The sequence below is a fragment of the Dendrobium catenatum genome, unplaced genomic scaffold, assembly GCF_001605985.2.
Source record: "Dendrobium catenatum unplaced genomic scaffold, ASM160598v2 fragScaff_scaffold_621, whole genome shotgun sequence".
NCBI classification, from domain to species: Eukaryota; Viridiplantae; Streptophyta; class Magnoliopsida; order Asparagales; family Orchidaceae; genus Dendrobium; species Dendrobium catenatum.
Window position 1 is genome coordinate 20,086,207 of NW_021319083.1, and position 72,089 is coordinate 20,158,295.

Below are 72,089 nucleotides of genomic sequence, written 5' to 3' on the forward strand. Positions count from 1 at the left end.
ATGTTGAATATGATTTTTTAGAAATATAAATAGTACTAGTGTTAATATAATAAATAGGAATAGTGCCTATTATTAATCCTAAATAAATCAGCTGTTGTTTCAACCAAAGTACTTGTGCCACACAACTTCCTAAGGCAATGTATTCAGCTTCAGCAGTACATAAGGCTACAGAATTTTATTTTCTATTGGACCAAGGGACTAAGGAATTTCTAATAAATTACCATGCTCTAAAAGTGCTCTTTATATCAACCCTATAACCTGAAAAGTTTGAATCTGAATATCCAATTATTTCCAATGAAGAGCTATACTTAGGATACCAAATTCCTAAGTTCTGAGTTCCCTAGAGATAACTTAAAATCCTTTTTATTACTGTTAAATATGATTCTTTTAGATCTGATTGAAATCTAACACATAAACAAATACTAAACATAATATCGGGTCGGCTAGCTGTCAAGTAAAGAAAGTATCCAATTATCCCCCTAAATTTCTTTTGATCAACAGATTTTTCTTAGGGTCCTTATCCAACTGAACTGAGGAACTCAAAGGTGTACTGACAGTTTTAGCAATGTTCATCCCATACTTTTTGATGATTTCCTTAATATATTTTGCCTGACTAAGAAATATACCATCCTCAATTTGCTTAATGCTAAAGCCTAAAAAGTAATTCAAATTTCCTATTAGACTCATTTCAAATTCACTACTCATTATTTTGGAAAAATCATCATAAAGATTATTATTTGTTGATCCAAATATGATATCATCAACATAAATTTATATCATGAGTATATCCTCTCCCAATTTTTTTAAAAAGAGAGTTGTGTCCACACATCCTTTTTTAAAAGATCTCTCAAGTAGGAAGGTGCTCAACCTCTCATATCAAGCCCTACGTTCCTGTTTCAATATGTATAATGCCTTTTCAATTTGAAAATATGATTTGGGTGTTTAAAATTTTCAAAGTTTGGAGGTTGTTCCACATAAACATCCTCTTAAATTACCCTATTTAAAAAGGCAATTTTAACATCCATTTGATATAATTTAAATCCTCTAAAACAGGCAAAGGCTAATAAAACCCTAGTTGCTTCAAGTCTAGCTACAGGGGAAAAAGTTTTCTCAAAATCAATCCCTTCAATCTTATTATACCCCTTAGCCACCAATCTAACCTTATTTTTAATGAATACTCCTAAGTCATTCATTTTGTTCTTGAATACCCACTTAGTTCCAACTACACTTTGATTATTTGGCCTTACAGTTAATTCTCAAACTTCATTTCTTACAAGTTGATTTAATTCATCATGCATTGCCAATATACAAAATTCATCCAAAAGTGCTTGATCAATATTTGTGGGTTATATCATTGAAATAAAGGTTGAATGATTGACTTCTTTATTCAGCCCAAGCCTAGTCCTAACACTCTCACTAGGTTCACCTATAATCAATTCCTTTGAGTGATTTTTAGAAAATCTCAAATCTCTAGGCGTCGGGTTTTCTATCTCCAAATTTTCTTCCAATTTTTTTTTTTAATATTTTTGGAGTTAATCTCTAACTCATCCTCTTCAATAATTTGCTCTTCCAAAGATCGAGATTCATCAAATACAATATGTGTTGTCTCTTCAATTATTAAGGTTCTTTTATTGAATACTCTATAAGATTTTCCAAAACTTGAGTATCCTATAAAAATTCATTTATCTGATTTTGGATCAAATTTTTCTAAGGCAGATGTTTCATTGTTATGTATGAATACCTTACATCCAAAGACATACAAATATGACAAATTAGGTGTTCTTCCTTTTAGTAATTCATAGGGTATTTTATTCATGTTAGATCTAACATTCACCATATTCATAACATAAAATGTTGTGCTAACCGCCTCAACCCAAAAATATTTAGGAAGTGAATGTTTTTCCAATATGGCTCAAGTGTCTTCTATTAATATTCTATTTTTCCTTTTGACTACCCCATTCTACTGAGGGATTCTAGGTACAGAAAAATTATGATTAATTCCTTTCTCCTTACAAAAATCTTCAAATTTTTTATTTTCAAATTTTCCTCCATGATCACTTTGAATTGTCATAATTTTGCATCCTAATTTCCTTTGAATACAAGTTAAAAAATTCCTCAAAAGATTTACTCTTATGATATAGAAATCTAACTCATGTGAATCTAGAGTAATCATCCACAGTTACAAATATGTATACTTTCCCTCCTAGACTAACAGTTACAACTAGTCTAGAAAGATCCATATGTAAAATCTCTAATGATTTACTAGTTCTAAGATCTTTATTAGACTTAAAAGAGGACTTCACCTATTTTCCTAATTGACATGCATCGTAAAGGTGATCCTTAGTAAAGTCTAATTTAGGTATACCTCTCAATAAGTTCTTTTAGGTAATCCTCCTAAGGTTTTTCATGCTAGAGTGACAAAGTCTCCTATGCCAAAACCATAATAATCAGAAATAGTTTTTAAATAAAAAGTAGTAGGAGTTTTGATACAGTTCAAGTCTAGCATATACACATTATTTACCCTTATACCATACAAAACATCATTACCATTCAGGCTTAATATGTTTCTAGTAGGAAAAAATTTTACGTAATAACCTTTATCACATAGCTGACTAATACTCAGAAGATTATGCTTTAAGCCTTCTACCAACAAAACATTTTCTATAAAAAGGTTTTACAAGTTTCCAATTATACCTGACCCTATCACCTTTCTTGTCGTGTTATCTCCAAGTGTAACCCTGCCTCCACTCTTGGCTTCCAGCAATATGAATTATGCAATATCTCCAATCATATGCTTTGAGCAGCCGTTGTCCAGGTACCATGAGCTCTCATGAGGCCTTGCGTGAGAGCAATCCTACAAAATCATCAAACGTTAGACCTGGGAATCCAAATAAGTTTGAATTAACCTTTTTTCAAATTATAAACATATACATATATATTTATCTAGGTTTATGCATCTTAGGTCTCCATACCAAATGGGTTTTCTTCTTCAATGTACAGGTGTGTGTTATATGTCCAAACAATCGATAATTATAACATTTAGCTCCCGGAAATAGATTCCTAAGTCTTTTATAATTCTTCTGTCTATTCAGGGATTGTATAAATTTAGGAAACAAAATGGGATTCGTGAAATCTTCAAGTCTTTGGGGTATCCTATTATCCTCGAGAGCTTTTATCTTTAATTTATAAAATGAATTCATATCTTCGAATATATGATTTATATAATTAATTTGATAAATTTTACTCTCTGATTCATCCTTAAAATCTTTAAATTGTTTTTAAGTTCTACATAGGATGATTTTAAGTTTTCATGGTTCTTATTCAAATCGTTAAACTCATCAAGTAATTTTATGTGATTGTTATCAATTAAAGCATAATCTTTCCTAAGGATCTCTTGTTCTTTTTGAAGTTCTTGTAACACTAAGTTCAGACTAGCATGAATTTTCTTTAACTTTTTATATGCAACATGTATGCATTCTAAGACTTCTAAAAGTTCATTGTAAGTCAAGTCACATACCTCTTCTTAATCTGAATGATCATGATTATCCATTATTAAGCACAGATTGGTGACTTTCTCTTCCTTTTCAGTCTTGACGAGTCTGAAGCTGAGTCTGCCCAGAAAGCTCTTTGGAATTTCTTTTTGCCCATCTTTACTATTAGTTTCTTCTCTACCTTCTCCTTACTAGGAGTGGCTTTAAATCTGGGCAGTCTAACTTAATGTGTCCAGTTTTCATGCATTTATAGCAAATAACATCATTTGAAACATTGACATTCCTATTAAATTTACCTGGATTCCATTGCTGGCATCTCTTTTGCTTCCTTTTTAGAAAGTTTCTGAACTGTCTAGTCATTCAAGCGATATCATCCTTATCCTCAGGTACAGATAGATCACTCTCTGATTCATCCACCTTCAGTGCAATATTCTTCTCCTTTTGTGGTTCTCCTGCATCAATCTTTCGTTGACTTACTCGTTGCTCGTAAACAATTAGTGATTCAAGAAGATTATCAATAGAGTAAATATTTAAATCTTTAGACTCTGTAATCATAGTTATTTTAGTATCATAAGTAGTAGGTAAATAATGAAGTATTTTATTAACCATTTCAGCATTCGTTAGTTCCCTACCCAATGCATATAAAGAGATGACTATTTATGTGAATCTTGTGTACATGTCAGAAATAGATTCATTAGGTTTCATGTGAAATAGTTCATAGTCATATAACAAGATGTTTAATCTAGATTGTTTAACTTCATTACTACCTTTATAAGTTATACAGAGTCTATCCCATATGTTCTTTCCACTCTTGCAAGTGAAAACTCACATGTAATCTTTAGATTTGAGAGCATAAAAAAAACTATTCAAGCATATAGTATTAAGTTGTGCTAAGTCACATTCTTCTACTGTCCAGTCCTTAAAGGGTGTTTCAACTCTAACTTCATCAACTAATCTAGTTGGTTTTGTATACCCTTCCAGAACTAAGTTCCACATACGGTAATCAAGTGATTGTAAAAATATAGACATGCATGTTTTTCAAAAATAAAAAGAAATATTATCAAACAAGGGAGGTCTAGTTATAGAGTAACCTTCATGTGTATTTTGGTTTCTAAATGTATCCATGGTCGTTAATCAAAAAGTAGTCTAAACTTATAATTTTAAAATTAAGCTCTGATATAATTTATTGAAACTTGTTAATTATGAATTAGGTTGTTAGACCTAAGTTAATGGGGGAGGGGTGAATTGGTAATTTAAAAATTTACCTCTTTTTAAAATCGATTAAAAACTTTAATGAAATTTTGAAAATGATTTTTCAACCACAAATCAATAGAAACAGTAAAGTAAAAAATAGCAAAAAATAAAAGACAAGATTTATAGTGGTTCGGTCAAACACGAACTACATCTACTCCCTGAAGTCTCTCACTTCAGGTATTGCACTATTATCATAAGTGTCTCTCCTTTTGCCCCCGTAGCAAGGCGGAGAAGCCTTCACAAAAACTCACTTCCACCACTACCCAATGTGGTAGAGAACTGTCATCCTCTTACACCCTCTAAGTGTTGGCAGAGAATCATCATTCTTTTACACCCTCCAAGTGTTGGCAGAGAACCATCGGCTGTTCACACTCCTTCGTCCTTTCACACTTCTCCATGTGTAGACAGAGAACCCTTCATCTGTTCACACTCCTCGAGTGTTGGCAGAGAACTGGATCTTCTTAAAAGATCTTCTCACGATAATTCTAGAAGGACAAGAGAAAAGAGTGAAGAAATCATAATTTTACAAATAGAAATTCTTACCTTTGAGTATCCAAGTGAATCATTCACACTTCAGTAGTAAGAACTCTCCTCCAAACCCTCTGTCTCACTCTACCCTTCAATCTTCCTTTAGTATGCACGAAGACCAATGAACAAAAAGATTTCATGGCAGTCTTAAGTGGACCTTTTATAAGAAAGACATGAAAAACCGTCCAAAAATTATAATTATTCAAATCTATGCATTCATGATCTTCCCGTACAATCCAATTTCATACATATAAATAGTGTAAAAACTATTGCGTACGATCTCAATGTATATGGATACGAACTGCCTTCCTACACGATCATCATCCCGTACGATCATGGTTCGTCTGGTACGATCCATTATTTCCAAGGTTCGTTGGGACGAAAAAGTAGTACGGATCACAAGTTCAAAGAACAGAGAACATCATCCATGGATGAAGGGTCAATTCATCAGGATGAGCAATTCAAAGTGAAAATCCAGAGGAGATCGTCCAGGGATGAATGGGATATTTCGTATGGATAAATAGTTCAAAATAAAAATCTAGAATAGATCATCTAGGGACGAATATGGGAAATCATCTGGATGAATAGTTCAAAATGAAAGTCCAGAGGACATCGTCCAAGAATAAATAGGGAAATCGTCTAGACGAATAGTTTAAAATGAAAGTCCAGAGGACATCGTCTAGGGACGAACAAGGAAATCGTCTGGATAAATATGACTTAGAAAATTTTTACTCACTCTCTATTCATTCCATTTGCTCTTCGAGGAGTATAACTAACCTGATTATCCCGTACGAACATAGTTCTTCTTGTACGATCGATATTAAAAATTATGAATTTTAAAGCTCTCCCCTAGTGTTTGTGTGCTGAGTTACTTAATTACAAGCACACTCTTTCAGATTTAAGCAAAAGTAAAATACAGACTCCAAGTTACAAAATATTATAAGTAGATCTTGATTTGAAGTCTTCAACAATCTGGAGTATGATTTCCCTGAAATGTTAGTACACACAAGAACCAAAAACATTTCTTCCAAAATATGTTAGGAGAAATTAACAATCAAAATAATAATATTTAGGATCATCAAAACATATAAGTTACAAGAATGTAAGGCATAATTGAACCCCATCGTCCAGGACGATGTCCTAGATGATGATTAAAAAATAAAACTTCTTAAATAGATCTAGCGGCTAATTCTTTCTGATTTGAGCATATCGTCCCGGTTGATACAAAAATCATCTAGGATGATATGCTTAATGATGGCTGCCTTAACCAGGATGCCCTAATAAGGGTTTTTATTTTTGATAGATCGTCCAGGATAATTTGTGGATCATCCCGGATGATGTTAGTAAAATCAGAAAACTCTAAGTCAGATAAAAAAAATTGATCCATCATAAAAGTAAATAGAAGGCGCCAATAATACCTGAAATAATGCCTCGTGAATTCAACAAAAATAGTCACTTATACATTCGGACACCCCTTTATATAGTATATAAATATCTTAAAATCCCCCACACATGCACCATAATTTGTATACACATAGGTAGACAAAAGGGGCAAGTGCAATTACGACCCGCATGGGCCCCGACGAGTGTGTTATGGATACACATGTGACGTCTAGGGAAGCTGCGCGGGTCAATAAGTGAATTCAAGTTCAAACCCGATCTTTCTATGCAGATAAATAGGACTCGATAGGGTTTGAACCATCAAATAAATTATACAGTTGCGCTGATAAGTATATTTGCCTTAATATATTCATATTAGGCATTTAAAGGCCTTCAATAAAGAAAATTTACAAACAAAGGCATAAAGCATATAAAACCCGATCCTCTGTCTATAACTCGATAGAGTCAATAAGTTTTAGTAAAGAGAAATGACCATGATGATGGTCGCATTGAATGTAGATCTCAACCGGAGGGGTTAATTTCAAACATTTCAAATTCCACCCAAATGCCCACAAAAAATCCAAAACTCTACCCTGATGATGGATGCATTGAATATAGATCTCAACTGGAGGGGTTAATTCCAAACATTTCAAATTTCACCCAAATGCCAACAAAAAAATCTAAAAATCCACCGTGATGATGGTCGCGTTGAATATAGATCTCAACCGGAGGGGTTAATTCCAAACGTTTCAAATTCCACCCAAATTCCCACTAAAAATCCCAAAAATCTACCTTGATGATGGCCACATTGAATATAGATTTCAACTAGAGGGGTTAATTCCAAACATTTCAAATTTCATCCAAATGCCCACAAAAAAAAAACCACCCCGATAATGTTCGCGTTGAATGTAGATCTCAATCAGAGGGATTAATTCTAAATATTTCAAATTCCATTCAAATGACCATAAAAAATCCAAATATTCACCCCCATGAAGGTCGCATTGAATGTAGATCTCAACCGGAGGGGTTAATTCAAAACATTTCAAATTCCACCCAAATGCCCACAAAAAAATCAAAAAATTTAAAATCTTAAAAATATTTAAAATTGAAACTCATTCATCAACTACTCAAAGCAAAATCCATCCACCCTCCACAACAGTTTGTCGGAGTGGAAAAATTAGAAAATTACTTTAGTTCACAAAGAGCTAAAGCCTAGTCAAAAATATCATTAGAATCTATTCTCAAATAATTTCTTGCCAATATGGATATGGTACCTGTCCTCTAATTGCTAATTTTGTCGCCAAATGGCACTGCAGGATAAACAGTTATGCCCTAGGGCCCTTTGAATTGAGTGGTTTTACCGCCAAATACCACCACGAAATATCAGTTATGGCCAGAACTAATACGCTCCTTAGTGACATCAAATCTTTGAGATATGAATAAATAGGATATGATTGATAAGGCATAAAGCCCTTTGGTAACTAAGGTGGATTCAATTTTTTTCCCTTTGACAAATATTCACCCCAAGTCTATAAGATCCCCTTGGACGAAGTAACCCATAGCTGCCGATAAGGATCCTTCTGTCAGGTTGGGTCGACTACCTCCTTTGACTAAGTAGACCAGAGACCACAATGGCCTGGGACAACAGAATCATGGAATCTTAATCGAGTCCATCATCCATTCCCCCACCATCCACTTTAAGTGCAAGATGGTGAAATTTCTATTTTAGATATTAAATCTTCCAACCCTTCAAACTTTTAATCCCTAAGCCCATGCTACTATTATATGACACATACCACGTATTCTCTATGTATCTGATTGACGACTAGCCTTACTCAAAAGTTCTCTCTCATGATTAAGAGGGGTAATTAACTATAGGGGCTTGCGCCTATAGGAAACCAGAACTCAAATCACAAAATTCTCACAAAATGAGGGCAAAATCTCTAGGTAGTGTCTTATCTACAAACCCACCTGCCTTCCCAAAATTTATCCTGGAACTTAATTCTATTAAAACTCCCCCGAAGAAAAGAAAAGCAATAGCGGGCGGAGGCCGGGGCCAAATTTTCGAAGCCCACAACTTTTTTATCACACAGTAAGCCCGATGAAATCCTCCACTTCTATCATCCAACTTGAAATCTAATAATAATAACTACATCTATTAAACCATCACCATGATTAGTAAAATCTATGAGTAAAGGCACTCATCCACCTAAGCGTCCTTATTTATGTAACACTTAACTTAATATTATGCTTCTCTTTTAATGGCCAACATTCTACACCATAAAACATGAAGCATTTCTTATATTTGAGGAGAAGTTATCTATCACACATTAAGCCTAATGCATTCCTCCATTTCAACCATACAACACAAATAATACTAATAATATATTCATTTATTACACCATCACAATGAATAATAGACTGATGAAATTTAAGTTATAAATATTGATACATTCTCAACGAGTAAGCTCTAATCATCAGAGAGGAGGAAAGTTATTGAAGGAGCAAAGCAATGTTGCAGTGTCCGAGAGGAAGTGTTGATGGAATGGCTAAGAAGAATGGCGATGAACATTAACTTTTGATGTGACAAGAAGGAACATCATCGATGGATGCAACAGTAAGTAGTATTGTCATAGGAGCTTGAGCATTTGGCGGTGGTGATAAGGTACACGATGACTGTGAAGACCAAAAACATGACAAGGAAGTGTGACTTTGGATGTGAGAGGAAGGAAAATCGTCAAAGAAGATGATGCTAAACCAATTTCATCGAAGGAGCTCTCTTGCGCGGTCAAAATAAAATGTCGAGAGAAAGAAAGGGCTAGATAGTCAATTTAAGTAGGGTTTTTTGTGTTGGATTTACAGCATATTTATGATGGATTTTTGACAAATTTTTTAATCTGCCACAAATCCATCACAAAAAATATGATGCAAAATTCAATCTCAAAATTATCACAATTTTAAAGAAAAAATATTGCCATAAAGTCCACCGCAAATCTGCCATATATTGATGACTTTCCTGTGGTGATAATAATTTAATCAAAATCAAGAATTTGAATTAAATGTGAAAAACATAACAAAATAATGTAAACTATTAGTAAACAAGCATGCTAAACATATAATAATGATAAAAAATAACATAACACATAAGAAATAAACTATATAATTGAAAAGATCTTCAAAACACCCACAATTAGGTTGCCTCCCACCATCAACAAGTTTATAGTTTTATGCCAAATTATACCAATTATTCTTTTTAAGGATGATCCAATTCAATTATATTACTTGATGATTTATGTTCCCTCCTAAATAAGTCTTTTGTCTATGACTATAGACTTTAAAAATACACACTCTTCTTATCTTGAATTTCAACTGCTAAATAAGGGAATACTTTCATAATAGTGAATGATCTTGACCACCTAAATCTTTATTTTTTTGGGAAATAATTTTAATCTAGAATTAAAGAGAAAAATATCTTATATAGAAGTAAATTCTTTCTTATGAAGCTTACGATTGTGCCATTTTTTAATTTTATCTTTGTAAATCTTGGCATTTTTATAAGCCTCATTTCTAATTTTTTTTCTAATTCATTTTATTGTGCCATTTTTTAATTTTCATTCATTATTACATGTTTAGTAGAATTAGAAAAGAGCCCTCAATATTTGACCTAGAAAAAGAAAGGACCTTATAAAAATAAAAAAATCATTTAGAGATGTTTGATTTAGTGATAGACCAAGACCATTATAGGCCTGTTAGAGAATAAGTTAAACCCATAGTAGAAAGAATTTATCAGAGTATCAGTAGACTTATTATTCCAGCCACTAACTTTGAACTAAAACCTACCATAATTCAAATGATTCAAAATTCCCAATTTGGGTGAACTCTTGTCGAAGATCCCAACTCACACTTTGCTAGTTTCTTAAAAATTTATAGAACAATTAAGTATAATAGTGCTAGTGATGATGCTATTAGACATAAATTATTTTCATTTTCTCTAAGGGAGAAAGCTTAGATATGATTTAATTCTTTATTCCCAGGCTCTATAACCATTTAAAATGAGTTGACACATAAATTTTTAGCTAAATATTTTTCACCTTAAAAACTATCACACTTAGGAGTTATATCACATATTTTGCCAAGTTTGTGACATAATTAATTTATAAAAGTTGGGAGAGATTCAAGAAAATGCTTAGGAAATGCCCTCACTACGCTTTACTTGGTTGATTAGTTATTAAGACTTTTTATAATGGATTGGTAGGATCCATTAGATCAATCATAGATGGTGTAGCTAAAGGATCTTTAATGTATAAGTCATTTGAGAAAGAATATGAATTAATGAAGAAAATTGCTTCAAATAATTTTCAGTGGCCTATTGATAGGGTGAATCTTAATAAGGTGGTTGAAGTTTATGAATTAGATGCTTTATTAATCTTATTGCTCAAGTAGTCATAATTTCTAAGAAGTAGGATACTATGGGAGTTATAATAAGATAATATAGAGAAAATTATAACTTTAATCATGTAATTAATCCTAGACTCATAAGCACTACAACATTATTATAATAGCTAAAACTCTTAACTATTGAGATAGTATCCGCTTTGGCCTAAGGACCTCATGATTTTTTTCTATTGGTGTAACTTCATAGGATGTCACCCATCCAAGGATTTCATCAGAGTTAGCATGCCTAACTACGAAATTTCTTAATAAAATTCTAACTATTACATCAAAATAGGCCTCAATGTTTAAGAGTTTAGTTTTTTTTTTTTTACTTATAGGGTTTCATAATATGTCGTACTTAAATATTTTACATTCTCATCAGCATCCTTATGCCAAAATCATCCACTAGATAGATATGATTCTAGAGGTGGCCTCTACAACTTCAAGTGGTGACTTCCACAATGTAGCACTTTATCCCATATAGGGTTTAAGAGGTAGCTAATATGGTGTAACACTTTATCTTATATGACACTTATATTATGACTTGTGTATTTTTGTGATACCTTTGTAATAGCCTAAACTCTTAACTATCAAGATATTATCCTCTTTGGCCTAAGGGCCTCATGATTTTGTCTAGGGAGTGACTTCCCAAGAGATTACATATTCGAGAATTTCTTTAGGATAAGCACTCTTAAGTACAAAGTTTCATAATGAAATTCCAACCATTACACTGAAAGGTGCATTTCTGTTTATGAGTTTGACTTCTTTTACTTAAGGGGTTTCACATTTGCACCTCAGGATTTGAACAAAATAATCAGTTTGAGAATATGAATACACCATTAGAAGAGGTAGTACTATAATTTGGGATTCAACAGTAGGATCAAGGGCATCTTACTAGATTGATAAATAATCCAAAATTGGAAGATAAATACAGTAATATTCAGCTTTAAAGTAAAAGAGATTTAGGAGACCCTTATAAGGATAGAGATCAACCTCAATAGGATAGTGATGTAGAAGAACCTTTAGAGGCTGAACCCCTTACTAAACAACCTAAACCCATCAAAGAAATTGAGAGGCCAATTAGGAACATTATAAAGAGACCACCACCGCCCTTTCCTCAGAGGATGATCAAATAGAATTTTGATAAGAAATTCACTAGGTTCTTAGAACTATTTAAAAAGTTAATCATAAATATACATTACTCTAAAGTCCTAGAGAATAAGCCCACCTATGCTAAATTAATGTAATATATTTTGAATAAGAAAATGAATTTAGGAGAGTTTGAAATTATAACTTTAACTAAAAAGTGTAGTGATATCATTCAAAAAAATTTCTAAGAAAATTAAAAGACTTTAATAGCTTCACTACTACAACACCACAATGCTTGGACACCCAACACCTAAGTGCTTTTGGGTGTAAAGTTTTAGAATTCGCTAAAATACATTCCAATCCACTAAGACTCATTTCAAAACACTTGCAAACCTTTTTTATACACCAAAACACTTTCAAATACATTTAAATGGGGTCAAAACATGAAATTTTAAATATTTATCTTTTTCAATTTGGGTTAGAATAGATAGAACCAAATACTGAACCTGGAGGTATCACAGATGAAAATAAGAGAGTTATAAAAGTTTGATAACAGTGATTGATAGTAGTTGTCAAGTAGTCTTCTAATAGATGCAGTTGGGTGGCAATGATCTAATAGTGATAATCAAGCAACGATGGTAAAAAAAATAACGGTATAATAATAAAGGTATGATGGTGATTGTCAGGTGGTGATCTAAAGGTTGTAATTGAGGAGTGGTCCATTAGCATCGGTAAGTTGGTGATCTGACGGTGGTGGTTAAGCAGCAAAAGGTTTGACATCACTAGTTGAGCGATGAAGGTTGGACTGATTACGTCGAGTGAAAATGGTCAAATGATGTTGTTTGAGTAGTAGAATGACGACATCAGTTGAGTGGTTATTAAATGATGGTGATGCTCTGGGATTTTATAATGTTTGAGCTCTCTCTTAAATCTCTAACAAAGAGTGCTCCTCATGTAGAGTGTGAGGGCAATTTATAAAATTTTGAAGGTACCAAACCTCAAAATTAAGGAGAAAATTGAGAACATAACATCAAAAAATCCTATTGAGTCCCTTGATTATAGAGCATTCGTTCAATTTTTAAGTGCTTTAAAGTTGTTTGAATTAAGTTATCTTGGGCTCTTCGGATTCATCTCATCCAGATGCTTGATTTGTATATAAACATGATGACAATTTTGGAGATCATTTTCTACTCTAATTAATATTCTAAAATCTCCGACTATGTTTGAATCTCTTGACCTAGACTAATTTTGAATCGAATTGGATCATTTTTGAAATTGTTGGGTTCTTTTCGTTGAGGAAATCAGATTGAATATATGTTTGTTGAAGTTAAGAGTTTTGATGGCCTTGCATCTAAATATTGGAATATACCATTCAATTATGTTTCGAGATTCGTATTATATCAAATTGATTTTTAATGATGTATAAGATAGCATTGCATTACTCTTATTATCTCTTTAGGGCTCTGTCACACCAATACATTCACAAAGCATTAATGATTTATTTCTTATTATATTTTCTTAATAACTCAAGAACTAAAACTGGTTCTCAGTTAATCACCCCAACATCTCCCCTAATGCTCAACTAGAACATCGGAACAAGAATAATAATTTATAAATTTAACATCAGTTGATTGAAATACATTTATACATAATGATGATTATTTAGATTATTTAGAAATGTCGCGCTAAATTTCTATACATCAATAAAGGGGAACAGAGGCATAATGATTAGAATCAGAAGGCTATTTCGATCTCAGGAGTCCACTCAAAGAAAAAAGGTTGGCACTTGTCATTTGCACAAGAAGCTATCTCAACGATTCCGACCACAAAATCTGTTGGTATCCAATCTCTGAAAAGCAAGGGGGGACCCAGCAACGGCACAATAAAAACAAGATGGTAGCAGTGCAGAAATCCAAAAGATTTTGGCCCTATTTGTTTGGTAGATTTGGGTCAATATAAACCTGACCGAATGGGTTGGCACAGCCAGCCTGTATCCTTAGTGTATCTCCAACCGAACTCCAAATGTTTGATTGACGTCGCTCGGGAGCTCCAGCCGAACGGTAAAATTTCAGTTTTTTGGTTGTGGGTGAACAATATGATGTCAATATTGATGTTGCACTGATCATCTATACTATTTTTCTGTTATTACGGAATTTATCAAAGAAACGTCTAAAAGAAGAAAACGACCCTTACCTACGCCAAAGGGGCAAAATGAAGTTATGAATGATGATATTTTTTTAGTTTCATAATATTTTGGAGCGAAAAAAAATGAAATTTTTGGTTGGTGATGCCCTTAGTTTAGTCGGCCAAGCTTGTGCCGACGGGGAATGTGCCATGCCATTAGAGCTCCTAGAGCGGGTCAGAGGTCCAGGATGGCATGTCAGCTTCCATGGCTATATGGATGAGAACAAGGAAATAACGAGTCACAGGAAGATCTTTTCTTTCTTTAGTGATAGACCTAGTCAGGGAACAGAGAGAGAGAGGTGGAGGCATGTGAAGGGCTCTGGGGCTGTGTAGAAAGCAGGGCCCCATGAGATTCGATACCAGGACCTGAAATCATCCCAATACCCCACTGCGCAGACCCATCTATAGGTAAAAACAACTCCTTAAGAGAAGCAGTGCGATCTATTTTTTTTGGGGGAAAGCAGCGCAATCTATCCTTTTGATCTTTGTATTGACAGCAGAGTTCTGTGCTTGTCCTGTCTCTCTCTGCATCTTTACCTTTTTACTCTGAACTTTAGCTGAGAAGGGTTTATATTTCGCTTTTGAAGAAGATATAGCTTATTAAAAGCATATCTTGAGATGTTTTGGTATGTAAGGCAGTTAGTCTTATACTGAAACCATCTCCTTCCTCGCTTCTTTTTTGAGACCTTTGGACCTTCCTCTCATCGTCTCCTTGTCTTTGCTTCTTCTTTTCTGTCGTAATTAGTCTGTTACCTTTCTCTCCATCATTACCTATTTTAGACAAGAAAACAAAGCTAAATTCCCTTCGTTGAATTTGTGTTTTCGTTCTTTCTACAATGTTGCTCTTGTCACACATGGCCTTAACGTAAGTGGAGAAAACTACAATATCTTTGGTTTTTCAGCTTACTTATCTGGCTTCCAAAGCTTTTGCTTATATCTCGAATGGAATTTGCTTTCTTTTACACCAGATTTAATGCTCTGCTAATCTTTCTCACCCTCTTTTACCCCTGCAAGTTCATACGGATTCCCATTGAAACCGTCTCCCTGAACTATATAAAAGCAACAAGCATGGATTTTGGAGGCTCTTCAAATTTCCATGAAAGCACAAGCACTGCTTCAGTAGATTTTGGGGGGTTCATCTTCAACATTCCTTCTGCTGTTTTCAAGCCAAAGTCATCAAGAGACATTGCAGTCCTCTTGAGCTTCCTGTCAGCTTCTTCTTCTGCCAAGGTCTCAGTTGCAGCCAGAGGAGCTGGTCACTCCATCCATGGTCAAGCTCAGGCACCTGATGGCATTGTCATTGAGATGGACACTCTTCCTTCGTTAATAGAAATTCACAAACTTATGGATGGAGAAGAAGGATTCCCTTATGCTGACGTGAGTGGTGGGGCTTTATGGATTGAGCTTTTAGAGGAGAGCTTAAAGCTTGGTTTGGCTCCAAGGTCATGGACTGATTATCTCTATCTCAGCATTGGGGGGACTCTCTCAAACGCTGGAATCAGTGGCCAAACCTTCAAATATGGCCCTCAGATCACCAATGTCCTCCAGCTTGAGGTGGTGACCGGTAAACAAGAAACTTAAACCAACTTATTTCTTATTTATGAATCATAAATATTTAAATAAGTAAAGCTGAATACTAATAATTTTTGATATTATACAGGAAAGGGAGAGATTGTAACATGCTCACCTACTCAAAGTGCAGAACTTTTTTATGCGGTTCTCGGTGGATTGGGACAGTTTGGAATCATAACAAGAGCAAGGATTTTGCTCCAAGATGCTCCGCAGCAGGTTTAATTACTAGGCCTTTATTTCATTTAATGTTATCTGCTTTGGGCAGATGTGGGCACGAGTAAAAAAAACTTCTTAGAAATTATTTATTAAGCATCTCATTAACTACAAATATTAATGTTCGGTTGTAAGATTGAATTACATATTTACATCGCTAATACCAGCAGATTAAACTCATAATTAAAATGTTTCTTCAATAATTCAGAAAATATTTCTGATTGCCATAGGTAAAATGGGTTAGATTATTCTACGATGATTTCCAAACGTTCATAAAGGACCAAGAGCTTCTGATCTTAATGCCAGATAAGGTGGACTATGTTGAAGGTTTTATTGTTCTTAATGAGAACTCTCTTCACAGCTCCTCCATGGCCTTCCCAAATCAACTAGAATTCATCTCTGAACTCCGAAAGGACAGTTCCAAAGTTTACTACTGCATTGAGTTTGCAGTACATAGCCACAAGAATGAAGAAATCAAAATAGAACAAGTAATTTCCACAAGCTCGGTTACTTTAAAACAAGTTAAACCGTCCGTTTCATTGATTGTTGTGTGTGTTTTCCAGGTGGTTGATGAAATAACTGCTAAATTGAGATATCTTCCTTCATTCATCTATAGTGCTGAAGTTTCCTATTATGATTTTCTCAATAGAGTGAGGATGGAGGAAATGATCCTTAGAGAGAAAGAACAATGGCAAGTGCCTCATCCTTGGCTTAATATGTTTGTTCCGAAGTATGGGATTGCAGAGTTCAAGGACTTGCTGTTTGAGACTATCTCCCGTCATGATTTTGAGGGCCCAATCCTTCTCTATCCACTGCTAAAAGACAAGTAAGAAATTAAGCTCTCTCTCTCTCTCTCTCTCTCTCTCTCTCTCTCTTTTAAATCAGTACGGGCTTGATATGCTTATTCTGCTGCTGTCACCAATTGCTTTATTTAATTTATCTTTGGACTGTTCTATGGTCCCCGGGCCTCTAAAGTGTCTTCCCTGTTTCCTTAGGAATTGCAGAGAAAGCTAAGGGTTTGTTACCTTTCTAGTTTTTCCCTCTTTATATTTTTTGTTTGCTCACGTTCCATCTATACAAGGTGGCAGAACGCGCGTGAATTGCTATTATTGACCCTGAAAGCACAGAAGATTACTTTTACATATATATATATATATATATAAAGTAAAACTCTTAAATTAAAAGCATCAAACTTTTGTTATCTATATGCGGTTTATTAAATATAACGTTTCAGAATAATACGATTTGTTCATAATTTATCATCTCTAAAGGGTTAATGGCCATGTGAAATGTCGAAAGCCTACTTTATTTAGGCTTTTTTGGCTGTGCATAAAATATGTTTTAATAAAATAATTAACCTTTCGAAATTTACAATTTAATTCAATTCAAAGTGACTTTTACATGCATTTTGAACCCTCAAAATCTCTCAAATGACTAATTTTTTTTTTGTCCTATATAGAATTTATGTGATCATAATTTTTATTTAACTCTTTGTAAAATTAATTTTGATGTGGGCTAGAATATTCGCGACGGTAAAGTAGAAAAAATTATGTTGCTTAGCATTACACGAGTTTAGCTCACATATAGAATGAGTAGAAACATTAAAAATTTTTACGTGAAAAACCCTAAAGAGAAATCCATGAGGCCACACCTAGTCCAAATTGTTCCATTAATATTTTAATAAATTGCAAATAACTGACTTATCCTCGAATTTGAGTGCAATCAGATTATAATAGTCAACCAACAGGTTGAAATCTAGCAATGAAAAGGAATTGGATGAAAACTGATGATGTTCGACAGTCGGATATAAATTTGACATCAGTTGGGAGCCGAGTTGAAGTCCGATGGTCGGGCAAAAATTCAGAATCAGTTTATGGCCGGGTAGAAATCCAGTGTTAGTTTGTGGTCGGTAGAAGTCTGATGATAGTCCTGTGATAGTTGGTGGTTTGTTGGTGGTCGAGGAGTCTAGTGGTAGTCGAGGGTCTGGTGATGGTTGAGGAGTCTGGTGGCAAGAGAATTCTAATTTCTCTCATTTCTCTTCCTTGTTTGATTTTCTTTCAATAAAAAATGAGGGACCTATTTATAATTTTTTGTGAATGTCATGTCTAATAAATAGGAGGGAGAATAAGGGTATGTTGAGAGTGGTTTGAATGGACGGTTAATATTGATCCCTTTGATCGTGGTTAATTTACTAAACATTTAAATGTCTTAATGTTATCAAAATTTGACGATCTTTGGCTTATTGGATCTGTCTCTTTGAGCTGCTAAGCATGTCACGTTTGGAAATCATTTCGTCATCCAATTTATGGTTTAAACCTTCCAAAGATGCTTTGAGTCTTCGGTTCAGACTCATTTAGGCTCTGATTAAGTTGACTTTGGCACTGTTGAGTTTGTCTTTTTGAGATGTTCAGTTTGATGAGATCAGTGTTCGGATGATCTCATATTTAAATTGGGAAGTTTTTAACTTGTTCCTTCCTCATGATTTGTGCCTAATTGAAATAATTTTATAATGATATATTCGTTACCCCTTTTTTTGGACGTTGAAGCTCCAGAAGTCTGAAAAGGCACATCGTAGCTTATGGGTAATTTTTGTTGTAATTTGAAACACCAGAATAATCCAAATTTGAGTGTAGATGTCCTAATATGCTCTAAAAGTATCAAATTTGGGTTTAGAATGTCGAAAAATGATTTTGAGGACCTAAAAAATGTTGGAATTAGCTAGTCCAATCAAAAAATAGGCTTGTAAATCAACTATGATGAGTCTGTTGTCCGGTCGCCATTGCTGTCCGCGGCAATGTACTCTTTACCGTGTGCTTATCTTGTTGTTTGTGTGTCACTTCCAGTCTGCCCGCTTGTTAGCTCACCTGCCTTACTGTCCATATGCCCGTGCGCATGCCCTACTTCTTGCGTGAAGCACCTTCCTGTGCACTTGCCCTCCACTGACCCCGGTAGCCTGCGCTTTTAGGCTTGTGTCGTTTGACCTCTTGCTTAAGTTGGCGCACTTAATTTTTAATATTTTTTAAATTGAAATAAATAAACAAATAAATAAATAAATAAATAAGTATATATATATATATATTAAGGTTATATTTTTTAAAAAAAAATTTCAAAAAAAATTTAAAATATTTCAAAAAATTTTGAGAAGTCTTTTTTTTTTTTCTCAATTTTCTCTTATAAATATCCCTAGGCAAGCGAAAAATGCTTCTCCTTTTCTCCATTATCCCTTTAACTTTCTTACAGTTGATGCCTTTCACTTTTTTAATATGTGACATCGCCTAACAAGTACATGTGTTCATCTCTTGTATAGAAGTTAGTGTTTTAAGCATTCTTCTTTTTTTCATTCTCATTTATCTTCTTATTTTAGAGGCTTTTCATTGATTTTTATAGATGATGTCCTCAATCCAAATTCAATACATCTCTCTTTAGTGTAAACACTCAAAAAGGGTGATAATGCCTCCCCCAAAACACTCGATGCTAAAGGTGATCTTCCTGTTACCCAACATGAAAGTATGAAGAAAAGTCACAAGGTGGCTAGAGTTAACGATTTAGCCTCCACCATAACCAGCCATTTTTAGGAAGAAGTTTCATTTTCTTAATGATTTTTTGATGAAGATGCCTGAGAAGTTAGATCATGCCTATTCTCCTCTAGGATTTTTGACTATTTTTTAGTTCAATTTGCGAGTAGAGCTATGATTTCTACCTCCCATGGAGTTGATTGATATTTAGTGACATGTAGAGTGAGTTTATTCCAATTTTATTATAGAGTCATGTCGATTATATTGATATTGATTATATTTTTTAGAGATCATGATGCGGTGTTGTCCCTAGTGTGCCTTCCTCGAATGGGTCGACTTGTGTATGTAGAGTCATATCACTTTCAGATTCAAATGGTTGGATATTCACACTTGAGGCCCGTTAAAAAGTTAGGCTAGTGGATTCTTCTTTGTGCATAATGATTACGATCTATTAGAAAATGGGAAAAGCTGAAGGATTTATCCATTTCCATTCATATTGGAGCAAAAAAATATAACAAAGATTCTCAATCTTTATGATATATATACATTTTATTATGAGGTATGTTATTTGAGCAAATATATAGATGAGAAGTATTTTTTCAAGGTATGACTATCTATTTAGGCAAGGAGGTTTTATTCATATATGCTAAAGAGGTCAGCCAAAGTTCTGAAGGCAATTGTCTTTACATCGAATGTCACCCCTTAATAATTAGGGAATGATGGTCATCCATAGGCATCATCAAAAAAAAAATGGAGGGAATTTTGATAGTTACCAACAAAGATCACAATTCATCTCTATCTAAGTTATATATTTCAGAAGACGTTTTGAAACATCAATGTGTTCGACATCAACGAGATGACGAATTGGTGACTTCTTATTTCTTTTTTATTTTTCTTTTTATATTTTTATAAGAATCGTTTCTTTCAAATTCATTTTTATTATTTAAGTTGATGCAACATATAAATCTTGAAATTAAATTAACCAAAGTCTTGAATTACTAAAATAACGAGTTTGTAAAGGTTAAGTATCCTCAAAGAGAGTATAAGTGGATTTATGATGACAAGATCAAGGAGTTGAATGCACTAGAGGAGCAGCTAGTTGGGTGCTAAATAGAATTGGTTACTATGGCAACTTGAACAGATAGATCACACCCATATTGAGTTCGTGGATACAAATAGACACTTAATCAACACGTTAAAGATCAGCAAATCTTTGAGAAGAAGATAGTAGTCCTTAAAGATGAGAGGAAGAGATTTCATAGTCTGTTGTTTGAGAAAGTTTGAGTTCAAATCAGAACTATCACCTCCCAAAGTTATAGAAGTTCAAGAAATTTATTCTCTTCAAGGATTATGTTTAGGAAGCTCGTGATCACATATATGATGTGGAGGTGAATGCCTTAGAGCTGGAGTGTATGGAGGAAGATTTTATCTGAGGTTTTTCGAAAAGTGTCAGCTTAGTGTAATGCAAGACTGGAGCTAAAGTTGAGGGGTTAACCATTATCTAGAATTCTAACGATTCTTCTTCAGATTCTCATGGTTATGAGATTGAGAGTGAGTTGTAGGTCTTTGCCTTTGAGGATGATGTTGAGATTCTATAGTGTTTGTTATTGGGTATATCATTTTTTTTTGTGAATATAGTCTGTATCAGGAGTTGGTATTGCCATATGATGTATGTGATATATTTAGTGATATATCAAAAAGTTGATGATATTTTATTTTTTCTTTTTTATATGTATAAGCAATTTGTTTAATTTCATTTCAATCAAGATGATAAGAAATATTTTAATGGACTCATTTAGCTTGAACAAATATGAGAGACATCCTCCTAGGATGTTTAACCTATTTGAGGTTGTAGTTAAAATATTGCTTGATTACATTAATTTGTATGGAAGAGGTTAAATTAAATTTCCTTGGGATTAATCATCTAGTGATTCAGATATAATGAAGATTATGTATTTCTCGAATCATGGATAAAAATGATAAATTTGTTGTTAGTTTTTATTGTCATTTTTTTAAGAAGACAATATTAAAAAAGAGTGAATAACGTATTATTATATTTTGTAAGACAAAATAATAATTTCTTGGTATGATTTAAGGATATTAGAGTTACGTCATAGTTAACTCAGAAGAGATACATATGGGGACTACACAACAACTTATGAAAAGTACATGACATAAGACAAGCAGTACTATCAACACCTAATGATTATACTTGCGAAGGTTTTAAACTTTTCAGATTCCAGGAGCGTCTTTCCATCGACATCCTTTAGTTAGAAAATGTTAAGCTTAATCGTAACTTCTACCAAATAAGAACACTCCCAGAGGAGAAATTTTATTGCACTGGGGGCCCTTTTAAGCTGCCTCGATGTTGAACAAAATTAGATCTCCAATTGAGATACATTGAGGTTTCACCCTCCGATTATAATGATGGAAAACTCTTTGGTGGCATGCATTGATTTTAAGTAGGGATACATTTTTTGCTTTAGGGAGGAGAACTAAGTTATTCATGAGCTTCTCTCATTATTAAAGTCATGAGTTTGTACTAGATGACTTGGGACTCCAATATCAATTGGTAGATCGCTTTCGTAACAAAGTAAAGGTTGCGTTCTGGCGGTGGTTCGATAAAGCAAAGGACATTAGGAGTTTTTCAGCCAATTGTTCCCCAGCCTTCCCTAAATGTCTCTTACCCTTTCAAAATTATTTGTTTTATAACTTTCGTTTGTCTGTTTGCCTGATGATGAGCTACGACTTTGTGCACTTGTTGAATATTAAAATCTTTACCAAAAAAATATAAAGATTTTTTTAGTGAATTGAGTTTCATTGTCGGTGTTGACTCTTGCAGGAATGTCAAAATGATTGATTATATTCTTCTTCAGGAATGCCAAAATGATTGACTATATTCTTCTTAAGAATTCTTTGGCATAAACTTCAGTAATATTCACCAAAGGTTCTACGTCCACCTATTTGGTGAAATAATATGCAGTGAAGATGATGAATTTTTGTTATCCAGTGGCTATAGGGAAGTGTCTCATAACATCAATTCTCCATTGGGCAAAAGGCCAGGGACTTTGAAGCGATGCAAACTCTAGAGCAAGTGTATGAGTGAGATTGTAATGCAATTGGTAGTTGTTACAATTTTGAGTGAATACAAGTGTGTCCTGCTTCCATAACAAAGTAAAGGTTGTATAAGATTTCTCTTGTATGCGTTCTGGCGGTGGTTTGATAAGCCAAAGGACATTTAGGAGTTCTTTAGCCCATTGCCCCCCAACATTCCCTAAACGTGTCTATAACCTTTTCAAAATTATTTTGTTTATAGCTTACATTTGTCTGTTTACCTGAGGACGAGCTACAGCTTTGTACACTAGTTGAATGTTAAAATCTTTACATAAAAATGTAAAGATTTTTTAGTGAATTGAGTTTCATTATCGGTGTTGACTCTTGCAAGAATGTCAAAATGACTGATTATATTCTTCCTTTTTTTAATCTTCCTAAGAATTCTTTGGCATTGACTTCAGTAATATTCACCAATGGTTCTGCCTTCACCTATTTGGTGAAGTAAACGACAGTCAATATGATGAATTTTTGTTATCCAGTTACTATAGGAAAGGGTCTCATGATATCAATTCTCCACTGGGCAAAAGATCAGAGACTTTGAAGTGATGCAAACTCTAGAGCAGGTGTATTGATGAGATTGGAATGCAATTGGTAATTTTTTGCAATTTTGAGTGAATTCAAATGCGTCCTGCTTTAATATATTCCAACAAAATTCCCGCCTTATGATCTTGTTGGTAAATGCTATTTCTTTTAGTTAGTCTCCACCTACTCCTGAATAATTTTCTCGAAGTGCGTAAACCGCTTCTGAAGGTGGGAAACATTTGAGATATAGTTCGATAAATGCTCATTTGTACAATTCACCACCGATAATAATGAAATTTGATGTTTGTCTCCAAAGTTGTATTGTAGCTGTGATTTTCAGGTAGCACATTATCTTATAAAAAAGATACGATGAGATCAATCCAAGAAGCCTATCTTGATTCATCGATTGATTGTATGACCCACGAACCTTGGATGCTCCAGAAGTGGATTTGATCGATACATTTTCTCTTATAGACATCCCTAGTTATTGATGTAGCAAGTTTGTAAAGAGCTTCTGCTTTTGCATTTTGCTTTTGGAGAACAAGGATGATCTGATGTTCTTTTAATCAGTTTACAAGCGACTTTATGATATTGCAGTACTGAGCCAATTGTGGGTTATGGACATCAAATTCTCCTTCCATTTGGGAGAAGACCAATTATGAATTGGTGTGAATTACCAAGTTTTGCACTTTACATTCTATGGGTAGCCTTAACCCAGTAATAGGGGCCTCATACTCTCCTGCATTGATCGATGTAGGGAACTTATGTTGAAACTCGTACTCAAGGGTAACTTACTACGGAGAGATCAACAGAATTCTTACCCCGATGCTGGAACTTCCAGAAGCTCCATCAACATAAAATGCCAAGCACAGGGGAGAAGGAGAAGTAGTCGGTGGCTCATTAGATACAAGGATGGTGCATTTAACTATAAAATTTGCAAGTGCCCTAGATTTGATGTTGGGCCTAGGCAAGTAGTGAATGTTAAACTCTCCTAGCTCCACATACCACTTGATTATGTTGACTTTTACTTTATCACAATAAATTAGATTATGTGCGTAGTATGTCGAGGTAATTCTCTGAGTACAACTGGTAGGCTAATTGTCACTTCTACTCGAACAGGTCGATTATCAAACCCATATAGCAGTCCTCTGGCAGATTAAAGTTTTTCTCTGGTGAGACTTATACTGAAATAAATAGAGTAGAATAAGATATCCATGGAGCTCCCATTGTCCACCAAAATTCTTTTAATATTTTAACACGAGTCATATATACTCGCATTAATCACGAGTGGATCTTGATGAGGGGTTTTTACTCTCTTCAAATCAGAATTATCAAAAATAATAAATGATCAAAATGAGACTTCTTTGGGCGAAGCTAGGGGTAGCATTTGCAACCAAAGATGCGAATATGAGAATATTTAGGCGGCTGATTATATGATAGAGAGAAGGGAGTGAGGTTGGAGATTGTAGGAGACGGTAGTTGGTTTATTAAATATATTGTAGTTATCAAAGCTTCAACCCATAAGTGGGGAGGTAGTTATGACACAATTAGTAGAGCTCGAACATTATACAAAAGATGATGATATTTTTTTGCAACAATATTGGTTTGTTGTGGAGTATATGAGCAAGTGTATTTGTTGTGAATTTCATGATGAGGAATGTAGTGAGTTGGTTATTGAGAAATGCACCACCACCATCAGTTTGAGTGTGCGAATTATTGAATTAAATTAATTTTCAAGCAATTTCTTTAATGTAACAAATTTTAAAGTGGTTTTAGATTTTTGCTTTAATGGATATATCAAAATTTACACTCTAAAGTCATTAGTAAATATAAGCATTGGAGGAAATGGGGGATAGGCATCGAACATCTCCATGAATAAGTTGGAGAGTAGGAATATTATTGGATTCATTAAAGGGTAAACGGTGAATCTTGGCAAGAGCACATGAATTACTACTAGTCAAATAAGCATTTGTTTTGTTAATATGATGATAGTAGAACAATTATGGTGACCGAAGTGATGTTGCCAGAGATTTGAAGATGTTGAAATAGAATGAAGGTTATGATAGAGATTAGGAATATGAATTAGATGAGTTAAAGAGAGTTTATGTAACGGTGTAGAAATGAGGCCCCTGCTAGAGTGAAGAATGGGTAGAGCATGACTATTATCAACAAAAACCTAATAATAAGTGGATGGTTGCTAAATGGGCTAAAAATTTGAAGTTAAATGAGCTGTGGCACCATTGTTCAGGTACCATGGAGAAGAACTAGAGGTGTCAGCAAGTAAGGCATGAGTACCAGGTGTAGTTGGTGTAGAATAAGTTAGATCTGTTCGGTGTTATCAATTAAATGTAGAATGACCTTGTTTGCCACAAATTTGACAGTCGACTAGAGGTCTAGGACGTTAGCTCTTGAACAAAATGGATAAAGTTTTTGATAAGGCTCTGCCACAGCTTCTAGCTGTGGAAAAACGATGACGACTACAGCCTCATTGTAGTAGCAAAATGTGAATCAACAGAGGGTGTGGAGTCAGTGAGAGTAAGTTCTTTAGCAGCATAAGTTGGCAGATTCACCTCTTCGTTGCACAAAAGAGAGTAAAGGTTGTCGAGGCTGATTAGAGAAAGCTTTGTATGATAGATGTCTTGAAGCCTTGATACTTTCTTGGTAAAGCATTTAAAATATAGAAAATTATCTCTTAAAAAATTGGAAATTTTGGCCTGTCTGAATTATGACAAGTTTCAATTCAAAGTTATTGGCCTGGATAGTCGGTCTATTTATTCTCTGATGGATTCTTTCTATTAAAGAGTTAGCATACTCTCTAAGTGGTCTCGAATGGTCCTGATCTTATTATACTAGTTGAAACATCTGTAATTGATTATATTCTTTTAAATTTTTGTAAGGGTCATTTCTATCTTAAAATCAAACAATAAGGGTTTTTACTAGATCTACTAAGCATGCAACAATGATAAAATAAAATGAAAGCCACAAATTACACAATCCATAAAATACCTTTTTGGTTTTTCAAAATTCTAATAAATATATTAAAAATAAAGATGCATGATACAAATAAGTCTAACTATGCATTGTTATATAGTTTAAAATTGCAATATGCATGCTACTTCCCTAGCGACGGCGCCTAAAAATTTATGGGGCTGTGTTGTTTTAGCTTATTATGTTGGATATTAAAGTAATGAAAGCGCACTAAATATATAAATAGACATGTCAATCAAGTAATAAATTGATAGAGAAGAGTGTCGATCTCACTACGAAGTGTTCTGCTTAATTATACTTAAATTACTATATTTTAATCTAAATGCATAATTTATCTTACTAAATGTAAAATGACTGTTTTTAAGTTTCTGCCACTTAATAAACACTTGCTTGAAAATTTTGATACTAATAAAAATAAATTATTTTAGACTAATAAATATAAAACAGCATAATGTTTCTAGTGGGACTCTTATTTTTAGATGTGAATTAGAGAATATCATCCATAGATTTTGTAGAGCTTGTATAGGTGAAAATGGAGGTATATCATCTTATATTATCTCCATAAAACTTAGAATGTTTGAAATCCTATGTATAAGTAGTCCAACATTCCATTTCAATGCTCATATTTATTTCAGTATTCCTCCATCGAGAAAATACATCATACTAGATATTAACAACATTCAAGACCATTGTATGCATTAAATTAAGAATTAGAGATATTAGAAACATCCATGAAGTAATTTAAAGCACAAGAGTCTACAATAGTATTTTCTATATGTTTATAATATTAACAAAAAACTTAAAGATTTAGTCAAATATGGATAACACAAAAAAAAAATTCATGTTCATTTCATTTACATAAGAAAAAGATACAGAAGAATGAATACAATAAATGTCACCCGGAAATATTAATTGATATTCTTTTCACTACTCTTCCTCCAACAATATATTTGCTTACATAATACAGGCTAAGATCCCTCAATGATAGTATCTTTTTCTTCCCTATCATCCCTTAGAATTTACTCCATAGGAAAGTTAAAGAAATACACTATAAAGTACAAGACTCCATTGAAATGATAGAACTCTCCAAACAAAAGAACTGAAAAATTATTTATACAAGTGCAATATTAACTTACACGCTGCAACGCTCGACAAGCTTGCTCTGCGGTTATATAAAATGAACTTGTTCCTTAGTGTTATAATGTTTGCTCCGCTACCGCACTGGGACCTGACACTGTTACTGGTTGAACCGGTGCGTCTTTTGGCTTAGTCGGTGCGCCTTTTAGCTAAGTCGGTGTGCCTCTTCATTTTGAGAATTGCTCCGCCACAACACTTTAAAAGTTTGAGCATTGTGGTGCTTGAAAGTGCAATATGATGTTGCGGCGTTGTGACGATCAGCATTTTGGCTCTCATTTTCCTGAGACTCTAATGTTGTGGTGCTTATTTCTATCGCAGCGATGCTATGAGGCATTGTGGTGCTTACCTTGGCTCTACCAGATCGTTGATTTTTCCTTAAATTCCCAAGAGGCCAGCACTGCTGGTGGGAAAAATTATGTCACACCACGCAGAGGGTGAGGACTTAAGATCTAAAAAGAATCTGCCTCAGAACCTAAATCTAATTTGGGTACTATAAAATAGTGACCCGAACCTAACAATGAAGTGCAAATCTGGACTTACCCCGGCCTGGATTGGGGAGCCAGCTAACCACCTAGGTGCTTTAAAATCATGTGTCCAGTCTCTTATAAAAGATGGGTAGGGATGTTTATTTAAGTTTTAAGGAATTAGGGGCCGACATCTAAGACAGTTCCTAATTGGCCCCTAAACTTATGTAGGGTGAAAAATGTCTAGAAATGCAATTAATATTTTAGACTCTTTTTAATTTGTATCTAATGCAATGCATGCTAATTGACTCGAATGCATAAAATGATAATGAAGCAGTTTAAAAATTAGGCTTAGAAAATAGATTTTTTCCTAGAGATTGCACAACTTCCCCTTGACAGAACTGCACCCTCATAGGTCAAGTGGTCTGCCAGAACCCGCAGGCGGGGAGGTGCCTAACAAGGAAGAGAAAGTAATAATATGCTTATGCTGACTCTCGGCGGTCCCGAGCTTACTTCTTAGATCGTTAGAGTTACTATGTGAGCCTAAAAATTTTTATTTAAAATTACAAGTAAAAGAATTTTAAGCGTACCCTTACGAAAAAAAGCACTCCGATTCGTATCCAGACTAAAACAAAACACGGCATGCAAGGGCCCTAAAAAAAGCTACTGCACAAACAATGTAAACAAACAAATTTTAATAATCCAAATATAATGTCCAATGTCCAATGTCCATATTACACCCAGAATTTGCAGAAAAGTAAAGTGGCCGGGCACCACTGATAACAAACCCAGATTCTAATCCTTAGAACGACGCAAGTGATTTTTAAAATGGGATATACTGTTCCTTGAATCTTCATTTCTTCATCTTCTTTCTTTGTTTCTCCATTTCATCCTTTCTTCTTCTACGAACTTCCTGGATCCGTCGGGTTCTGGATATCCAAATGAAAAGAAACTCATCCCTAAAAGGGGTATTTTCTTTTCTATTTGGATTTTTGAATCATCCTAATCTGGCTTTCCAAATAAAGAGAATAATCCTTTAAGTATATTCTTCTTTCTTTAGATTCCAAATTGGATGTAATATCCACTTTCAAAATCACTTTCACATTTATGATAATTTTCAAATACATTTACATTTACATTACATTTCACATAAAAAGAAAGAAAATCTAGACCACCTGCAGGGTTATCCTAAGCAAAAATCATCCCAAGCAGTTATATATATGCATTTTTAAATTAAATCAATTAGCCACACTTGGCCACACTCTTTCTTATTTGAGGGCTAAGCAGCCGAAGCACCTGTAGCATATATATATAATTATTAATTAATTATCCCCCTTTACTGCCCTGCATGAGTGTGGCCACCTGCAAAAATCTTGTTAACAATCCAGATCGCTCCTAACTTACGGGTAATCTAATCGTCAACCAATCACAACACAAAATGCAGTAATAAATAAATAAACACACCAACAATTTTACAACCAGCATGCAATAAAACTCGAGAAAAAGCCCGTCACACAGCAGTAAGAAAATAAACACGGCCTAACCTAAATCTAGAGTCGGTTGTCCTAACACAATATTCTAAGTATGTGCAACAGGTTGTGTGGTGTTTGATATGTCCTATATAGGTTAATTATTGGCTAAAATTTTCTAATTGATTGAATTTTAGTTTAAAGATATTCACTAATCCTAAGGTGAGGTGTCACTAAGTTTTCTATGTTATATGTCTCTACCCTAAAGTGTACATACATCTAAGTCTACAAGTTTTCTAAGACCTCTGTCTTAGATTGTCCTTAATGTCACTAATGTCTGTTATAGTATATCGGTAGAAAATCTTATTATTACTAACCTTAGGACTTTTGTACGTAGAAATAGGGTTTAGGGATTACGATAAAAATAAATAAATCTAATAATTGAAATTACTACAAGGACCTAAAAAAGAGGGTTCGCCAAAACACATCAAGGGACCCCTAAAGGTTTTCTAAGTTTAAGAATACTCACAGTCACCGGGGGCTACGACCAGTGGTTTCGCCCGTAGCACCTCTACCCGGTTGGATAGAGGCGACTGACGTCATTAGCTCCTTGTCCTTTTGTTCCCTCGACCGGTACCGTTCCTCGCAGTCCATGCCAATAAAGAAAAGAAAATAGGGAAAAACAGGGATTAGAAAGCACTTTTAATAAATATAATAATATAATTAAAATTTATTGAAAATAAAAGATGTACCTTTCTTCGGCTTGATCACCGGCTTAGTTGCTTTGTTTTTTGAACATTCCATTTTTTTTTTTTGAACTCATATTGTATACCTTTTCAACATTCACTCCAAAGCAACAAGAAAAGGGAAAAAGAAGAAAAAGAAGAAAGAGGTAGAGAAAAAAGATAACTTTTCTTTAAAACTTTCTAATTTTTCAAACATATAATTTACTTTTCCAAAATTCGCACAAATTCCACCTTTTAAATGCACACAAGTTTACTTTTCAAAATCCACACTTATACTTCACTTTTTACATACACCTTTAACCTTAATTCAAAATATATATACATTTCCAAAAATCACACTCTACACTTTCCACTCAAAAATACCTTTCTATACATACATTTACTTTTTAACACATATATACTATTCACTTTTTACACACAACATGTTCACTTTTAAAACCATCATTTTACTTTCCGAAAGATAAACATAGACATCTTACCTTTCACATAACAATTTTACCTTTTCAAAACATTTTACCTTTTCATATATCTACATTTCACTTTCCATCCTTTCTTATACAATACTCTTCTACCATCATACACGAATTCATCACATCACTCTTTCCAAAACATGTAGAAGCATGTATACATATAAAACGAAGGACGATTATAACAATAATTTTCATCAAATATTTTCCCATCATAAACCCACATATGCCTATTTTCAATTCAACAATTCCCAAAATATAAATAACAAAAGAAAGAAGAGATGCAAACTTACTTTTCTAAAATTCAAGAAAATATTTAAACCATTATGAAGTGATATCACATATGGGTTTATGCAAAATCTTATATTTGAAGTACATGAGATTTCTCCAATTAGTTTTCAATTTAAAATAAGCTTTATATCTTTCTTTCCAACAAGATCCAATGGAATCTTTGGAATAAACATGAAGATATAACCATCTAAAGCAAGAGGTAGGAAACTCACTTATGAATTATGACTAAGATCAAATTTTCTTATTTCGAATATAAAGATTCACATAATCTATGGATAAAGAAAATTTTTAACATGATTCATCAAGTACTCGTTGAAATTAATATAAGTGATGTTTATCATAATCGAATTTAAAATTGAATCTAATGTATTGAAATACACGAGAATTAAATATGCTGTAATGATTTGGAAATAAAGAAACCACCAATGCTTTTAAACCTCAAATATTTTTAGCTACTACTATACAATTTTCATCATACTTTATAGCAATCATTTCTCTAAATCAACAAAGAAGATGAAGAAAAATATAGATGAGGAAGATGATGGAGAGAATGTAGAAGAAATTACCCAAGATTTAGAAGATTGCCGGTGTGCAACTGCTGTAGGAGCGACGGAGGGGGCTTGGATGTGTCATGTAGAAGAGGGGAGGCTTGGAACGTTTTTTGGTTAGGGAGAGGGAGAGTGGGTGGTTATGGTTGTTGCTGAAACTCTTTGACGTGGACCGTTCATTGGACTTTTGAAGGCCTAAATGATTTCGGAATTTGGTGATCTTGGGCTCATTGGATTCGTCTCGTCGAGCCGTTCGATTCGAGTATAAGCTCGTCAAAATCGGAGACCGTTTGGTAACTTAAATTGCGGTTTGAATCTTCCAACAGCGCTTTGAGCCCTTGATTCGGACCTCCATTTGGGCTCGGATTGGGTTGATCTTGGTGTCGTTGGGTTTGTATTCCTGAGACGCTCAGTTCGACTATAAGTTTGCTGAAATCGGAGTTCGGATGGTCTCCGAATTAATTTTTTGAAGTTTCCAAACTTGATTTTGCATCGAGATTCGTGCCCGATTAAGATTATTGTTGACGACGTATCAATTATTATTATATATATAATTGTGACGAGTCAAAATGGGTTAATCAAAGCCATTGAAATCGAATTCAATTTGAGTTAATTTGATTTGATTTGATTGGTGAGTTATTTTAAGCCCAATGATATATCAAATTAAATGAGTCGATTGACATCGATGAATCATAAATTGAATTTGAATTAAGTTTGTTTGGAGTTGAATTGAAATTGGATTGAATTGATTTTGATTCGAATTGAATGATAGGCTCGAGTCGATGCTACGTCAGTGGACGTCCACCTAAGGGAAATCCTATGGGTGATGTCTACTCTAGACTACGAATACCTAGGTGCTAGAATTGGATTTGGGGAAATTGACCTCGAACAATGAGGTCAACAACTGCAATGTTAAAAATAGGCCCTGGGGTGTTGTAGATGGCCACCCCATGGTGCTGAATCTATGGGTGCTGTGGAACCCGTTCAACATTTGTAAAATTTTGTCTTCTCTTGTACATTTTCTGCAAAAATATGACTGAAACAACATATTTTTCATTGAATTTTAACATAATAAACAATACATAATTTATACATAACAAAGGACAAGTAGTAGTACCATTAAGATATTCATCAAACCCATTTGCAGTAACTAGCTTGAGGATTTGAGAGTGCCAAGCTGGGTAATTATAAGCAAGTAATTGTTTATGTATAAAATTCTTAATATTGGATATAAGAAATTTAAGCAGTGAAGGAATTGAAATTTCACCAAGTTTAATGGTAGCTGAATCCATGGAGAACTAACCACAATCAGCTGATAACAAATCAAAACAGTGTCAGACGACAAAGTCTCTGAAACCATAAAGATAAGTTAGCGGCTGAAGCAGAACACATATATTGGAATGTAGTGCTGAGAGCAACCTGCATTTAAGAATTATAAACAAGCCAACAGAGGAATGGAATAAAACTCAAAATGATTCATCTCCTTCAAAGCATCCTAGTGCAGTTTATACAAGTATATAAATGAGAACTGAGAAGAGGGAACAATATTTGCACGGAGCCTCCATCAACAGGTATTTGCAGTCTGCAAATGTTTAGTTTGTCACATAAACTAAACTTGAGGAATAGTCTAGCATCCCCCCTCAAACTAAGCATTTGAGGAGCAAATGGTTAGTTTGTCACGTAGCAGGGAAAATCTGAGAGGGGAGAACGGTTTGGTTAGTATGTTGGCTAATTGATCATGGGAATTAATATGAAGAATGGAGATAGCACTATTTTGAATATGTTGACTTATAAAATGATAGTCTATCTTAATATGCTTCATACGAGTATGAAAGACAGGATTGTGAGCTAAGGCAATAGCCAAAGTATTGTCATAATACACTGCAATAGGAGTTGGTTGAGGTATAGAGAATTCTCCCAATAGTTGACAGAGCCAAAGTATTTCAGATGTTGCTAAAGATAAAGCTTTATATTCTTATTTGAAGATTTGGCCATAGTTACTTACTTTTTAACACACCATGAAATGAGAGTTGGTCCAAGATAGGAACAAAAACCTCTTACCGATTTCCTATCAGCTGATGCAGGGGCCCAATCAGCATCCATATATATAGTAAGCTGCATATTGCCCCGCACTAGAGGAAGCCCATAAAATTTTGTCCCCTGTATATATCTAAGAGTGTGTTTAATAGCTAGAATGCTAGCATTCATTAGGCTATACATATGTTGACAAATGGAATGTATTGCAAAGTCAATATCTGGTTGTATGATCGTAAGGTAGTTGAGCGAGGTTTACTTGAACATATGAAGCAAGCGATGAATAGTGGCATGAAGATTACTAGTGAGTAGTAAATCATCCACATAAATTAGAAAATAAAGTTGAATGTTAGGTTTGCAATAAATAAGAAGTGAGGGATCGGCCTTGCTGAATATGAATCCAAGTTGAAGTAGTGATTGTATGAGCTTGGTATACCATTAGCGTGGAGCCTGTTTGAGACCATAAATTTGCTTATGATGTCCACAGACATAATGTGGATGTTGAGTATCAGTAAAACCAGGAGGTTACTTCATACAAACCTTGTCATAAAGATCACTATGGAGAAACGTATTAGAGATATCAAATTCCAAGGTTGGTCAGTTACGGTGAAGAGCAAGAAGAAGCAATAGTCGAATTGTAGGTAACTTGGCCACCAGACTAAAGGTCTCGGTAAAGTTGATCCCATCCTCATCAAAACCTAGTGCAACCAACCATGCCATATAACGATCAATTTTTCCATCAGGTTTTGTTTTTAATTTGAAGATCCATTTGCATCCTAGAATGGGTTTCTTGTTGAAACTCGTTCACTATGAATTAGGATGTTAAGCCTAAGTGATTGTCCCAAGGCTAACCAAGAGGGGGGTGAATTGGTAATTTAAAAATTATACTTCTACTCTTAGATTTTTAGAAAATCTTTTTAATTATTAATGCAAGTTAAATTTAAAGTTTAAAAATAAACTTTTCAATCAGAGTAAACAACTTGCAATTAAATTAAATGCAGAAGAAAAATAAGAAAGAATATATCAGATTTATAGTGGTTCGATCAAACCTTGACCTACGTCCACTCCCCGAAGGCACCCTCCGAGTATTATACTAATACCACAAATTGAACTCTCCTTTGGCCTCCAATGGCCAAGGCGAAGAAGCCTGTACAACATTCTCTTTCAACCTTCCCCGTGGCGGCGGAGTATGCCGGGGAGGGTTCTTTGACACCAAAAGAGATCTTCCCTTCTAGCCAAAACTTCCCTCAAGACGACCCTTGAATCCCGATGGTACTCGAGGTGCAAGTTTGCCGGAGCACCGTGTGAATATCCCCTCCATACCCCTTGAAAGTCCGCCTTCACAGGATCTTCTCGCCTCTCATAACTCCAACCCTTTCCCTCTCTCCCTTTCAAGTTCTCTCTTTCTAGTTTTCTTTCTCAAAAGAATGAAGGACACAATGACTGTCAACAGGTAACTTTTGTCGTACCTCTTTTACACTCTCACAAGTGTCGCAGAGCAACCGACCGATGTTTTTTACTTCAACTTGAGTGCCTTTCAGAGGAGATGCGGCAGAAAACAAAGAGACCTTCTTTCAAATAACCTTGTGAATCCACTCATCAACCCCTCAACTTGATCTCTCCCTCTTCACTCTTGAACAATCTCTCCCAAAACACTCACACTCAATGATTCCCTCAAGATAAAATAAAGAGAAATAACCCAAAGGCACCTTGTAATAGTTTTCTAAGAAGCTCCTTGAATAATAGAAAAGGACTGAAAAACCGTCAAAAAACTGCTAAATTTCAAGTTTTTCAGCACAGTGTATCATCCTGTATGACCTGAGTTAGTACGGACGAACTGTGAAAAAACTGTCCGTATCGAAACCATTTGTGCATCAGGAACACTGGCCTTATAATTTCGTCCCGTGGACGAAATAGGTTCATCCTGGGATGAAAAATTTCGTCCGTAACGAACAGTTATATCAAAAGGTCCGTTACAAAATTGCAGAACGTTGCCAGAACTGCCTAGTGGATTTCCATCGTCCTGGGACGAACTGGACTTTCGTCTGGACGAAATTTTTAACAGTTAGAGCAACTCGCTCACTAGACGAAAATGTTTCGTCCTGGACGATCAGAGGACTTAGAAAAAATTTTTCAGTTCAGTCACTGTCCGTTCTCATTGCTCTTACAAGGAGATTAACTGATACTAATCGTCCGTCGAACATGTTCATCCTGTACGATCAGCACAAAACTTTTTCAAGATCTCATTTAGTTTGTGTGAATTTATTCACTCTATTACAATCACTCCCTCTCAAATTTAATTCAAATTTACAAAGTATTTCATGCTGAATTTGATTTGAAGTCTTCGTAGTTTGGAGTTCGATTTTCCTGAAATATTAATACACACAAGAGCAAAAACAAATCTTCCAAAAAATGTTAGGAGATAACAACACAAAATAATAATATTTGGAATCATCAAAACTATACAAGTTGTAGGAATGTAAAACATGCAAATACCAACTTTCCTAACATGTTAGTAGGTGGGGGTTGGAGACTCCAAGTGCCTTGTTTCTGAAGGGCAAGAAATTCATCTGACATGACATTTCTCCAATACTCATATTTGAGTGCTTGATTATAGGAGGTAGGAGTAAAATGCGAATGTGGAACTGTAAGGAGATCAAAGATAACTTTGGGTTGTTGATGACCTATTTTCAGTTGTGTTTGCATAGGATGAACACAAATGGGAGGTGGTTGAGTTTGCTGTAGTGATGGTAAAAAATGAGAATTAGTGGAATGAGAACTAGGAATTTGGGACGATTGGGGAGATTGATGAAGAGGAGTGAAACTAGATTATTGAGTGAGCTGTTGCGTAGGAATAGTTGATGGTGGACTGAAGAGCTGAGGCTTAGTAATAGAATCTATAGGAATAGAAATTGGAGTGAGTAGAAGGGGATTTTGAGGTGGATATGTGGAGGTAGTTGTTGGAGATGGTTGGGAATTATAGGGAAAAATATTTTCATAGAAGACAACATGACGTGAGACAAGAATTTTATTAGTGTGAAGATTTCGACAACGATACCCCTTTTGAGTGGAAGAGTAACCCAGGAAAATACAGTCATGAGAGTGTGGTGATAATTTATCTTTTAAAGGAGGTTGATGCCACGGGAAGCATAAGAGGCCAAATGTCTTCAAGTGAGTGTAGGAAGGAAGTTTACCATTTTATAATTTATAAGGAATATGAAGGTTGCGAGCTTTGGTTGGAAGGATGTTAATGACATAGTTGGAAGTCAAGAGAGCTTCAGCCCAAAAGATGTGAGCATACTAGTTAACGGTGAAAGACGCACCATGGCGCAAAGGTCCCATTGGAGCCATGGCACATAGCGCATGGCGCGACGCACGCCATTTTGAATATGACACAAATTATACAAGAATTGCAAAATAATAAACATGAATATGAAATATCATTAAATTGAAAGACAAACTATGATAATAACAAGCAAACAATGACAATACAAATAAATAACAATCCAACCAATTTACTCAAGCAATCACCCAAACAACTTATTTAAACAGATAACTCTCTTATACTTTGTGGAATTTTTATCTATCCTAACATATCCACTACATTCTAAAAATTATCTACTAGTTAACTAACATGCTAAGAAAATTATTATGTCCAATCAAGATATCACTTCAGTCACAATCATATCAAGTTCATTACTAAAAAGTCACTTAAACTTACATGTTCTCCCTCAAATATGTGCCTTCATACAATAAATTCCAATGAGATTATCCTTTCAACCTGTCTCTAACAATTTGAAATCTAATAAGTAGTCAATCTTCATACAACTAAAATATATTTAAATGAAAGTAAATATCATTAAGAAGATAAAAATATGCAATATAATATTTATCTTAACACTTTTAATATAATTAAAAATTAGAAAATATATTATCTTAAAAATTAAGAAAAAAAATAAAAATTATTTATAATTATATTAAAAAAATTTTAATACAATGGCGCACTATTTTGCGCTATGCACCATGCGCCATGGCGCACATGTGGCGCAAATAGCACCCGCCATTTTGAACGTCTGCGCTGCGCCATACACATGACGTTGTAGGTGCGTTGCACCGTGCCGTGCGCCATGGCACGCTATTTTGCGCCATTGACATCTATGGATGTGAGTGAGATGAGAAGCATGAAGAAGAGCTCGAGCAGCCTCAAGCAGATGGAGATGCTTGCATTTGGCGAGACCATTTTTCTCTGGAATGTAATGACAACTGAATTGATGAGTGATGCCTTGCTGAAATAAAATTTTTTGAAAGAGATGACTAGTGTATTCACCTCCATCATATGTCCGTAGTGTTTGAATGGAAGAGTTGAAGGAATTTTTGATGAGTTGATAAAAATGTTTGAATTTCAAGGTCTCATCCTTGTAATGCATAAGATAAAACCATGTATAACGAGTATTATCATCTATAGACACAACATAGTAATGAAAACCATGAAACAAAGAGACAGTAGTTGGTTCCCAAACATTTGAATGTATAAATTGAAAATGTTTAAGTACATTACCTTAAGATAAAGAAAAGGGTAACTTGTGGCTCTTTGCCACATTACAAGAAGTACATATAAAAGTAGGAGTACATATAGAAGGTACTACATTATCTAATATTCTTAAAGTCCTAATGTTGGGATGACCAAGACGAGCATGCCATGGTTCTATGGAGCGAACTATGGATTGAAGAGCTTTGGGGAGATTGACAAATATATAGTTTGAATGGGATAGAGACCATCTCGAGACCGAGCACGAAGAAGATTGCAATTGTCCGAAAGATCCTTGATAAGGAATCCATGAACTTACAATTATTGTCAGATGTCAATTTGTGAATGGAAAGAAGGTTGTGGGAAAGTAATCGAACAAGAAATAGATTTTGGAGACGAAGCTTACGATTTGTGTGTGGAAGTGGAAGAATTCCTTACCCGGTATGATGTATAGTAAGTGTTCCACCACTGGCCACTGAGATAGAATCAGTTGCCACATATGGTGTAGGTTGCTGCAGATGATTTGCATCAGATATAAGATGAGAAGATGCACCGTAGTCTAACACCCATTCAGTAATTGGAGAAGTCACCGAACTATTAGTGTTTGTGAGTAATGCACGATGATTGGAGTTGGATGAGGTTGGTGCATACTGCATATTGCAGCGATGCCAACAGTTAAGAGCAACATGTTCAAGCTTGCTACAAATCTGATAGGTCGGACGAACATTGGATGGATTTGAGAGGCGATTGTTGGAGTCTGGTGCATATTGTGTATTGTTGAAATTTGATCTAGATATGTTTGTTCTGAAGGGAGCTCCTCTGCCTCTATCTCGTGAAGTTGACCTGCCATGAGGTGTGTTAGAACGGTTCGTTCATAGAGCAGTATGATCAGAAGGTGGCAGTGTATCCTTTTGTTGTTCATTCTGTAAGTTAATTTCCTCATTGCACAAAAGTGAGTACAATGTATCCAAGCTAATTGTCTGCTGGGTAGCACAATTAACAAATTTAAATGGATTGTAAATGGAAGGCAATCCATTCAAAGTATGTGAAATAATATCTTCAACATCTATGTGACCTCCTGAAGCAGCTATATTATCCACTAGAGCTTTGATTTGAGCTAAATATTGAGTCATGGTAAAGCTCTTTCATCTGAATATGGTGCAATTTGTTCTTAAGTTAGAATTACACAGGTTCGATTTGTCAGTTGGAGACATTTCCAGGGTTATCCAAATCTCATGAGCAGTGAATAATGAGAGGATGCATGGAAGTACTTAACTAGAAATTGTAGACAGCAAAGCATAATTAGGTTTTGGTCAATAAGCTTCCAGAGACGAAGGTCTGGTGGATTCGGTTCAATCGGAGACGCAACCGTTGGAGTAATACTTCCATTTAGATAACCCTCAAAACCATTTGTAGAAAACAACTTAAAAACTTGAAGACGTCAAATAGGATAGTTTTGATTAGTAAGAGAAGTAGATACAATGGTCTTTAAATTGCTCATGAGAAACTTTAAGGAAGAAGGGATAGAAAACTCAACCATCGACGCTGAGAGAGACAAACCAGGTGGTGCGGGAGAAGAGAAGCCCTGTTCAGCCATTCGGAGAAGAAGAGGAAGAAACTGAACTGAACCTAAAGCTTTGATACCATGAGAGCAACTTGTATTTAAGAGTTAGAAACAAGCCAAGAGAGAAGAGTTAGAAACAAGCCAACAGAGGAATAGAATAAAGCTCAAAATGATTCATCTTCCTTGAAGCATCCTTGTGCAGTTTATACAAGTATATAAAGAAGAAGAGGGAACAATATCTGGACGGAGCTGCCAGCAATAGGTATTTGCAGTTTGCACAACAGGTGGAAGTGCCGCCTTAAACATGCTGAGATAGGTGGAGTAAGATAAGTAAACTAAACTTGAGGTATACTCTACAAGTGCAACTTAGATCGGAGGAAAATACAAACATAGGAAATGTAGTAGAGAATGTATGTATTCATATCATCATTTTCAGAACTACAAATACAATATATAATAAAGAGATTATATATATAGAAGAGATTACATATTTTTAATTCCTATATTAACCTCTTATAAAGCAGGGGCTGAGATTTATGTTTCATTTGGGAGGGACGACTTTTTTATTGCATTTTAAAACAGTTTTTTAGTTTAGAAATTAAAATTTTTATACTAAAAAGTTATTTTAAGAAGCAATAAAAATGCCGTCCCAAATGAAGCCTTAGGCTTCATTGCGATAGCTTTCTTGCTACTTCTTAAACCAGTTTTAAAAAATAGCAAGGAAGTCCTCCCAAACAAAGTATTAATCATCTTAGAGGTTGGTTGTTGGCGACAATTTCTGCAGATGATAGTGGCGGAGCAGCACGAAGAGTATTATGTATGGGAGTGGGCAAAGTGGTGAGCTGCAATGCTATTAGTATCATTGTCATCTATAAATTGTTGATATTATTGAGACTGCTTGTCTATGAAAATTGACGTCATTATATAATTCTTGGAAAAATTGTAATAACACCGTACTTATGAAAATTCTAATAAATCATCTATAAAATTTATTTTTGTTATTCATAAATGATAAAATATTATATTTATTAATAAATTTTTTGAGATGTCATTTTCTTTTGAAAGAATGAGTAAATATCTTTTAGGATAGTTTTCTGTTGTTAAGATAACGATAATAATTTCATTTTTGATTATTTTTTCATTATTTTTTAGATATTTTTGTAATGAAAATTTATTTTTTCAATCAGAATTGTTTGTTATTTTTTAAAAGAATATATTTTTTCTTAATAAGGCCATTAAAAAGTTTTATTATTATTTTTAACCCACTAGCTTGCTTAGTTGTAAATGGCATTCAAATATATTCATTTTTGTAATACACGTTCCATCTTCAGGTGGGATATGAACACATCTGTGGTGTTGCCGGAGGCCTCATCGGCGACAGAGGTAGACGACGAGAGGGTGATCTACGTGGTGGGTTTGCTTCAGTCAGCTAATCCTAGTCGGTGCACGAAGACCTGTCTTACTGATCTTCTCGAGCGACATAGACACGTGGCAAAAATGGCCGCTAGTGATCGAATAGGAGCAAAGCAGTATCTGGGCCACCAGCCGTCTCTGGACCAATGGCGAAAGCACTTCGGCAGTAAGTGGGATCGGTTTGCCGATAGGAAGTCCAGGTTTGACCCTTTGGCTCTACTGGCACCCGGACAAGGAATATTTCTCAGACCATCCGCTTCTACGTAATAGCGATATGGCACTGGAAATTATTTCGCTTATCATTTGTTACACAAGATGATAAGGATATAGAGAAAATTTTATGTTTTGTGTATTGAAGAGAATGGTCTGTGATATTGTTATCTTCTACAAGAAATATCTATTTGTTTTTTCAAGGAGAGTTAATAATGTTAGAAATTTGATTATTTACAATCGATTTTGCGAGTGACTGATCACAAATGGTTCAGGAATTGAAGGAAATGTTCGGCCTTATCATTTTGCTTTTGCTGCAACCATTTGGCTTTCATTTGCCGTGGCAACCTCTCTTTAGACGGTCATGGCTATAGAGAAGTGCATTGGAACAACTCTGTATATCTTTCACCATTGGTATTCATCTCAATTTGTCTTTGCCGGTAAAGAAATCTAGCCGCTTCTTATTCGACTTGATTTGCATTACTGTAGCATGAAGAAAATTTGGGAAGTCGTAATTCCTAACGGATAAGAATCTATATAAACTTGAAAAGCACAAAGCATTAAAAAGGCATATAAGAACATATATGCTAATAATGGATAACAAAGAGATTAAGATTTTTTATGGGATAATTTTCTTACTGTTTTGTACAATAAAATTTTAATATAAAAATTTATAATTTAAAAAATTTTTTACTTAAAAATTGTTTTAGCATTTTAAAATATATCAAAAAAGTTAAAAAGCTGTCTTAAACAAAACATAATTTGAAAGTGAATTGACACAACTAAAAGACAGATGAATTGATAGTTTTAAGAATTTTTAATTAACAACCATTAATCTGGAAGTCTTGGAAAAATTTTTTAATGTAAGAAAATATATATAAATTTTTTTGTTTAAAAAATAACTTCCGAGTAAGAGTAGCTTAATAATAAATTTTTTTTAATAGAAACATTAAATTCTAACACTTGATAATACTTTAGGTGATTTTAAATTAAAGCACTATTTTGCAAAAATTGAAATAGGAGAAAAAAAACAAAAATATTAAAAAAAAATAAAACAAAGAAAAATAAATCATATTTTTATAGTGATTTAGTTTCTTGGCTTATGTCCACTCCCCAAGGTTCTCTTGCTTGAGAATTCCATTAAACTACTAATTTTACTCCCAGCAGTGCAGAGAAGCCCTTTTTCTTTCACAACGGACCAAAATTTTTTCTACAAGCTCACTTCTTTGAAAAATTCAAACTCCCTCTTGATGCATTACCTCTAGCCTCCACGGCTAAACTCATGCCTTTCAACAAAGACTTCTTAAGAGTTCCTTTTGAAAAGCTCTTCACATAAAGAATCTGGAGGAGCAAGATGTAGAATAGAGAAACAACCATTTGAATCACCTCACACAATTCCCCGGACTCCCTCCAAGAATATCCTTCCTCACCTTTTCTCAATCTCACCATCACCTCGCAAGTGTTTACACAAGCTCTATCTTGAAAACTCTCTCAATCCAAAGGACTCTTTGAAAAAAAAAAAAAAAAACTACTTGAGCCAACTCCCTTTTTTTCTATCTCATGAAACCCTAAAGTTTTATAACTAAATAAAGCCATAATTTTTTAATTTCTATTGACTAGTCCATACAATATAAATATCATTTCATATAGTATAATTCATTCAATCTAAATAAAAACCTAAAATTTTTTATCTATTTGATCAAACTATATGATCATGATCGTATAGTATGATCAATTCAATGGATCAATGAATCATCCTATCTGGATGGGAATCATACAAGCAAGCTCTCTATTTTTTTTCTTATTGTATGATATGTATCTTAGTTTTCATCTGGCACTCATTGCTTCAATTAGGAAGAAGGGGATATTCACTCTAACGTGGACTTGAATTCTATGCAAATAAAAGAATTACAAAGTAATTCTATCAATGGATCTTTGGAAGACTTTAAATCGGTGTCTTATAAAAGCAAACATCATAAGAAAAAACATGTTTATTTAGCCTCAAACTTTAGACTTGCTAGATCTAGAGCTGCTAATAAATTTGTGTGTTTATGATTACTTCTATTATTTGGAATGTTAGAGATGTGGGTAATATTATCTCTCATTCTCATACTCAAAATATTTATAGGTTGCACAAAATATCTTTTTTGTCTCTTCTAGAACCTAAGGTTGATGATTCAAGTTATATTTATGTTTAAGACAATTGGGATTTGATTCTTCATATGCTAAATCTAGTGGTAAATTTTGGATATTTTGGAATAATTATATTAGGTTATCTATTGTTGGTGACTTTGAGCAAGTTTTGCACTATAATTTTTCTAGTCGCAATATGTTGGTTATGGGCTTAATAATTTATGCTACTTGTACCAAAGATGATAGGCTCCCTTCGTGGAAACAGTTACATTACTTATCTTTTTTCCTTTCATGGTTCTTGGTTTGTGGGTGATGATTTTAATATTATTTCTAATGTTTCTGAAAGAATTGGAGGTTATCCTCCTAATTTTGCTTATATGGATGATTTTAATGATATGATTATAGATTGCGGGCTTACTAATATTAGTTTTATTGATCCCAAATTTACTTGGTCTAACAATAGACTCTGGGAGAGATTAGATCAGAATTGACTAATGGTGAATGAGTGTCCTTATTTTGTAATATTTATGTGGAACATCTTAGTAGAACTGCCTCTGATCATGCTCCTTTATTTACTAAATTTAAATTCATTAATTCTAATGGGTTTATTCCTTTTTGGTTCCTAAACATGTGGTTCCAAGCTCTGAATTTCTTTATGATTGTTGAGGAAAATTTGAATGATTGGTATGCCATACTATGAAGGATTTAATGATATTTTTAGATTCTCTCTGAAACTTAAATGGATTAAACATATATTAGATGGTGGAATAAAAAAGTTTTTTGTATCATTTTTTATATTATTATTAAAGTTGAAAGAGATGTTATTCTCTTGTAGAATACTTAGATTTCCAATAATTGTCAGGATGATAAAACTAAATTTGTCAATGCTAATAATATTCTTACTAACCTTCAACTCAAAGAATAGGAGTTATGGTGTCAAAAGGCTAATCCAAACATGTTTTTGAGGGTGATATGAATACAAAATACTTGCATGCTTTAACTAATAAAAGGAAAGCTAAATCTAATATTTAAAATCAGACTAGAGTCTTGTGTTTGGATGGTTGATCAGGATTCTATTTGTGAATCAATTGTCTCCCATTTTAAAACTTTAATTAGGGCTAACAAGAGGCTGGAAAAATATTTCTAATCCCCAATTTATTCCATCTATAATCTCTTCTAAGGATAACATTCAATTCTTTAGAGATCCTACTAAAACTGAAGTGTTTAATACCCTTATCAAGATGAATAAGAATTTTATAGTTGGGCAATATGGTTTTACTATAGCCTTACATAAAAATGTTAGCACATCATTAAGGAGGATTTATTTAAAGCTATCTTGGGCTTCTTCAATGAATCCTATATACCTAAATATTTTGCTAGTACTTCTCTAATCTAAATTCTTATATGTGAGAATCCAAAAAACTAGAATGGTTTTATACTTATTAGCTTGTGTAATACTTTTAATAAAATTATCTTTAAGATTTTGGCATCTTGAATGGATCTTATTCTTTCCAAAATTATCTTTTTTAATCAAACTTGTTACCATTTGAGGGCCCAAGATTGTACTTTGATGATTACAAATATTATTAAATTACTATTTAGTTTCTCATACTCTTTATTTTGCATATATTTTTTCTCTGTGTACTAACATTTCAGGTTTAACATACTCCGAACATCATTAGAGAATTAGGGTTTAAGATTGTGTTGTATAGGTTAGATTTATTTGAAAGACTGTAATTTTATTTTATTTTTTAGTTAATCAATATAAAAAGATTTATGTTAGCATAGCAACAATGTACACACACATGAGGGACTGAAACTTAAAGTTTTTTTTTTTTTCTAAAGATCATACTAGATTATATGTATTGTATTGTATGATTGGTGTAATCATAATTGAATTAAAATGTTAATTCAATGAAATGAATTTAGAATTAAAGAATGGACTAATCATAATGTAAGAACCAAATTATACAGGATGACCAGTTAAACTCAGGAATTCCCCACCATCATTTCAAATTAGGCAATAATTTAAAATTAAAATTGTGATCTATTCATACAAGATGATTCAAATTGTATATTTTGATGTAATTAAAATTTTACCTAATTTAATCCTTGTGATTTAGAAATCAAATTAAGGCAACATTTAAGATCATACAATATAATTAAGATCATATTGAATGATCGATTAAGTGAATTTTTGGTCATACACAAGTTCTCATCTCGGATAAACTATAATTTGATTGTACTAATCATACTGTATGACCCACAGGTCATATTGGAGGAGTAGTGAATGTTTATAAACTAATTGTATAGAATATTATTTATTTTACAATACTAAAATGCTTAGTTTAACTAATTATATTGTATAATATACAAGTCATACTATGCGAACATATACAAGATAATTAAAAATTAAGGTTTTTTAGAAGCCTCCTATTTAAGCATATCTTAACTCATTCGAGAGAGATTTTGGCTGTTTGAGGGTGTGTGTCTTCTGTAAGTAAGGGTCTGAAGAGAGAGAGATTTAAGCAAGAGAGGGAGAGGTGAAGTTGCAAGAGAGGGGGAAGAGCCTTATGAGTGCAAGGGAGTGTGAGAGGGTGTTTAAACATGGTTACTTTGGCCAATATTCACCATATTCCTCCTTGTGTCAATGCCATTTTTGATGGAAATTTCGTGAAGAAGATCTTGGAGTCAAAAGGACACTGGAAACTCCACTACACTGGGTAACGTGAAATGGATTCAACTACTTAATTTTCTGCATTGGAGAAGGTGAAATCGATTTGGCTACTTTGCTGCTCCAGGAAAGGTGAAATGGATTTTAGATTCTTAGCTGCACCGATGGTTGAAGTGATTCTTTCGAGGGTTTTTCTGCCTTGCCAAGGGGGCTAAAGGTGAGACACTAAATTGTTTAGTACAATACTCAGAGAGGATGACTCCAGAGAATGAACGTAGGTAAGGTTGATCAAACCAATATAAATTTCTAATGTATTTGTTCCTTTATATTATGCACTTTATTATATGTCCTTGTAAATTTACTTGTAGTTGATTGAATTTATTTTTTAGCTGAATAATAAAAAGAACAAAAATTCTAAAAGATAAAAAATTATTTTTATTTCATTATTTGCTTCTATATTGAGAATTCTTTTTTTCAATTTTAAGTTTTAGAAATTATTTTGAATTTGAAAAAGGTATGGAAGAAAATCTTTAAAACACCAATTCACCCTTCTTGGTGTTCTTTTCAATAGTTCAAGTGATTTCATATCAATCCTTTCAACTTTCAATTGGTATCAGAGCGAGTCCTCTAAATTTATGAAATAAAAATCCTGAGATAGATTTGATGACACACTTTGTGAATTGGAATATTGCTGAATGTTATTTAATAACTCATCCACAACTTTTTGATAATATTCCTTTTGACTTTTGAAAAAAATCATTTTAACCTTTTTGCAATCAATTAATTTTAGAATGTGATATATGATACAAGTAAATTATTCTATTCCTTCATGAATTATTAATGGTGTTAAAATTGAAATTATGTTTACTAAACAGAGTATGGAGGATAGAGATATAGCACAATTGAAAGCCAAATATTTCAATTATTTTTTCTATGCACTTAAATCTAAAGAATATATGAGAGTTTTTACTTACAGTGTGGTATAGATATATGGGATAGACTTTGCATCATATATAAAGGTACAAATAAAGTCAACGAATTATAGTTAAATTTATTATTGTATGAATATGAACTATTCTTCTTGAAATGTAGCAAAACTACATCTAACATGTATACCGAGTTCACAAAAATAGTAACTTCATTCCATGCTTTAGGGAGAGAAATTTCCAATTCTGAGAAATTCAATAAGATTTTACATTATTTTCCTGATTTATTTGATGTAAAACTCACCCCTATTTATGAATCTAAATATTTAAATGTATACTCTATTGATAGTTTATTGGGCTCTCTCATTGTTTATGAGCACAATATCATCCAAATATTACTAGATGCAGCGACAAGCGAAAGGAGAAAACTATGGTGCTTAAGGCTGATAACATATATAACAAGATCTTAAGAGTTGAAGGAAGTGAGGATATAGCCTTGATGACCCGATAATTAAAACGCTTTTTGAAGTTAAAATAAAAGCACTATCACAAAAGAAATAATTGTAAAAATAGGAAAAATTAATAATGTTTCTTCTAACACTATTTGCTTTTAGTATAATAAGCTCGAACACTTAAGGTTCAATTTTCCCTATCTTAAGAACCATCCTACAGAAGAAAAGGGTGATGATAATCCAACTATGATGAAATATTTTTAATTTTTAAGTAAATTCATGACTCATATAGGTAAATGAAAATATTGCATTCATGTTTCAATTTTTTTTTTATTTGAAAAATAAGCATGCATGTTAGTGAAAGAGCATTCTAATCTTAAAACTGAGCATGCTTCACTAGATAAGAGAAATACATCTTCGTTAGATGAGTTTGATGATCTAAATGATAAGCATAAAATATGCACTATTTATTATATTTGAATTTTAGTGAAAATATGTTATTTTTTTTTTATTTTTATATATAAAAAAAAATAAAAAATGGTGAAAAATACAAAGGAGCATGTAGCATCGCGGTGCCAGAGGAAACACCGTTGTCGAGCTCCATTCAATACTATTGAAGCATAACTTTTTGGAAATTACTGCACCATACTCTTTGTTTGTGATCACTACAACAACATCTCACCCAGTACCATATGTTCGAGGTGTCATCATGTCAAAAAAATTAGCTTAATAGCATTGTGGTCTCATGAAAATGAATGCTATAGTTCCACACATTTCAACGCCTCAATCCATCTTATCCACTCAGGCATCACAGTGCTGAAATTTCTACAGCAGCATGGCACTGTAGATATAACTTCCAAGAGACACATTTATGTAGTGGAAAGGCACATTTATTTAGTTCATAATCATTTTACGTCATCAAGCACTATGGCAGAGAAAAAATTTTAGGGTCGATGCGCTAGTTCACTTTTGAGTGCCGCACCTCTACACTTTTAAGCTCTATAATGCTAGAAACCTTTTATGTGTTTTTTTATAAATATATATTTTATTCTATTTATGAGAGAGTTTACTCACTTGTGTAAAACTTATTACTTCTTAGTGTGCTTCTCTAGCACCCTCTTAGAGTAAAATCTAAGGGAGGATAGAAAAGTACTTGATATAATTTATTAAATTGTTTAGCCCTTTTTTATTGAAATAACTCTATAAGTGAAGCTAGAAGTAGTGAGAGGAGATACTTTAATCCTACCTGGTAATAAAATTCCATGATTTGTCTTATATTTTGGTTCTTCTATGAATAGAATAAAATGAGTTTACGTGTTATTTATTTTATGCCTGGTTAGATCTTTTGTCTGGGATTGATGATGTAAAGAGCATATTAAGTACTAATGAAGGCTCTTGTACTTTAAAGATTAAATAATATTTTAAATTATCACCCATTCTTCATTTAATAGATATAATGGCCATGTGTATAGTTAAAACCTAGTGTGATGTATAGTTTTGATAGAGGAATGCAAGAATAATCAGGAATATTAAGATAGAATGCTAGCATGCCTAGACATAAAATGTTTGAATATTCTAGGTTCTAAAGGAGATATTATAACTATAGGAGATCAACATATATCCTTTTCACCCCTACAAGCTTGACAGAGATCTAAGGATGCATGTGCTCTAAATCACATCTATAATTATGAGTCTCATTTGAAAAATTATAATATTTTCATTCATCAATCCAAAATATTTTATTAAACATTGTATCAACTATTATATTATTTTTATCCAATGATAGAAACTAAAAAAAATATCATTTTTATTTTAACATGATAACTTATGCCTTTAGAGTAAGTAGTAGTAGTTTTATTTCAGTTAAGTATAACACTTTCTTATGAGTTTAACACTCTATTTCATCACTTTATTACTTGATTTGACACATATACTTATATACATTTAAGTGGGATTACATTATTGAATATGAAGGAAAACCTAAATATTACTCAGCATTGATAGAACAAGCATTTATTACACAGTTTGTAACAAAACCTTTCTAGTCTACACGCAGAAGTCTGACCCATCAACTTTTTGGCATAATTGTCAAGGAAGTAATTTGGTTATTGTAAATTTTAACTATATAATTCAAACAAGTGCATATTTAGACCTTATTGTATCTTATATGTTATTATTATTATTATTATATTTTATTTTATTTATTTGTAGCTATGTATCCATTATTGCATACTTTGTAGATGGGAAAAGGAACATTTGTTATTTAATTCTGAGATTAAAAGGACCATTTCAAAAATTAGAAAACAAAAAAGATTTTGAAAATGTTTGAACTAGTACCAACAACAACAATATCAAGCCTTTGTCCAACTACATGGGGTCGGCTACATGAATCATTTTTCTCCATTGTGACTTATTAAAAGTCAAATTCTAATTTAAATCTAATAAAGAAAGATCATTTCTAATATTTTCTAACCAGAACTTTTTAGGTCTACCTCTACCTTTCTTAACATAAGTCAAATCTAATACTTCTACTTTCCAATTCAGGTTATCAAGAGACCACCGTTTTATGTGACCAAACTATCTAAGGCCACTGTATCTAATCTTATCTTCTACTTGAGATACTTCAACATCTTCATGTATATGCTCATTTTGTATCCTATCTCTAAGGGAAAAGCCACTCATCCACCTAAGCATCCTCATATCTGTAATACTTAACTTTGTATTATGCTTCTCTTTTAATGGCCAACATTCAGCACCATAAAGCACTATAGGTCTCACCACCATTTTATAGAATTTTTTTCTTAAGTTTGAGGGGTACTTTTTTATCACACAACAAGCTTGATGCATTCCTCAACTTCAACCATCAAACTTGAATTCTACTAATATTATCCCCATCTATTTCACAATCACTCTGAACAATATATCTAAGATATATAAAATGTGTACTCTTATTAACGACTTGATCACCCAAAGTCACAATCCCCTCACTAGATCCATTACTACTAAATTACACTTAATATATTTAGTTTTAGATCTACTCAAGCAAAAACATTTAGACTCTAAGATTGACCTCCATAATTCAAGTTTACCTTCAACTCCTTCTCTAGTCTTATCAACAAGATCAATAAAAAACATACACCATGGTACATCCTCCTGCAAATGTCTAGTGAGAACATCCTTGACTAAAGCAAAAATATATGGGCTTAAGGCCGCCTTGATGTAATATAATCAAAACAGGAAAATACTTGGTCAAACCACCTTATGTTTGAACACAAGTAATAGCTGCCACATACATATCTTTAATGATTTAAATATAAGCATTATTAACTCCTTTCTTTTCAAGAACTCTCCGTAGCACTTCTCTCAGAACTTTATCAAATCCTTTCTCTAAATAAATAAATATCATATGAAGATCCTCTTTATTCACTTTATATTTTTCCATCAAACCTCTCAATAAATGTATGGCTTCTATAATAAACCTACCCGCCATGAATCGAAATTGGTTTTGAGAAACATTAGTATCACGCCACAACCTATGCTCCATAACTCGATCCCATAATTTTAAAGTACGACACATTAACTAAATTTCTCTATAATTCACAAAAGCTTGTGCATCACCTTCGTTCTTAATAATAGGAATTAACACACTCATTCACTACTCATATGGCATCTTTGTAGTCCTCAAAATAATATTAAAAAGTTTAGTAAGCTAAGAAATTCCTTTATCTCCTAAGCATTTCAACACCTCTATTGGAATATCATCACGTCCAACAGCTTTTCCATGCTTCATTTTCTTGAAAGTTTCTCTAACTTTGGTTTTACTAATACACCGATAAAAATAGAATTTTTTTTTCATTTAGAGTGCTAAGGTCATTAAAGTCAATAATATTATTACATTCCTAATTAAAAAGTTTATCAGAATATCTAATCCACCTTACTTGAATATCATCTTATAAGAAAAGTGCTTTTTAATCTTCATACTTAATACACTTTACTTGAACTAAATCTTTACTACTTCTATCTCTTTATTTGGCTAACTTATATATATATATATATATATATATCTTTCTCCCTCCTTAGTATCTAATCTCTTATATAAATTATTAAAAGCTAAGATCTTTGCATCACATATTACTTTCTTAGAATCCTTATGTGGCTCTTTATATCTTTTCCAATTATAAAAATTTTACATCTAAATAAATTTTTATAATAAATCTTCTTATTTTTTATATTTTCTTGCATAATTTGATTCCACCACCAACTATTTTTACTATTATGAGATTTTCTCTTTGATACTCTAAGCACATCTTTTGCAATATTCTTAATATCACTAGCAACTTTTTCTTACATAACATTAGCCTCCTTAAGCACAGACAAAATCATAAGATCTGAAATATTACTCTCAAAAATATTTTTGTTCATATTTTTTAAATGTCCCCATCTTATCCTAGAATATCATTTTAGTTTTTATTTTGTTGATTTATCTTAAAGTCCAAAACTAATAATCAATGTTGGTTACATAAATTATTACTCTAAATAACTTTACAATCTTTATAATCTAAATGATCTAATTTTCTTATATGAAAATAATCAATCTAATACCAGATCAAGATTAATTTAGACCTGTTAGGAATTATGCTAACTCTATAGTAGAAATAATTCATTAGAGTATTAATAGACATATTTTCATAGATAATTAATTTTAATTAAAACCTATAATAATTCATATAGTTCAAAATTCTTAGTTTGGAGAAACTCCTATTGAAGATGCAATTTTAAAATTAGCCAATTTTCTAGAAATCAACATGACATTTAAGTATAATAGAGTTAGTGATAATGCTATTATGTTTAAATTATTTTTATATTCTCTATGAGATAAGTCTTAGATGCTGTTGAATTCCTTACACGTAAGCTCTATAACCTCTTGGAATGCGTTAGCCCATAAATTTCTTGTTAAGTGTGTCCAACCTTCCAAATCTACAAAATTTAGAAATGATATCACATCTTTTGCCTAGTTTGATGGGGAATCAAGTAATGAAAGTTTAGAGAGGTTTAAGAAAATATTTTGGAAATTCCTTCACTACGCCTTACCTAATTGGTTGGTTATTCAAAGATTTTAAAATGGATTAGTAGGATCTCTTAAAGCAATCATAGATGCTATAGCTGGAGGTTTTTTAATGTCCAAGTCATTTGAGGAAGCATATGAATTAATAGAAGAAATACATACTAATACTTTTTAGTGGTCTATCGTTAGGGTAAATCTTAAGAGAATTAAAATTTATGAATCAGATTCATTTTCAATTTTAATTGCTCAAGTTATAATAATTAAGAAAAAAAGAAGATAATTGTGGAGTTAGGGCAGAGACAAATAGGTATGATAATTTAATTATAGATTCTAAAAATTTAAACATTGCATCACTATATCATGTAGCACTACAGCATTACCCTTCACATTTTGAATAGCTCTCATTATAGGAATGGGAAGATACCTATGAAAGATGTTGTTATATAATTAGGAGTCCAGCTGCATAATCAATCTACTACTCTAAGAAAAATTGAAGATCATATTGAGCATCTTTGTAAGTTGATTAATTATAAAAAATTGAAAGAACAATGTAGTAATATCTAATATAGGAGTGGGACAGATATGAGAGAACCTTACAAGGATAGAGACTTACCTATGAAGAATAATGGTGTTGATGAATATTTAGAAAGTAAATCTTCAATTGAATAACTTGATCCTATAAAGGAATAAATAAACTTATTAGGAAGGTTGTGAAGAGACAATTATCACCTTGATAAATAGTTCTCAAACTTCTTAGAAGTATTTAAAAATTCAACCATCAATATACCCTTCTTTGAAGATTTAGAGTAGATGCCTACATATGCAATGTTTATAAATGATATTTTGAATAAGAAAATGATAGGAGAATTTAAAACTATAGAATTAATTCAAAAATGTAGTGCTATAATTCAAAAGAAACGTCTTGAGAAACTTAAGGATCCCGATAGTTTTATAATTCCTTTAACTATTAGTGATAAAATTTGTGGGAGAGATTTATGTGATAAAGGATCAATAATTAATCTTATACCACTCTCAATCTTTAAAAGATTATACATAAGGGAGGTTCAACCTTCTGTTGGGTGATAGATATTTCACTTTCCTAAGACTAGTAATATAAGATATTTAGATTAAGGTCGATAAGTTTATTCTCCTTGCTAATTTTGTTGAGCTATATATAAAATAAAATAGAGAAATACCCCTTATTTTAGGTAAACCTTTCTTAGCATTTAGGAAGCCACAATTGATGTGAAAAAGGTGAAATGATCATGAGTGTTCAAGATCACGAGGTTACTATTGATGTGCCTAAATCAAGAAAATTCCCTCAAAAAAAAAAAAAAAAAGAGATTGATTTAGAGTTGATTTAGAAGACATTGTAGTGGAGAGTGTGAAGGAAGAATTATTAGAAAAAAAATTTATTGGAAAAGGAAGAAGTTCAAAAGAATAGTGAGTTTTTAGGGGAATTTATTTCAATAGACAAAGGTAGTATATGATTGTTTAATGAGAAGTATGAACCTTCAGAAACCACATCTTTTGGTAAACTTTAAGATCAACCATTGAAGAAGCCTCAGACTTGGAGCTTAATGTTTTATCTTGTTATCTTAAGTATGGTTTTCCAATTAAATACTCTACTCTTCCTTTAATCATTTCTACAAATTTAGAAAAACATCAGGAAATTAAATTGATTATGGTTTCAAGTGATTTTAAAAGAGCTTTTGGTGTGTAATCATTTTTTTTTTGAAACTTGCAAATTTGCATTAAAGGAAACTAAAAGAGATAATTATAGTTGATAAATGGGTAGCCATCTTTCTTGATCAAATCCATCAAGATAGATGGAATACTACCAAAGGAAAAGCTATCAAACAAGAAATTACCATCTAATGCCAAAGTAGCACAAAAATCAGCTACTTTGTTACAATTCCTATTCACATGATGAAAAACAACTTTATTAAAATCATTAAGGAAGTGAAGTTGATTACCCAAGTTCTTCTCCCTCTGCCAATTGATCTTCTTCATAGATTGTTGAATGTAATTAATCACATTGAGATTGTCACATTAAATGATGACACCAACATATTTAAGCATCCATCCTTGAATGAAATCCTGAAGAGCAAAAATTGATTCCAATTCCAATTGACCATTGTCCCAATGCACATAACTCCTCCCAAAATCTAGGAACATTCTTCCCATATTATCTCTGAATATGCCTCCTATACCAGCCCGGTAATTAGAAAGCAATGAAGAATCAATATTAACCTTAATCCAATCTAGCGGTGGAGGGTGCCAAGAATTCAAATACTCCCAAGAGAGGTTAACACCCCAGCTATCTAGAAGAGGATGAAGGTTAGATGAAGCTAAAGAAATCACATTTGTAGAAGCCATTGAAGCAGATACGGCAGGTTTCCCATGCTTGACATGTTACGGTTTTTCCAATTCCAGAAAACCGTGGTGCAATACAGTCTAACCATTCCAGGATTGCAGTTAGATTGTCTTCTAAGTACCGTCAGACATTCATCAAGAGATTGAAAAACATTGATAGCAAATCCCCATTCTCTGATTTTAGTAATAATATCATTAATATGCTTGCAATGAACTACAATATGAGCATAGTTCTCAGTCATACCACAGCCTCTAACATAGAAATCACTATTAGCCAATCTTCTATATTTAAAAAAAGAATTGGTTGGAATTGCAAACTTACTTAATTTCCACAAAAACAATTCTACCTTTGCGTTAATTTTAAGCTTCTTGAGCTAATTCATATAGCCATCATCAATATCAGTGTTCTTGTTCATAACGGCTTCAAAGGCTAAGGCTGAAACAGAGCAACCCATCAGCTTCTTAACAGGTTCCAGCCTATCTCTTCCACCTTCCTTGTCCACCTTAACTTGTTTGATTAACCAGGCCAATTACTTATGAAAAAACAATCTCAACTTCAGCTCATCCCAACTTCCATCATCAGTCAAAAGTTGCTCAACTTTCATACCTTCTAAATCTGCACAGTTGATATAAGTAGGCCATGAGTTGAAGCTTCTGTCCAGGACCCATATATCATCGAGAATATCAATATCTTTACCATTGCACACTCTCCATTTAACCACCTCCTTAAGATATTTGCCTCCCTCAATTAAAATTTTCCAAGCAACAGACGAATTTTGCTTACATTTCCCCTCAAAAATGTTATCTGAATATCTGGCTTTGAGAGACCGGTGTAGAAGGGAATCAAGATTTTGAATATAATTCAAAGCAATTCTAGTTTTCATTGTACCACCTTTAATGATACAAGATTTTAAACCAAGACCACCAGCACATCTAGGCTTACATAATTCATCCCAAGCAACGTAATGTAATCCTCTTTCCATATTAGATTTATGCCAAACAAAATTCCTGCATAATTTCTCAATCTCCTTCAGAATTTTTTTTGGAACCATCGAATGACTGATGACAAAGTTTGGCAAAGTTAATAAACAAGACTTTAACAGCATGATTCTACCACTTAACGAAATATTTCTTCTTCCCCAAACATTAAGTTTCTCCATAACCTGAGCCAAAATATCTTGAAAATCTGCCGCCTTTAATCTATTAATAGACATTTTAATACCCAAGTATTTCAAGTTATTAACAACTTTAAAACCAAGAATTCTGGTAATTTTCTTCCTACAGGTTCTACTAACTGCTTTACTAAATAGAATTTGAGACTTGTTGTCATTCACCTTCAAACCTGTCCACTTACAAAAATCCTCCATGATTCTCATCATTTGCCTAGCCATCCCACATGTTTCTTGAGAGAAAATGAGGACATCATCAGCATACAATAAATGAGTTATTCAAGGACCCTTAGAAGCCACTTGAATACCCAAACTATGACCCCTTTGTATGATAGCATTAGACAGGAGTTGAGCACACATGATGAACAAGTAAGGTGACAATGGGCAACCTTGATGAAATCCACTGCAGACATCAATCCATCTAAGCTTTTTACCATTCATAATAATAGCAAACCTCACATTCAATACACATTCCATTACAAAACCAGAGAAAAATGAAGGGAAACCATACCATACTAGAATTTGCTACAGAGTACTCCACCCCATGCTGTCATAGGCTTGCTCCATATCAAGCTTGGCTGCCATTAATCCTTTCTTATTCCTTGATGTTTTAAACTTATGAAATATTTCTTGGGTAAGAATGCAATGATCAGACATCGTTCTCCCTGGAATGAAAGCAAGCTGTTCCTCTTAAATCATCTTACTTATGAGATTCTTTAATCTATTCACAAGCATAGATGCAACAATCTTGTATGTAGTTTGACAAAGGCTAATGGGGCGGAAGTTAGAAGGAACAATTGGATTATTAACCTTGGAGATCAACACTATCAATGTGTCCTTCCAATTTTTGTGCATAATCCAGAACTGAAAAACTTCTTAATTGCAAGCCATGTTGTCTCTCCAACAATATTCCAATAGCTCTTAAAGAAAGATGAGGTAACCCCGTCAGATCCAGGAGATTTGTTGTTACCCTGTTTGAATACCGCCACACTACATTCCTCCATATCAAATTCCTTATTCAACATCTGCCTATCCAACTCACTGAGCCGCTGGGAAGCTTCAATCTCCGGCCATTCCTTCAGGATACAACTCCCTTGTTTCCACTTGTCTTCAAAAAAATTCAGAAAAATCTGCTCAATCTGTTCTTCATCAATCTAGTTTTGGATAGATGGAGTAAATGGAATGTGGAGTAATAATGAATTATTTTCATCAATAATTTTATGATGTTTTCAACATACTATGTTTTCATTTATTATATATAGTGGTCATATGTATAGTTAATATCAGTTGTAATGTGGATCCTAGAAATAAAAAAGTAGGCTCAACCAAGTATGTTGGATTTGTATGATGTAAGCATATACATAGTGGTTGTTATGTATCAAATTTATGGAGATGAATTGTCATAAGAGGATTTTAATAGTACATGCTTTACTTGCTCCTCTAAGATTCTCATAGGGTGATATATTTTAGAAGTTTAGAGTGGTATTGATAGAATATTTAATCTGTCCTTTATCTATTCACGCTTGACTGAGTGGTCGGTGATGCATATGCTCTAAATAGTATCAATATAAAAGAGAATTATTAGGAAACATATTTTATTTACATTTCATCATTCCAAAACATTTTATCGAAATAGTATTTCCATTAATTTTTTTATTTTAAATTATATGATTGAATCTCCACCAAAACTTATTTTTATTCAGTAGGATAATTATTGCAGGTTAAGTATATAGTAATAGTAAACATTCTTCTTCATGGGATTGATACTTGATTGTATCACTAAATTATTTTATTCAACACATATACTTACATTTATTAAGTGGAGTTTTTATAATTTTTATATCAAATAAAACCTAAACTTTATTTTGTGATTAATAGAGCCCTAAATTATTTTCACAATTTTTCGTTTACTCCATTACCCCCATCAAGTTTTTGGTGACATTGCAGGGGAAAATTTTTTTTATTTACAAATTTATTATATTATTGAATAAATTGCATAATTAGCACAACTATATTATTTTATTCTTTTATTTTAATTTACTAATTTCATATATTTGGTTGCATGCTTATATGATATAGAGGGGAGTTATGTTTAAATTTCAATTCTGAAATTGAGATAACCCTTACTAAAATTAGAACCACCAATTTTCTTTTAAAAAATGGCTTACCCTATTCTAAACTTAGATCATTCTAGATTGCTTAATGATTTTGCAAACTCTTTAATGGATTGAATCCACCAAAGAATAAATAGACCCGCCATCCAAGAAATTATTTTTGAATTAAAACCTATGATCATTTAGATGGTATAGAATTCTAAGTTTGGCGGAACTCCCATTGAAGACCCAAACTAAATCTTGTAAGTTTTTTATAAATTTGTTGAACATTTAAGTATAATGATGTTACCGTTAAACATAGATTAATTTCATTTTCTTTAAGTGATAAGGCAAAAATGTGGTTAAGTTCTTTACCCCCATGCTCTATTACAACATGAAATGAGTTGGCTTATAAAATTGTAGGAAAATATTTCCCACCTTCTAATACTACCAAGCTTAGAAATAACATTATTTCTTTTACTCAGTTAGAAGGCAAATAAATTTCTAAGAGTTGGGAGAGATATAAGAAGTTGCTTAGAAAGTGTCCTAACCATGTCATACCTAATTAATTGATAATTCAAACTTTTTATAATGGATTGGTAAGATCCCTTAGAGCCATAATTGATGCTATAACTAGAGGTTCCTTGATATCAAGTCTTTTTAAGATGCTTATGAATTAATTGAAGAAATGATAATAAATATTTTTGAATGGTCTGCTAATAGGGTGAATCCTAAGAGAGTGGCAGGAGTATATGAAAATGATTCTTTATCCATTTTGACTGTACTAGTTGCAGCAATATCAAAGATGTTGAGCACTTTAGGTTTAAATTATAATTTATCTTTATATTTAGAAGATAAAAGCTAAATGAAAAAAAAAATGATATCCAAGAGATTTAAAATATAAATTTGATTGGAAGATAAAATAATCCTTATTCGAATATATATTATCCAGGTTAGAGGATTCACCCAAATTTTTTTGGTCAAATAATAATGGTGGAAATCAATGAAATTCTAGTCAAAATAACTAAGGAACAAATTTGAATAATCAAAATCAAGCTAATAACAATCCAAGACCAGCATATCTTCCTGTATTTAATTAAAGCAATCAATATGAAACTAGAAGATGTGGTCATGCAATTGGAAATGCAATTACAAAATCAAGTTACTTCAATTAAGAATTTGGGAACTCAACTAAGTCAGCTTGTATTTTCTTTGAGTAGTTGACCCATTGGATCTCATCCTAGTAATACTGAATTTGATCCAAAAGAGAAGGAAATAGATACCAATAGGACCCAATTGAAGAGTAGCAATCATTTACCTTATCTAAATGGAAAATCCAAGCAAGTCTAATAAACACTATAAACTTAGCGCTACTTGGGAGGCAACCCAACCTTAGTCCTAGTCATTTATTTAGTCTGACTGAAGATTTAAAACTTAGCGCTTCTTGGAGGCAACCTTTGTATGTGTTATGTTAGTACTCATTATGTTATGTTAATATTATGTCATGTTTTCTGTTCAACATATATTTTATGCACTTTTTATTACTCATATGAAAGTATGTGTTTGTAGTGTTTGTTTATATATTTAATTACATATTAGAAAATTCCCTTCATGCTTAAATTATTATTATCCTCCAACTAGATGTATATTCTGATTATTTAAATAAATCTTATAAAAATGATAATTAAAAATTATGAAAAATTAGAATAATAATAAAAACCTAGTTCCTAGTTTGAATGAAATATGATTATACTTCATAAGTTTGAAAAACTAATAATTAATTCATTTAATCATTTGAGCTATTATCCTAATTTGAATTTTAAGCTATATCTTTATGAATTTAACTTTTAAAATTGTAAGATAAATAATTAGTATTAAAAATTTGATATGAGTAGATTAAAATTTAAAATCATAGCTAACCTGAAGATAGAATTAGTAATCTCATCAAGTTTGCATATTAAAATTATTAAGATTGCATTAGAATTCTAAAGAAGAAGCTGATATTAAAAATATTAATTAAGTACTCCATAAAAGAAAAATAAAAAGAACAAAAAATAGATCTTATAAAGAAAAAGAAATGAAAAATATCAAAAGAAAAATATGAGTACATTAAAAAATATGTACAATAGCTAATATTGATCAATCATTGCTGATTGTACTGTTCAAAAATTATGATTTCATTTGGTACGACCTTTGAGATGACCAAATTTTGTCTCTGCCAACCGTACGATATAATTAAGATTAGATATTATGAGTTTCTATCATTAATTAAACCATGATTTGATTGACTAATTATGGGGGTTAATTTAAGTAAGATTTTAAATTTTATATAGTACAAATAGAATTGTACAATACGATTAGTTCAAAATTGATTTTTCAAATATATTACTTAATTTATCTAGAAACTAGGATTTACCTATTGTAACAAGTCATACAGTATGATCCAAATCTTAAAGTACGATTAGTTCACATAAACTAATTATTCAATTAGTCGTTAATCCCATTCTTCATATAACTGATTGTACAATATAATTATAAGTCATAACTTTAAAATTTTTTCACTCTCCCTATTTGTTTGTATGGTCACCCAATTGCAAACTCTCTTATGTAACGAGACTCAAGAAATAGAAAAAAAATAAAATACAGACTTTTTTTTGCGTGACATTCCTATTCTACCCAGTCTTAAGCTTCCAGTAGTGTTGAGCAGTGCATATTTTACATGTAATATTAGTGCTCACATACAAAAGAAATATCAAAAATATTCAATGAGAAAAATAACAATTCAATCAATAATATTTGTTATCATCAAAATCATAAACTAGGGATCCTGGTTTATAACATCTTTGTAATAATTCTTCTGATATCCTATGTTCTGAGCCTGGTAATATGTAATTTTATCTTATAAATAATGGACAAAATATCCTTAGTGAATCAAATGTTCAATCTCATCTTTCTATTGAAAATACTTTTTTAGTAGCGTGTCATTTAGAATGGTGAAAGTTTTAGTATCGAGACTGATCTCTACTATTTGGATTCCTTAGGGTCTTTGTCCAGCCTTGAAATATTTAAAATTTTAAATCTCTAATAGAATATTAGCCCTTATTGTATTTATAGGGGATGTAGTTAGGCGACTCTAGATGAATTTGATGAGGATAGTCTTTTAACTTATAATATCTTCTTTTTATTATGGGCTGATCAAATCCTTGTGAGTTTTTATGTTTGGTGGAGGACTGCTCAAACTTCTTTCAATGAGTTTTGACAGCCTTATTAGCAGTTATTTGAGCTTTTATCATAGGATTATATTAGCGTTTGAGCTAATTGTCTCTTGCAATAATGATGAGTAGAATGGTTATGGGAGGATACCTCCATGAAAAACTCCTCATATTAATTCTAAATCTACTTTTAAAATTTTGTCTACATCAAGAAAATATTTTAAATGACTCTTTTAGTGTTTCTCCCTTATTTTGGAGAGTGAGTTGAACCAAGTGAGACTTGACTCTTAAGGGTAGTAAGAAAGACTTAAAAAAGAAGGGCATTAGAAGCTTGATGGATACACATGATGGTCTTATAATGATTAATATGTTCACAAGGATCAAAGAATCCATCATATGGATCAATATGGAGTAGTTTGAATCCCACTGGAACATGATGATGGAGAATTTCATTTGTTAAGGGTGATGACTCTTGAAAACTGCATGGAGGAGTAAATTGATTCCATTCCCTCAAAGAGATTTATTTTCAAATAAGATGTTGTACTATATCTATTATAATATTCGGAGGGGCATCAATAAAATGATATTGATCTAAGTCCTCCACAATTGGTGGAGGATTATGGATTGATCAAAAAATGTGTAGAGGATGTCTTTAACTAGTTGTGTTGGAGAGAACATGATGAGCTTATGGGGAATGATGTGCTCCTTGATTGGTTTTGTCTCTAAACTTTTGTTGATATTATGGAGGGAGAACTCCATCATATTGTGATGGTGCCCTTTATTATCTAGCCTCCTCAAATAATTGAAGGATTTAAATATGATGTTCCTCCATCTTACACATATAGTCCTCTAAAGTGAGCTTAGCGGGGTGGCTTGATCACCATCATTGTTATTCTTCATTGAGGGATTGAATGTTAGCCAATGAAGAAGTATGCTAGGAATGTTCACATAGACGTCGCCAAAATATTACACGCTAAAAATTTTTGTACATTTCTTAATGTTGTACAAAAATCTAGCACACACAAATAAACATATTAAGTCAAGAAAATTTTTTATGTGGAAAGCCCAAAAAGGGGAAAAATTATTGGGCCAAACGTAGTTGGAAAAATTCACTATATAATAGGTGATACAAGAATCTTCCCATCCTCATAGGCTAAAGAGGAGGATATTATTTGAGAATAACATGTCTGATTTCTCTTATAAGGGTTAATAGAGATCACGTGTCCGTAGATGGGCAATTCAAACCCAACATCAGGGCTTGAATTCCTTTATAGGCATTACGAAAGTATGATGTCCACAAGCCGACAATTGAAACCCAATAAATATGATTAAATCTTGACAAGAGTATGAAGATGACAACAAATTGAGAATGAGGCTCTATTTATAGACCTTTTCGGATGAGCATTTGGGTAATTTGAACCTGAATCAAAAACACTCCATCGTACGGTCTATATCGATTTCCTTGATCATGAAACTTTTTTTCCAGTATTTATATGCCTTCGTGATGTTATAATTAAGTGATCTTGGGCTTATTGGGCTCTATCTCGTCAAGCCGCTTGATTTGACTAAGTTCATCAAATTTGGAGTTGATATGATCATAGTTTAATTTTTAAAGCTTTCAATTCAAAGATTATCTTGAGATTCATGTAGATCATATGATTTTTATGGAGTCATAACAATATCCAATATAAAAAACTTTTTAAAATAAATTTAATATAAATCCTTGTGACCAATCATACTCAACAATTCTCTCCCATTATTAGGACTAGCTAATTGTTTGGATCTTGTGTTCATAAATAATCTAAAAGTTGATATATAAATTAAACTATTACCGTTAAATCTTAATATATGTGTTGCTTAATCAATTCAGTAAGTTTTTAGTGCACGCAACTGTTATGCTTAATATGTGCTATTGAATCGCATTAATTGCTTCATGTATGTATTTCAAATCTCACATTCTCTACAACTCAGCCATCTCACGCATGCTATGTTCTAAATCTCTGTAGGAACCCACATTTCTCATATATTTGACCTTTTAATCTGCTAGATTCATCGTGGATTATTGGGGTCACTTTGAATATGATAATGCAAAATTGCTAACGTTACTTCCTCATAAGTCCATTATCAAAAAATAAATATCTTCTTAATATTTAAATTCAGTTCATGAATAATATATCTTTAGATAATGGAGTCATGCTTGAGACCTTCACAATATTTATCACCATCTCCTTCCATTTCCTTTGAATAAAAAAGTGTTCATCATTTAAAACTATAAAGAATTTGGAAGCGAACTACAATTAAAAAAATAAAATAAAATAAATGAATGGCTGAAATTTTAAATTAAGAATTCCCTTTTAGTCAAAATTAGGCTTGCTTCCACGAAAGTTTAATTAGTTAGGTATAAAGAGACTTTTAAAAGGATGGAATTGTTATGCTTTATTTATTCACTATTTTGTTTACTTAATGTGAGATCGTTAAATTTAGAAAATAATACAAAATGAAACAAATTTCAATAAATTAATATATATATATATATATATATATATATATATTATTTGTTAATGCCACCCCTTGATTTGGAGAAATCTTTTTATATTTTCTTAGTCTTCATATTCTCCCCAACCATGAGCTTCTCAAGATTTCACGAGTTATAATTAATGCTACACGGATGGAAAAATGAGAAAACATGATTTTATTTATTATTGCATTTAAGTATTTAGCCTAATTTTAAGTTTTACTTGGTACAATTTTTTTTTTAAATTCTTTTAAATGTTTTAGATTTAAATTTAGTGATAATATTTGATTATTTAAAAATAGGTTTAATAAATAATAATTTCTATGTTATCCTAGGCTTGATATGTCAATTAAACATAGAAGAATGAAGTTATCAAACCATCTAACACACTACGGGAAAATAAAATCTTGCATATCTCTGCACTCCTATTTTTGTAATCAAATACTACATTGAGAATAGCATTTCCTTTCAATATTTGGACATGGTATTCTAAAATAAATTCGAAAACAAAAAATTAGGGTTTTAATGGTTTACCATTTTCATATTCAAATACAATAAGAGAATAACATTATTTTCCGAAAAATTGACATGATATTCTATTATTGTATTTGAAAATAAAAATGAGAATGTTATTTTTATGTCTATGTTTCCAAAGATAATCTTTCTAACTTAAGAATAAGACATGGTTTATTTTAATATAGGTTCCCCAAAATGGAAAGCATTATAATTAATTACTTCTTACATAAGGTGAGTTCCTTAAGAATGCTTTCAATTAAAATAATCGCTAAATATTCTTGATTTTCAAAGTTTAATATAAGGATAAGAAGTTTGAAAATTTTCAAAGGTAAGATTGGTTCAAATTTGGGCAGCTCTTTTTGGAGTCGAAGGAAGAATGCTACGAAGCATTGTAGAGTAGTTACTTTTTTTTTTTTTTGAAGAAGCAACAATAATCAAACTTAATTTAAGGAGATGGAACTTATGTCTTTGAATTTGAAAAGATCTAAGGAAATTAAAAAAAGGCTTAAAAATTGTTTGTTCTAAATGAGCAGACCTTCCCTAAGATAAAATATGTGACCCATTAGGTCAAGTGTCTTATCAAAACTCACAAGCAGAGAGGTTCCTGAACAAGAAGTAGAATTAAAATATTATGCGACTCACCCTCTTTATCTTTGTTAAACAAGTTATATTTTTTATGTTATTTACGGTTAATTTATTGGTTAAGAGCAAAAAAAAAAATATTTATTTTGTGAAAAAACTATTAAAAATTATCTAGGAAAATCATATACACGAAGGAAACCTATAAAAATAGTAATTCCTAATGTGCAATCAAAGTAAGCACATCCTTCACCAAACCACCATAGCATATATAAACATTAAAGCGAAATAAAGTCAAAATATCCAGATGTCTAAATGTAATAAGGGCCACATAATTAGAGACAACTGAGAAATGCCTTTAATTTACAACATGGATTCTACTCCTAGAAGGATATAAGTCTAGAAAGTTTTTAAAAAAGAAATCACCTTTAAAAAGTTCATTTCATTATTTTGATCATTCTCCTAAAGATGAAAATTTTTATTTGACTTTTAGATATTTTTGTAGATTAATTTACCTTTGTAAAAAAGATTATATACTCCATGTAAGATTAGTAAAGAAAAAATTATATTTAAAATTAAAACATATTATATCACAAAGGGCTTTGCTTCATAACTGGGCAAAATGTTCTTTGACCATACTTTTTTTAGGGGGCTAAGCAGCTTTATAAAACAACCACCAAAAATTGGTTAGAACGAAATTTATTTAATTTTAGCCCATTTTAAGCCCTCCATAAATATGCCCACCATTAAGAAATTTAATTAGTAAAAAAATATCAAGACAATTCCCAATCACAGAGCAAGTAAATGTTCATCACAGATCATAATATCATCACATCATCCTCTTTGCAAAGCTATCAACCATCATAACATTTACACACATCAACAAAACTTATCTAATTTTATATTTAAAATAAACACAAGAAGCATTTAATTCAATAAAAAGAAAGAACTAAGAAAATTGGTTAAGACTAGAGTTACTTGTCCTAATAAACAAGTTAAAATGTGTGCTAGAGTATATAACAAGTTACTTTTATTAAGCTTTATGGTTTAATTTTTTTAGTTTTTAGTTTATTTAAGGGTCTAAGGGAATTTGTTTTGTACCCAATTTTTAATCTTTTAAAGATTTATATTATATTTTAAAGGTTTGACATTTTAGTTTATATGTACAATTTTCAAGAACTCATTAAATTGGAAACCAAAGTGCAATGAGTTCAAAAATTAATAGGGCCTTATCACACACTAAATGCAATCATCTCATCTAGCAAGGTGAAATAATAGCATGTCTCTTTTTTGCCTTAAATTAAAGCTTTTATTTTAGGTAAATTATATACAATTTAAGGAAAATATTTTAATGTTCTTTGGGTGTTAAAATCTTATGAAATCATTTGTTAAATTTTAAATATCCTCAAAATTATGTGAATGATTTTTATTATATTCACTTATTATCTAAGCTTTATGTTTAAATAATCCTTTAAGCTTACATTATTTTGATTTAAATTAACTTATCACATTTCTTATCAACATTATTTTTTCAATAATCCTATGCTACATTATGACGCCAATGTAATTTATTTTAATTTTAATTTTTATTTTATTTTTTTATTTATGAATTTTCTAGGTTAAATGGTCCATTAAACAAAAATTCAATAAGGGTTTGATGTTTAATTTCTCAATTAAACTCCAAATTTTATGAGATTAAAACTATGAATCATACTGATTCGAACAACAGTTTATTAAAATTTTAACTGATTTAGAATTAAATTAAATTTTATGTAATTTATTGATGATTGGTTTTATCGAGGTTTGAGTTTTGTTTAAATTTTATTCTTTTATTTTAAAACCCATTGAAACCTATTTTACCTATTTTTCTTATTTAATTATGTCTACTACTTTTATTTTACGCTTTTTTTGGATTTATAGAATTATTTATTAACAATGTGATTATGGTTTTCATAAATAGGGTCAATTAGGGCCTATTATTTGGACCACGAAGTAAACCCCAAATAACATGAAATTTAAACGTCAAGTCATTCCTGATTTGAATGTTAATTCATAAAATTTTAGCTCATTTGGAAGTGCTTTAAGTTTTTAATGACTTTTTGATATCAAGATTTTTTTTTTTAGTTTTTAACTTAATTTAATTAAAAAAGCTAATTATTATTAATATGATGTATATTTTGCCTTAATTCTTTGATTGAATATGAGTTCAATGCAAGTGTTTTTCTATTTTCTATCTTTCCAAGAATTATTAGTAAATTTTCTATGTTAGATTTTATAATTAGTGATTTCCTTTATGTGCTAAATTACAGTTTGTTACTTGATCCATCAAATGATCTCAAAATTTCAAAAAATTTTAATCAAAGATAATCAATGACTTAAGGTATAATCCTTTAAAATTTTAGTGTATTTAGTTTTGTATTTTATTTTTGGTTATTTATTCAATTAATTTAGGGATTTTACCTATTCAAATATAAGAAGCTTTAGTTATTTTTCCTAGATTCCTTTTGATGTTTATGTATCTTGAAACTTTACTTTATAATTTATATTTGCATTTACATTTTTAATGTTTAATAAAATTGCTTAATTACCATGGCTTGAAAATTCCTTTCATAATGTCCTAAACTCTAAGATTTAGGCTTCGTTTGGGACGGCTTTTTTATTACTTTCTAAAACGGAGTTTTGATACAAAAATAAAAAATTTTGTACTAAAACTCCGTCTTAGAAAGCAGTAAAAAAGTCGTCCCAAAGGCTTCGTTTGGGGTGTCTTTTTTTGCTGCTTCATAAAGCATCTTTCTAGTTAAAAAATAAAAAAATTTGTACTAAAAAAATTGCTTTGAGAAGCAATACGACGCATTTGCCGGCGCAGAATACGCCGGAAACCTTCTGGCGTCCCGTGCGCCGGTATTTTCGTCGGTAGAACGAGCTCTGAACCATTTCCGTCGCACGTTACGGCGGAAAAATACTGGCGCAAATGACCGGCGGAAATTGCACCGGCGTATTTAAACTCAACGAAATATTTCCGGCGCAAATTGCGTCGGCAATGTTATCGGCGTTTACACCGCTGGAACTTCCGCAAGTGAAAACCCTATTTTTCGTCACCGAGCCCCTCTGGCCGCTCATTCGTTTCCTTCCGTTCTCTCACCTCGCGTGTTTCACCCGTCGCCGTCCGTCGCTCATCGTGGATTGACGTCACCGACGGTCACCGGACTTCGCCGAGCATCCTCTCTTTCCTGCTCGCGGGCCGCCGAGGGTTGTTCTTTGTTGAGGGTCGTTCTTCGCCGTCGACGGAAGGTATTTTGTTTCGTTTTTTTTTCCTATTTCGGTTGGATTACATATAGGATCAGCCTTAAGTCCATATATTTTTGCTTTAGTCATGGATGTTCTCACTAGACATTTGCTAGATGATGTACCTTGGTGCATGCTTTTTGTTGATGATATTCTTCTTGTTGATAAAACTAGAGAGGGAGTTGAAGGTAAACTTGGATTATGGAGGTCAACATTAGAGACTAAAGTTTTTTGATTGAGTAGATCTAAAACGGATTATATGAAGTGCAATTTTAGTAGTAATAAACCTAGTGAGGGGATTGTGACTTTGAGCGATCAAGTCATTAATAAGAGTAACACGTTTTAAATATCTTGGATCTATTATTCAGAGTGATGGTGAAATAGATGTGGATATTATCAAAAGAATTCAAGTTGGATGGTTGAAGCCGAATGTTGGCCACTAAAAAAGAAGTATAATACTAAGTTAAGTGTGGTAGAGATGAGGATGCTTAGGTGGATGAGTGGCTTGACCCTTAGAGATAGGCTGCGAAATGAGCATATACGTGAAAACGTTGGAGTAGCTCGAGTGGAAGATAAGATTAGAGAAAGTCTCCTTAGATGGTTTGATCATATGAACATCTATTAATGTATTTTAGAGCTATATATATAAATTTATTACTTTTTTACTCTTATATATAGGTTATGGATATTAGAAATCAAAGAACTTGGATGTATAACTGATTATCTCAAGGTCGGAAGACATTAACAGATGAATTCATCAATGGGGTGAACTTTTTCATTCAGCAAGCAAAACAGCTGCTTAGCTTTATATAGAAGGAAAGTTTCGATGTCCATGTTCTAAACACAAAAATCTAGTGCACCTAGAACCAGATGATGTAACTGTTGATCTGTATCGCAGAGGATTCATGCCACGGTATTGGTATTGGACTTCTCATGGTGAGTATGAGCCACAATTTGATTATCAATGCGGTCCTTCTACAAGTAGTATGTTTGCTGAGGCTGAAAACATTCCCGACCAAATGCTTGAGGAATTAGTTAATGAGGCAACTGGAATACAAACTGAACAAAATACAAAAGAGTTACTATAAGGAGGGCACAAATTTTTATGATCTATTGCATGCTGCCCAGCAACCAATCTGGAAAGGGTGCGCGACTCACTCAAAATTATCTATTGCTGTAAAGGTGTTAAGCATCAAGGTAAATTATAATGTTTTACTCGTGAATGTTTTAATCAATTCATGGACCTGCTTAAGGAAACCAATCTGACATATAATTTTAATTCCTACAGATCTTATATCGGATAAAGAAGTTAGTTTCCAAACTTGGTTTGACATACATAAAGATAGATTGTTGTATGAATGGATGCATGTTTATACTTTTAAAGAAGATATCATAAAAATTGTATGTCGTCATTGCAATGCACCAAGATTTAAATCAAATCCTAAAAAATAGCAGGAAGGCAGAAGGATGTGCCTATTAGTAGGATGTTCTACTTTCCAATAATTCTGAGACTATAGCGGCTATATCATCATGAGATCTGCTGCACATATGAGATGGAATATGAATCAATTCCATAAGAAGGTGGTTATCACATTGTACATCTTGCTTAACTGTGATGAAGTTGAGCCGTATCTCGAGTAAGTAATGAGTTAAGTTGTTTATATTTTCGATTTTCTTTTAGACTTTTATTTCTAAAACAAGATATGAATTTGTAGGAGGTTCATTGATGGTCGTAGTACATCAGAAAGAGGAGAAGTCCAGAAGATAGTGGAAAAAAATTCACTGCTGTAGTTTTAAAAATATGATATATTTTGAATAATTATTCTTACTTAATGAGTTAATTATTTTATAACAATTAATATTAGTAACAATAAACATCTTGTACATTTAAAGGTAAACACTGAAGATAGTTTCGCAGTTTCAAGGTTATCTTAGTTAGCTTGGGGACCAAATAGCATTAGTAAAATGTTATCAAATATTTGAGGTCAATGGTTATAAATTCAAATAAAAAATTGCTTGAAGTGGGAAGACAGAAAATTCAGGCGTATGTGTGAAGAGGGAAACACCCATACAGGGGATGATTATGAATATCTACGGGGTAATTAGCAAGAAATTAGAGGTTGAATTATCTCGGTCAGAGGAATACTGTGTATCTTCTTCAATTGTGAATGGTTTGATCCAGTACCAATAGAGGGCATGAAAGTTCATCAATTTACGGTATAACGAAGTAAAGCGGGCTAGGAGATATGAAAGTTTGATCATTTCAATCATTGCTAGTCAGCGCAAACTCAAGTCTATTTGCTAACTACTTAAGTGAAATATGAGGCAAACAAGATTGGCTGGTAGTATGAAGACAAAACCAAGGGGAGTAATTGAGAATCACCTCAATACCATCAGCACATCAAGAAGAGTTATGTCTAATTTAAAAATCTCCCAATCAATGTAGATGACCAAATGCAGAATTAATGAGAGCGAGTTGGCAGTTAGAGGAGGTAGATCTAACCATATGAGGAAAGTATGATTTGAATCTGATAGTAATGAGAGTGTATCTCTTATGCAAAGTGAATCAACAAATGATGAGTTAAACAACATAAGGTAACTTAAATTTTTTTTTAGATACTGCAACTACATTTTTAATTTTACTTAACTGCATTTTGCTTCACTGCATTTTTTTTTAGCTACTGCGCACTGCGTCATTTTTTTTTTATTTTTTGTTATAACTCATATTTCTAATATATTTTTTTTTATGTGCAGATGGCTTTCAGGTGAGGAGCCTAGTAGAGGATTGAAAAAAATATTTTTAGCATGAGCGCACTAAGAAGAGTACAGCTGGACCACCTAGGCCACTACATACTGAGAGGGACCACCTCAGCTAGCCTGTTAAACAACACAGCCTCATCCTACTACACAACCTCAGCCTGCTACACAGCCTAGTCACGACCCGACCCGATCCGGACGGGATCCCGCTCGACCCGGTCGCGACACGGAATAGAACAGACTGACCAAGGATCTGGTTATGGAAATTGGTTCAGAATGAATCTTCCAATATAATTAACTCAAACAGACACACAAACACAGAGCTACTATAAATCATCAAACACAGGGGAACAAAACATCTATCTTTTCTTTTCCTCACAACAATCATCTACAAATATAGTACAGTGGCTTTTTAGACAGAAAGGAAAGACAGAATAGAAAAACCATGATCGTACACAAAAAAAAAGTACAAAAATTAAAAAACCTATACTGATCAGACTGTAAATCTATTCCTCGGACTTCCTTCCCTTTCCCAGAACTTGAAAAACACACAGAAAACAAGAGTGAGCTCAACAGCTTCAGTAAAGCAACAAACCTCCAATCAAAATTCTCAGAATCTCAAAACCAAATATATCAGACAAATCCGTACATAAATCAAAACAGAATCGGACAGATATCAAATCAGACTGAACTGAATAAATATCAAATCAAACAGAACTTGTACGAAACAGAAGTCGTATCAAATCAGAACAGAACAGATCAGACAGATCAATATCAGAAACAAGAATCGTACAAAAATCAGAACATCAGATCATCATCGGAACAGAACAGAATCGTATAGAATCATACAGAAATCATATCACACAGATCGGAATCAGATTCATATCTACGGAAATCAGAATCAGATTTGCTTACAAAACAGATCGGGAATCAGAACCATATCAAATTAGATATCTGATATTATTTAATTCATAGTAATACCCTGACAACTGACGGAATTCTCTACGGATTTCGGCCCCTTATGCCTCCCTTCCCAGACACTGACTGAATCTCAATAGGATCCAGGCCCTTATCCTCCCTTTGTGCTCACGGCAACCAGAACAGATGTGCTTATAGCAAAAAAGAATTCATCGGATCCGGAACATAACAGATATCATATTTTTCAGATTTGACTCTTTCAGA

General features: G+C 32.7%; 1 protein-coding gene across 2 annotated transcripts; it reads left to right on the forward strand.

Moving 5' to 3' along the window:
- The first annotated feature begins 14,518 nt into the window (after window positions 1–14,518).
- Window positions 14,519–41,395, forward strand: LOC110106158 (cytokinin dehydrogenase 3). 2 transcript variants are annotated; one of them, XM_020835933.2, is made up of 6 exons: window positions 14,520–14,768; window positions 15,375–15,924; window positions 16,021–16,148; window positions 16,376–16,633; window positions 16,709–16,971; window positions 40,864–41,395. In XM_020835933.2, the coding sequence occupies exons 2-6, from the start codon at window positions 15,429–15,431 to the stop codon at window positions 41,210–41,212; spliced, it is 1,494 nt and encodes a 497-aa protein (XP_020691592.1). In that variant the 5' UTR covers window positions 14,520–14,768; window positions 15,375–15,428; the 3' UTR covers window positions 41,213–41,395. The 2 variants fall into 2 exon arrangements, with proteins under 2 accessions (XP_020691591.1, XP_020691592.1); XM_020835932.2 differs by having other exon boundaries at window positions 14,519–15,924.
- Window positions 41,396–72,089: the final 30,694 nt, after the last annotated feature.

What these genes read in the sequence shown, in the direction of transcription:
- LOC110106158 (XM_020835932.2), top strand. Translation starts at nt 15,303, where the DNA reads ATGGAATTTGCTTTCTTTTACACCAGATTTAATGCTCTGCTAATCTTT. An exon ending in TCCAAGATGCTCCGCAGCAG is followed by an intron (nt 16,149 to 16,375) that starts GTTTAATTACTA and finishes TGATTGCCATAG; the next exon opens with GTAAAATGGGTTAGATTATT. An exon ending in AAGAAATCAAAATAGAACAA is followed by an intron (nt 16,634 to 16,708) that starts GTAATTTCCACA and finishes TGTGTTTTCCAG; the next exon opens with GTGGTTGATGAAATAACTGC.